The sequence below is a fragment of the Homo sapiens genome, chromosome 5, assembly GCF_000001405.40.
Source record: "Homo sapiens chromosome 5, GRCh38.p14 Primary Assembly".
Taxonomy (NCBI): domain Eukaryota; kingdom Metazoa; phylum Chordata; class Mammalia; order Primates; family Hominidae; genus Homo; species Homo sapiens.
In genome coordinates this window covers 162,834,729-162,906,817 of record NC_000005.10, presented here as the reverse complement: position 1 = coordinate 162,906,817, position 72,089 = coordinate 162,834,729, and positions in this window count along the sequence as shown.

Here is a 72,089-nt window from a genome sequence, read left to right as displayed (position 1 = left end):
ATGTATGTGTATATCTACGTGTATATATACATATATGTATGTGTATATCTACGTGTATATATACATATATGTATGTGTATATACACGTGTATACACATATATACCTATATATATGTGTATACACGTGTATACACATATATACCTATATGTGTGTACCCACACATATATACCTATATGTGTGTACCCACACATATATACCTATATGTGTGTACCCACACATATATACCTATATGTGTGTACCCACACATATATACCTATATGTGTGTACCCACACATATATACCTATATGTGTGTACCCACACATATATACCTATATGTGTGTACCCACACATATATACCTATATGTGTGTACCCACACATATATACCTATATGTGTGTACCCACACATATATACCTATATGTGTGTACCCACACATATATACCTATATGTGTGTACCCACACATATATACCTATATGTGTGTACCCACACATATATACCTATATGTGTGTACCCACACATATATACCTATATGTGTGTACCCACACATATATACCTATATGTGTGTACCCACACATATATACCTATATGTGTGTACCCACACATATATACCTATATGTGTGTACCCACACATATATACCTATATGTGTGTACCCACACATATATACCTATATGTGTGTACCCACACATATATACCTATATGTGTGTACCCACACATATATACCTATATGTGTGTACCCACACATATATACCTACATGTATATATATGTATATATGTATATACACATACACATATATACACACATATATACGTGTATATATATACACAAATACACATATATACACACATATATATACTTATATATACATGAAGTCTTGAAACTTCTAAATTCTGTTGGAGGGGGTGGCTACATGAATCTGTATATGAGATAAAATTTCATAGACACACACACACACACAAGCACATGCAAAAATGAATGAAATCCAAATGAAGTCTGTAGTTAATAGTATTTTATCAATGCCAGTTTCCTGGTTTTGATGATGTAATATGGTGAGGTAAGATGTTAATACTGCAGAAGCTGAGTGAAAGTTATATGGGAACTCTCAGTGCTGTATTTACAACTTCTTATGAGTCTAAAATTATTCTAACATGAAAAGTTTTTAAAGGAACTTGAGTGCCAGATAGAAGAATTTTACTTTCAATGTGCCTTCAATAGACTTGACTAGAATTAATTTAATTCCAATACCTTCTATATCCTTTTAGTTATTTTATACCCACTACATGTTTTTTAGGGTAACGAGCCATTAGAACTGAGATCCTAGGATCTGAATCTGATATTGGCTCACCTTCTTCTTCTGTCCCCAAGTGCTTGTTGGATATCTACTATGTGGTTGTATGCAATCAAACAGGAAAGGTTTTGTAGTCAGATGGTTTAGAATTAACTCCTGATTTGACTGTGCCTCAGGTTTTTCATTTGGAAAAATAGATATAAAATATCCATCTCACAGGGCTATTGTGTGAATTAAATAAGGTACTACATATAAAATCCTCTAGGGAAAGTGATTGGCATATAATAAGCTCATATGACAATGAGTGAGAAAATGTGATGCATTTAAAGGAACAAAGCATGAAGCTTTCACTCTCAGGGCTTTTACCTGGGTTCGGGAACCAGGCTAAACCTCATCATGCAATTAAGTGCTAAACCCTATGCTGCTACTGATGATGAACATAATAAAAAAAACAGAAAAATGAAACCAGCCCGGCATGGTGGCTCACGCCTGTAATCCCAGCACTTTGGGAGGCTGATGTGGGTGGATCACCTGAGGTCCCGACTTCGAGACCAGCCTGGCCAACATGGTGAAACCCCGTCTCTACTAAAAATACAAAAATTAGCTGGGCGTAGTGGCAGGTGCCTGTAATCCCAGCTAGTCAGGAGGCTGAGGCAGGAGAATGGCTTGAACCTGGGAGGCCGATATTGCAGTGAGCCGAGGTGGTGCCATTTGCACTCCAGCTTGGGCAACAAGAGCGAAATTTGTCTCAAAAAAAAAAAAAAAAATGAAATCAATGCAGCTAGAGTGATCAGGGAAGGTGTTATGGAGGAGACTGGATTCAGAAAATATTATAAATTATTGGTAAGAAAACAGATTTCAATCCATTATTTAAATCATGCTATTATATTAGAGATAATATTATTTATAAAGTACTTTAAGTATTCTGCTTGTTAAAGTCACTCTATATAAACAGCACTATTGTTGTATCCACAAACTATCATTCAGTCCTAAACATCTGAAATAAATTTTTGCTGGAGGTACCAAGGTTAGTTGCAGGAAATCAAGCAAATGATAATAAAATGTGTAATAAATGCTTGAAGACAGAGATTCCTATTTTGAGCAGTGATAGTATTTTTCTAACACCAGAATATTTATTTATGAAGTTATTTTTTGTAAGGGAAAGTTGATGTGCCTCACTTTGCTTATGTGGTTTTTTGAACTTGTAATTAATAAAAAAAATACTTTCAATTGTCCCTTTTGCCTTTGATAAGTTTAGGCAGCTATAATTATATGAAGAGGAAATTCATTTTTCGCTTTCAATAGATTTCATCCTCATTATGTGGCTGTTAATGAGATTTACATTTTATTTAAATCAACAATTATTTTTTCAAGGAAAGATTCAATTTTTGTAAGCAAACATGTAGTATTAAAACTGCTTAGTGTGGATCCAAGTATCCCAGTTTCTTTGCTTTTCCTATATAAACTGTCCAAGGCAAAAAATGAACTATGCTTTGTCATGGAAAGGGGATATAAAGTAATTCATCCTCTGCAGCTGTTGAATTTAGCAATAACTCACATTCACAAATGAGATGATCAACTTCATCTGCTGACTTTTATAATAATATTCTCCAGCTCTATGAAAAACACATTGTGAGCAAGATTTTATTTTCAAAAGACGTGAATGGATATTTTACAATGGCAATAAAATAATTTTTTATTGTATAAATTTGCTTTTATTATGCCATGGTGCTTCCACTGATATTCTTTTCCTTCTCAGATTACCATACTGAAAATTTCTATAGATGTATCTTAATAGCTATATTTTTACTGAACTCCCTTTTTTTAAAAACAAAATGCCAGACACTGTGATAAGTACATCATATCTTGTTCCAGGTCAAACAAATAGTAAATAATGCAACTAGAAAATTTGCATTAATACTTAAATTATTAATCCATGATGATTATTATTCAATTTTTTCAATGAAAATAGTTAAATAATTCTATTTTCTTTAAGACCAAAACTAAAACTTTTCAGAGGTACAATTTATAGATATTTGTGTTTTTAACACAGTTTAAATACATATTGAAAGATAATTGCAATCACATTTTGTCAAAGAATATTAAAAGAGGGTGAATACTACAATGTATTTAATTCTACACTATTCTACACTTTCTTATTTTAAGAAGATTTATTTTTATTTTTTTAAAAGTAACATGTGTTTAATAATGTATTCATTGTAGAAAAGGTGAAGAAATAGAAGAAAAAGAGCACAGTAGAATTATCTTAAAATTTGGCACATTTCTGCCTTTTATTTTCTCTCCTTTCCTTGATTCTTTCCTTCTTGTCGTTTAACAATACACTAAGATACTATTGCATACCAGTGACGCTGCTAAGAGTTGGGAGTTCCAGAAGTAACAAGTCAGAAGTAACCCTTTTCCTCATGAATGGCAGAGATGTTACACATTTTTTTTAGTTTTACATTTAATTTTTTCTATAACTTGTTTGGCATATATTCTATTATTTTTATGTTATTAAGTAATTCTTCCCCTTCTAATTTATTTTTCTTGATCTTTATGTATTAAAGTACTGTGCCACTCTAATAGTTGATAAGTTATATACTAATGGTTTCTACTTTTCATATCAGGGCTTAATTTGTTTTCTTTTAATTCCACATTCATTTATTTTACTGCATTTAAGTCTTTAAAACACTTAGAATTCATGTGCGTGTATTTGTGTAAGAGAGAAAAAATTCCAACTTAGTTTTCTTCTAGATGATTGGTTATTTCAGCATTATTTGGTTTTGGATATTTTATAAGAATGTATTACATATTATTTGTAACATTTTCAAGCATATCAACAAGGACAAAGAAAGCTAAAAAAATAGAAAACCTCACTAGCTAGAAATTACCTTCACAGGAATAACGAATATTGTTCTAGTCATTTCTCCTTGGATACGTACAGACTTGCAGACATAAGATGGAAGGAAGAAAGTAAAGGAGCAAAGAAAAAGAAGTGAAGAAAACTATAAGAAGAAAAAGAAGCAAACTTTTTTGTTTTGTGTTGTTTTTGAAAGAGTGTTACTCTGTTGTCCACCCTCACTGCAACCTCTTCCTCCCAAGTTCAAGGGATTTTCCCACCTCAGCCTCCCAAGTAGCTGGAATTACAGTCATGCACCACCCCGCCCAGTTAATTCTTTTTGGTATTTCTCTAGAGACAGGGTTTCATTATGTTAGCCTTGAATTCATGATCTCAAGTGATCCATCCATCTAGGCCTCCAAAAGTTGATGGGTGCAGCACACCAACATGGCATATGTATACATATGTAACAAACCTGCATGTTGTGCACATGTACCCTAAAACTTAAAGTATAATGATTAAAAAAAGAAACTTTTTAAAATGACATTGCGTTATAATGCCATATTTTTAAAAGAAAATTTAATTGTAATTTAATTCTTTAAAAAGGAATGTGATAGGCTGGGCATGGTGGCTCATACCTGTAATCCCAGCACTTTGGGAGGCTGAGGCGGGCGGATCTTGAGGTCAAGAGATCGAGACCATCCTGGCCAACATTGTGAAACCCCGTCTCTACTAAAAATACAAAAATTAGCTGGGTGTGGTAGCGCACGCCTGTAGTCCCAGCTACTCAGGAGGCTGACGCAGGAATTGCTTGAACCCAGGAGGCGGAAGTTGCAGTGAGCCGAGATTGCGTCACTGCACTCCAGCCTGTCGACAGAGCAAGACTCCATCACACACAAAATAAATAAATAGAATGTGATGAACTGAAATAAATATGTATTAATTAATGATAATAATTAGTTTCTATATCATTCAGGGTTCTCCACAAAAACAGAACCAATAGAATGGTAAAAGTAAGAGAAAGAGAGAGGGAAAGAGAGAGAGAGAAAGAAAGAGAGAAAGAAAAGCAAAAGAAAAAAATGAAAGAAAAAAGAAAGAGAGAGAAAGAAAAGAAAGAAAAAGAAAAAAAGAGAAAGAAGAAAGAGAAAGTGCACAAGCACATGAGCTAGGTAGACTAATTCAAAAAATTGTCTAATGCAATCATAAGTGCTGACAAGCACTTGGCCAAAGCCTATGTCTGAAATGGTATTTCCTATATTTTCTTCTAGAGTTTTCATAGTTTTAGGATTTACATTTAAGTCTTTAATCCATCTTGAATTGATTTTTGTATATGGTGAAAGGGAGTCCAGTTTCAATTTTCTGCATATGGCTAGCCAGTTATCCCAGCACCATTTATTGAATAAGGAGTCCTTTCCCCATTGCTTATTATTGTAGACTTTGTCAAAGATCTGATATTTGTAGGTATGTGCCTTTATTCCTGGGTTCTCTACTCTGTTCCGTTGTTCTATGTGTCTGATTGTGTACCAGTACCATGCTGTGTTGGTTACTGTATTAGTCTGTTCTCACACTGCTCAGAAATACATACCTGAAACTGGGTAATCTGTAAAGAAAAAAGAGGTTTAATGGACTCACAGTTCTACATAGCTGGGGAGGCCTCAGAATCATGGTGGAAGGAAAAAGGTATGTCTTATATGGTGGCAGACACGAGAGAATGAGAACCAAGTGAAAGCGGATTCCCCTTATAAAACCATCAGATCTCATAAGACTTATTCACTACCATGAGAACTTTATGGGGGAAACTGCCCCCATGATTCAAATATCTGCAATCGGGTTCCTCCCACAACATGTGTGAGTTATGGGAGCTACAATTCAAGATGAGATTTGGGTGGGGACACAGCCAAACTGTATCAGTTACTGTAGCCTAGTGGTATTAATTTGAAGTTGGGTAGTGTGATGCCTCTGGCTTTATTATTCCTGCTTAGGATTGCTAAGCTATTCAGGTTCTTTTGTAGTTCCATATGAATTTGAGAATAGTTTTCCTAGTCATGTGAAAAATGACTTTGATAGTTTGATAAGAATAGCATTGAATCTGTACATTGCTTTAGGCAGTATGGCCATTTTAACAATATTATTTTTTCCTATCCATGAGCATGGAATGTTTTTCCATTTGTTTGTGTCATCTCTGATTTCTTTGAGTAGCGTTTTATAATTCTTGCTGTAGAGATCTGATATCTCCCTGGTTAGCTGTATTACTAAGTATTTTATTCTTGTGGCTATTGCAAAAGGGATTGTGTTCTTGATTTGGCTCTCAGCTTGGATGTTGCTGGTATATAGAGATGCTACTAATTTTTCTACATATATTTTGTATCCTGAAACTTTGCTAAAGCTGTTTATCAGATTTAGAAGCTTTTGGGCAAAAATTATGTGTTTTCTAAGTATAGAATTATATAATCTACAAAGAGAGTTATTTTGACTTCCTCTCTTCCTATTCGGATGCCTTTTATTTCTTTCTCTCTTGCCTGATTGCTCTTCTTGGGACTTCCAGTACTATGCTGAATAGAAGTGGTGAAAGTGACCATCCTTCTCTTGTTCTGGTTTTCAAAGGGAATGCTTCCAGCTGTTCCCTGCTCAGCATTATGCTGTAGCTCTGTCATAGATGACTCGTATTATTTTGAGGAATGTTCCTATGATGCCTAGATTTTTTGGGGTTTTTAAAATGAAGGGATGTGGAATTTTATCAAAAGACTTTTCTGCCTCAGCTGAGATGATCATGTAGTTTTTGCTTTTAGTTCTGTTTTTGTGATGAATCACATTTATTGTTTTCTATATGTTGAACCAACCTTTCATTTCAGGAATAAAGCCTATTTAATCATGTTTGATTGCTTTTTTATGTGCGCTAGATTTGTTTTGCTAGTATTTTGTTGAGGATATTTGCATCTATGTTAATCAGGGATATTAACCTAACATTTTCTCTTTTTATTGTGTCTCTGCCAAGTTTTGGCATCAAAATAATGCTGTCCTCATAGAATGAGTTTCAGAAGATATTTGCAAGAGTTTCAGTAGTATTGGTACTAGCTCTTTATACATCTAGTAGAACTTGGTTACGAATCCGTCTGGTCCAGGGCCTTTTCTGGTTGGTAGGGCTTTTTTTTTTAAATTACTCATTCTATTTCATAACATGTTATTGGTCTGGTCAGGGATTGAATTTCTTCCTGGTTCAGTCTTGGGAGCTTGTATGTTTTCAGAAATTTATCCATTTCTTCTAGGTTTTCTAGTTTGTGTGCATAGAAGTGTTTATAATAGTCTCTCAGGGTTTGTTGTTGTTTGTTTTGTATTTCTGTGGGGTTAGTGGTAATGGGGTTTGTATTTCTGTGGGGTTAGTGGTCACCTTTGTAATTTCTGATTGTGTTTATTTGGATCTTCTTTTTTCTTTATTGCTCTAGCTAGCAGTCTATCAATCTTATTTATTCTTTCAAAAAACAAAATTTGGTTTTGTTGATCTTTTGTATGGATTTTCACGTCTCCATTTCATTCAGTTCTGCTCTGATTTTGGTTATTTTTTTCTCCTGCTAGCTTTGGGGCTGTTTTTTTCTTTCTTTTTTTTTTTTTTTTTTTGAGATGGAGTCTCGCTCTGTCGCCCAGGCTGGAGTGCAGTGGCGCGATCTCGGCTCACTGCAAGCTCCGCCTCCCGGGTTCACGCCATTCTCCTGCCTCAGCCTCCCGAGTAGCTGGGACTACAGGCGCCCACCACCACGCCCGGCTAATTTTTTGTATTTTTAGTAGAGGCGGGGTTTCACCGTGTTAGCCAAGATGGTCTCGATCTCCTGACCTCATGATCCGCCCGCCTCTGCCTCCCAAAGTGCTGGGATTACAGGCGTGAGCCACCGCGCCCGGCCTGTTTTTTTCTCTTGTGTTTTTAATTACTCTAGGTATAATGTTAGTTTGTTAATTTGAGATCTTTCTAACTTTTTGATGTAGGTGTTTAGAGTTATAAACTTTTCTCTTACCGCTGCTTTAGTTGTGTCCCAGAGATTCTGTTATGTTGCATCTTTGTTTCAAATAATTTATTGACTTCTGTCTTAATTTTATTTTTTACCCAAAAGTCATTCAGGAGTACATTGTTTAATTTCCACATAATTGTATGATTTCAAAAGATCTTCTTTGTATTGATTTCTATTTTTATTGTGCTGTGGTCCCAGAGTGTGGTTGGTGTGATTTTAGGTTTTTTGAATTTGCTGAGAATTGCTTTATGGCTGAGCATGTGTTCGATCTTAGAGTATGTACCATATGCAGATTGTGAGAAACACACTTATCCATCCAAACACAAAGAATGGACTTAGAAGCAAGAAGAACAGTGAAAGTGAGACTTTTTAATAACGGTCTTGCAAGATTGAATGTCCGGTGAGCACATCTGGGGCAGTCACAACAGGCACTTTATCTTCTAGCACTCGAGTCCCTCCCCCAATTCCTCATTGTCAAGTAGTATGGGGTTACAATCTTCCCAGACAAGCAAATACTAAGGCGTTTATATTTTATTACCCCCCTTATAAGGTTATGCCGCATCCCCTTCCCCACTTAAATTTCAATTTCCCAATTATGAAACTTTTTCCCCTTTTATGGGCTGACCCCTCCTCTGCATTCTGTTCGCTTATTGTGACCTTCTAGGTGCATGAGCTGTGCAGTTTGTTACATTTGCAGGATAGCTGCCAGTCCTTAAATTTATTATGCCTTGAAAATGGACCATTTAAAATATTTTCTCACACAGATGAGAAGAATGTATATTCTGTTCTTGTTCAGTGGACTATTCTGTAGATGTCTGCTAAGTTCATCTGGTCATGTGTCAACTTTAGGTCCCAAATATCTTTGTTAGTTTTCTGCCTTGTTGAACTATCTAACACTGTCAACAGAGTGTGGAAGTCTCTCACTATTATTGTGTGGTAATCTAAATCTCTTTGTACATCTCTAACAACTTGTTTAATCAATCTGGATGCTCCAGTCTTGAGTGCATGTATATTTAGAATACTTAAGTGTTCTTGTTGAATTGAAATCTTTATCATTATGCAGTGCCCTTCTTTGTATTTTTTTTTATCATTGTTGGTTTAAAGTTTGTTTTGACTGAAATAAGAATAACAGCCTGTGCTCTCTTTTGTTTTCTATTTGCTGGATAGGTCTTTCTCTATCCCTTTACTTTGAGCCTGTGGATATCATTGCATGTAAGATGGGTCTCTGAAGAATGCATACAGTTGAGTCTTCGTTCTTTATACAATTTGCCAGCTGTGCCTTTTAAGTTGGGTATTTATTCCATTAACATTCAAGATTAAAATTGATATATGAGGATTTGATACTGTCATCATGTTGTTAGCTAGTTTTTATGTAGATTTGATTATATAGTTGCTTTATGATGTCAGTGGGCTATATACTTAAGTGTGTTTTGATAGTGGCAAATAATGGTCATTTGTTTTCATATTTATAAGCCCCTTAAGGACTTCTTATAATATAGGTCTGCTAGTAATGAATTCCCTTAGCGTTTGCTTGTCTGAAAATCATTTCATTTCTCCTTTGCTTATGAAGCTTAGTTTGGCTGGATATGGAATTCTCGGTTGAAATTTCTTTTCTTTAAGTATGTCAAATACAGGCCCCCAGTCTCTTCTGGCTTTTAAGGTTTCTGTGGAAAGGTCTCTTGTTAGGCTGTTGAGATTTTCTTTCTCTATAAGTTGTCCCTTCTCTCTAGCTGCCTTAAATATATATTTTTTAAATTTTGTGTTGACCTCCGAGAATCTGATGGCTGTATGACTGGGGGATGTTCATCTGATGTAATATCTCACCGAGGTACTGAATTTCCTGAATTTGCATGTTCACCTTTCTAAAGAGGTTGAGGTAACATTTGTGGACATCGTCTTCAAATAGGTTTTTTGAGGTGCTTGCTCTCTCTCCCTGTCTTTCCGGAATACCAGTGAATCATAGGTTTGGTTTCTTTATATAATCCCCATTTACTCTGAGGATTTTTTCATTTTTAAAATTTTTTCTTTATTTTTGTCTGAGTTGATTCTAAGAACCAGTCTTCAAGCTCTGATATTTTTTTCTGCAGTTTGGTCTATTTTGCTGTTAATACTTCCAATTATATTATAAAATTCTTGTTTGGTTCTTTCTTAAAGAGCCTATTTTGTTTTTCATCTCTTTCATCATTTTATTTAATTCTCTAGATTCCTTAGATTGGGTTTCAATACCTGAATCTTGATGATCTTTGTTGCCATCTAGATTCTGAATTCTACATCTGTCTTTTCAGCCATTTCAGTCTGCTTAAGAACCACTGCTGGGGAGCTAGTGCAATTGTTTGGAGGTAAGAAGACACTTTGGCTTTTAGGGTTGCCAGAGTTATTACACTGGTTTCTTCTTATCTGTGCGGGCTGATGCTCATTTAATGTTTGAAGTTGCTGTCTTTTGCATGGGGATTTTTGCTTTTATACAATTTGATGCTCCTTAGGGTTTGACAGTGGTATAAGATGGGTTCAGTCAGTTTACTTTGTTTCTGGATAATTTCAGGGGACCAAGGCTCAGCTCAGGAATCCTGGGCTTCATGCTGAGATGAGGCCCATCCACAGCTTTTTTCTCTGGCCCCTTAAGGTTAAGTACCTGCTATGCTGGAGTGGCCAAGGTGTTCTCAGTCAACTGGCAATGACACTCTGATGATGGGTGTTGGCAAAAACACTTTAGCGGCAGGGCACTGGGTGGTAGGGGTCCCCATGTATGCATGCTGCTAGCAGTGGGCACTAGTAGGTCCTGTGTGCACATGTGGCTGAAGCAGTGAGGGGAGGCTGTGGGCAAGCACATACCAATGGGTTAGGGCTTTGAGTATGTGCTCGCTGACTGGGGCTTGCCTGCAGAAGTGCTCCAACTGTTAGGTGGGGTCTGCTGACAAGAAAGCTATGGTGGTGCCTGCTGGCAAGTGCCTCACCTTGGTAGCTGAAGCTACACTGCCAGTGGGTGTGGCCAGGCAGGGACCCTGGGATAGACTGGCAGATCGGGGGTGCTCAGATCAGACTGGACCTGTGTCACAGGCAGGATAACCCTGCTCTATCCAGGTTCAGCGGACAACAAAGGTCAAGCCACCTAGAGCAGCATGGTGAGCACTGGGGGACCAGAAATCATGACTGTGCTCCACTGCATCTATTCCCACACCAAACTTTCTGGGCTTCATGCAGGCTGGAGTTTTGTTTCTGTCAACTCTGGAGGAAGATCCCCCTGCCAACTCAAATCTCCTTTGGAGTGGTGGGGTCTCCTGCAGCTAGGATTCTGGAGGTCCATGGTGAGAGTGAACCATTCCACGCCTATTTCACTTATCTCTTCCCCAGGAGCTGCTCGTGGCCTGGAATGTGTCCTGGCGCTTATCAGCCTCATTCAGAGTTCCCAGCTTCCTCCTCTTTAAGCCTGGGATCTGCATTCGTCCTCTGTCCACTCTCAATGCCTTCTTTTTAAAGATCTGTTCAAAGTGTGCCGGCCTACTTGATGGTTTGTTCTCTCTCGATGGAAGAAGTTCTTCCTGGCTGCATCTAGTTGGCCAACTTGGCTCCCTCTCTAGTTACAGGCTTAAAATAAAAGAAATTAATTTTCCTGAAGATCTGAAAACTAGAACCCTGAAATCCATTGAGGCTGCACTCTCTCCAGGGTGCATAGAGGAGAATCTGTTCCTTGCCTCTTCCAGATTCTGGTAGCTGCTTCAACATTCCTAGGCTTGTGGTTATATTACTATAATCTTTGCCTACATCTTCATATAACCTTCTTCTCTTTATGTCTGTTTGAAATCTTCTATTTCGGGGCCAGTTGCGGTGGCTCATGCCTGTAATCCCAGCATTTTGGGAGGCCGAGGAGGGAGGATCACTTGAGGTCAGGTGTTTGAGACCAGCGGGCTCCTGTAATCCTAGCTATTCAAGAGGCTGAGGCAGGAGAATTGCTTGAACCCGGGAGGCGGAGGCTGCAGTGAGGTAAGATTGCGCCATGCACTCCAGCCTGGGCGACACAGTGAGACTCTGTCTCAAAATAAATAAATAAATAAAAGCATCTTCTGTTTCAATTTTACAAGGACACTTAGGATGGCATCCAGAGCCCCTCTGGAAAGTCCAGGTTAACTTTTTCATCTCAAAATTATTAATTTGGTCAAATCTGCAAACACTTTTTTCCCAGACAAAGTAACTTTTACAAGTTCTAGGAATTAGAAATTGATGTCTTTGGGTGACCATTATTCAACCTACTACACACATTAATTCACTTTATTCTGGCATTGAGTGTTGCCATAGAATAGTTTGAAGTAAATCAGTTTTTTCTTAGCACATTACTCAGTTTTCTTGCATAGGCATATATTAGATTCATTCCTTATTTTTGAAGTTTAATAATGTTATTTCAGTATATCACTAGAAGGTCTTATCAATATACAGGTGGCTCTCTTAATCTAAATTTCAAATTATTTTTTCTGATTTGAAGGAGAATTTTATTATATCCTGAATATTTCTCTCTCTTTCTTTTCTTTTTTTTCTTTCTTTTTTTTTTTTTTTGACAGAGTCTCACTCTGTAACCCAGGCTGGAGTGCAGTGGCACGATCTTAGCTCACCGCAATCTCTGCCTCCTCGGTTCAAGCGATTCTCCTGCCTCAGCTTCCCAAGTAGCTGGGATTACAGGCATGCGCCACCACGCCGGCTAATTTTTGTATTTTTAGTACAGATGGGGTTTTGCGATGTTGGCCAGGCTGGTCTCGAACTGTTGATCTCAGGGTATCTGCCCTCCTTGGTCTCCCAAAGTGCTAGGATTACAGGCATGAGCCACCGTGCCCGGCCCGTATATCCTGAGTATTTCTTATTTGCATTTTTGACTCTTCTTCAGATATACTTTACATGTTCCTCATAATTGTTACTTTCTCTGTGCATTTTCATGCTTTCATCTTGTGGCAGCTTATTATTATTTACTCTTTAAGAAGACTTACTACTTGCTAAAGGTTAAAACGAGGAAGAAAGGCAAACTAGAGTAGTCTATAACTCTAACATAGGTCTGTTGCCTTGTAAAAATTCTCATGAAATCTGCTAATTTTATTATATTTCCCCTAAGATTTTGTTTTTCACTTAAAATATTTGAAAGATCCCTCGTCTACCTATATTCAGTCTCAGACAACACTTTCTATTTCTCCTTGATCTACTTTACTTCTCCTAGGAAACTTGGTGTAGAGCAGGGTTTTCTAAAATTGTGCTATTCCTTTGTTACCGTTGGAATTTTTTTGCCACATAAATATTGTATTTGTATTATTTACATATTTTTCTTTAGAGCAACTCACTTCTGTTATTTGAATCATTTTATCTAAGGAGGAGACCTTGTATTAAAATGGTTGGTTAAACACTAGGCTCACTTACCGTAAGTAGTAACAGTAAAATAAAAGGGTGAAAACACACATTTCTTCTAAAGGCCTACTATTTGTGAGAAGATGAGTTTGGCATATTGTAATGAGATGGCAAAGAAATACTATTATAAAACAAAGACCATCTTGGAACCTTCTCAGAAGGATTAAAAAGAATTGAGGAGGGAAAACTCAGTGTGACCCAATGAGAACAGCTGCAATGTTTAACTGTTTTATGTATTGGATTTTCACGCAGTATTTGTTTGAAGATAAGTTTTTACTACTATAAAGATTTAGATTCACTGTTCTAGATTATATCTACAGCTCTGAAACATGAAAAGGGAAATAAAAGTATGCACAATTTCTCGATTTTCACAGGAGACAGTCACTAGATGCTGTATCTTTCTTGTGATAGTTTTAAACAAAAATATGTAGTCGTAATTTTAAAACATAAAGGTAACCATCAAATATTATAATACATATAAATATACATGTACACATGCATATTTGACTTGTTAAAAGTCAAAGATTAGTTTGAGTAAAACTTCTATTTCCAATATATTCTATATTATATATCAAGCCTGTCTGCATACAGCCCAAGATGGCTTTGAATGTGGCCTAACACAAATTAATAAACTTTCTTAAAACATTATGAGATTTTTTTGTTTTTTTTTCACTTTTTTTTTTTTTTTTTAGCTCATCAGCTATCATTAGTGTTACTGTATTTTATATGTAGCCCAAGACAATTCTTCTTCCAATGTGGCCCAGGGAAGCCAAAAGATTGGACACCCCTGCTATATATTATTATGTACGCAAGGTATATCTGAAACAAGATTACACAAAATGTAAAAATAAAAGAAATGGTCAAAAGAATACTGGGCAAAAATAAATGAAAGAAAGCAAAGGCCATGCAATCTAGCAATAATGTTTCTAGGTATTATTTATTCAATTATTTTGAAAACTGTGTCCACACAAAACCCTTGATACAAATGTTTATAGCAGTTTTATTCATAATTACCCCAAACTGGAAGCGGCCAAGTAACAGTAATACACTTTGCATGGAAATAAACACTGATGCATGGACATCAATACAATTGTTTGGAAATAAACATTGATGGATGGACATCAATACAATGACATGTTATTCAGCAATAAAAAGAAATGAGCTATCAAGCCTCAAAATATCATGGATGAATCCGAAATGCATATTGCTAAGTAAATGAAGCTAGTCTAAAAACCTACACAGCATCTGATTCCAATTATACAACCATTCTGGAAAAGGCAAAATGACAGAGATCATTAAAAAAATTACTAGCTGCCAAGAGTTTGTGAGGAGCGGGGCAGGGTTGAAAAGTTAATGCACAGGGACTTCTTAGGTTGGTAAACCTGTGTATAGCACTGTAATGGTGAACACATGACACTATACATTTGCCGAAACTCATAGAACTTTATATATAGCACAAAGAGTAAACTTTAATGTATGCAAATTTTGCCAATATCATTTGGTAGATCAAAGGATTCCAGGGTGGAATACAGAATATGAAAAAAACAAACTAATTATAATACAAGTGTATTAAAAAACCCGGATGAAGACAGGCAGGTGTGAGGAAGATGCTGATCTCAGTAAATTTAGAAATGAATGGAGTGCCTAAGACAAAAGGCAAAAAATAAATAAATAAAAACCACAAGCAAAGCCAAAACACCCCCAAAAATGTAGCAGTACACAAATACTGTAGTGTGGATGAATAAGTAATTTCCCGTGGGATTATAGGTGAATTATTTATTATCATTCTGTGATATGTATATACTGGAATTGAACAATTAAGTGAGTAAATGACAGCTGGTGGGAGCTGTGTTTATCCCTGTTGGGGTGGGGATTTATAAATAAGCAAGAACGCCATAATGATCCCTGGGGTAATGATTTAGAGTTGGAGATATTAGTGTAAACTTATGTTTAGCTTAATATAGATAATATTGATATGGATGGATATATATGTGTGGTGTATATGTGTGTGTGTGTGCATTTGTGTGCAGACTAATAGACATATGTAAACACATGGGTTAGTATACAAATATCTATTTTCTTATTCTGTCAGCTAAGAAAGCCTAGAATTGATGACACCCCAGTATCAACAAATACAGCTAGGGTCCAAATGTTGCTTTCTAGTACTAACTTCCAAAACAAAACAAAAATAAAAACAAACCAGAGTTCCTCAGAGAAATGCTTATTCTAGGGCTGTGGTGTAAAATGTACAAAATGAATCTGGAGCATCATATAGTGCCAGAAAATCAAGTTCCTAATAATAATAATAAAGATAATAGTAAGATATATCGAAAGGACACAGGAGCCAACTCCAAGAGCTCACAATGATCATCTTTGGAAAATACAATCTTCAATAGAAAGATAGGTTACTGGAAATAAAATGAGTTAGTTAATGCTTTAGAAGTATGTAGATATAAGCATTAAAGTTCAATTGTGGTATTTTTGTTTTTGAGAATATATCAAGGAGTCTTTGAAAGTTTCTAAAAGGGAGGTGTCATTTCAAGTGCAATTACCTTGGCCAGGTACGCTGGTTGAGAGAACCCAACCCTCTTTGTCCTAGGGATGGACTTGAAGAAAAATATATTGAGTTGCAAGAAAACCGAAATGAGACTGCGGAACTATACAAACCTTTTATTCTTTCACCTGTATAAGTAAAAGGAGATAATGCTGAATATATATTAAGCAGAGTTAAAGTTGACAAAGAATATGTTCTTTTGGTTGCCTTGTAATAGAGCTTCCACTATATTATATTAATATAATATTATAATTTTAAAGGCCACCTATAACTGAATGCCTAGAAATCAGAGGCAGAGAAAGATGTGATCTAGTTAGCTTTACCTTTGGAATATGTCCAAGAGGGTGTTCGGGAAGAATTTGACTCATGGATAAAAGATGAGAAAAATAATTTGAGTTTAATTTGGGCATATGTTCACTAGCATGTCTGAGAAATTACAGATGCACCGTTTGTCACACCGTTTATTCTTAAACATGCCAAAAGTTGAATAGTTTCACATGGATGTTATCTTCCATGCATTAACCATCTATATCCCTGCCTAGAGATGAGAAGCACTTAGAAATATTAGTGTTTCTACTTCTCAAGATAATAGTGATTGTAGCAATTTTAACATATGTAGCAAACTATTACTTATTTAACTTGTGCCTACCCTTAACATTGTCTTGAGTGAGAAGCAGAGAGAGAATTGTTAACAAGTCAGGGATGTCTTCTGTTGTAATAGGGATATAAATGAAATTAGATTTACATAATATGCAAAAATAGTATATGTTACCAACCTAAAATCCTAGAGGTCGAAAGACTTCTAGTATTAGTTGTCTTTGTGACTTATTGCTTTCATCATCCATCCAATTCTATTTACCTCTCTGTTTTGCTGAACTACTGTAGTATCAGTTTTTGCACAAGTTAGTTTTCCTTATGATTCCAAGATGGCTGCCACTGAATTAAGACAAACTACTTTTTAATTGACAAACAGCACAAGAAAGAAAGAAGCATCTCATTCAAGCATGCAATAAGATTATCCCTTCTGGTGAAACAAGCAATCCGTTTTGAATATAAGGAGACATTTTCTCCTAGGCATTGGTATAGACTGAAAATAAAAACAAGGATTTAAAAATTTTGAAGTATGAAATCAATAGGCTATATGTAATATGTAAATATAAAATTTTGTATGTTGCAGAGGATATACAGATTTTAAAATGAATGTTGATTATTTATATTCTAGGTTATTAAAACCAATATCTTAAATTTCTCAAAGTAGATACTGTACAGTTTACACTTACCATTCTGAACACCATAAAGACAAATTTTAAAATATTTAACCAGAAAACCCTTATACATTTGAAGTTTAAAGGAAATCCTAAACTCTCAAGAAAAATAGAAATCAAGAAGAAACTATATTCTCTTTGGTAGATAATGACAAAGAAACCATTGAAGATTAAAAATTTTATGCCATGCTGCAAAAGGTGTATCACATTGATTTATTGTCTTGTTGCTTTTTACTGTTAAGCAACAAAAAGAAAATAAGAATTGAATTTTAGAAATTAGCGAAAGCACTATGAAATAGAAGATATTAGTTAATGTAAAATGATAAATTCTTAAAATAGAAAACAGAAAGCAATAAAAATAATACACTAATTCCAAATAAAGGATAAAAGTAGAAACTCCACGTACATAATTCAACATTACAAATATAACTAGTGGTCCAGAAAACAACAAAAATTTATGAGGATATTATATACAAGTTATACCTAATAAGTGTTTCAAAAATTCTTGAAACTAATGATTTTCTAGAAAAATATATATTATAAAACATAATTCAAGGTGGTGCAGAAAACTAGAACAGATCCATAATTACGTACAAAATTGTGAAAAAATGTTCACAAAAATATATTCTCCACAACGTCATTAGTAACCCTTACATTGCTAAATTTGTTGGTGACAGCTTCTAGAACAGTATTGTCCAACAGAAATATAATGCAAACTATGTATATAAACAAAACTTTCATTATACCTATGTTTAAAAAGTGAAATTAATTTGAATGTTTTATTTAAATAACTGTATCCCAAATTTTATCATTTTGACGATTAATCTATACAAAATTATTACATTCTTTTTTCAATTAAATTATTGATATCACTACTTGATACAGCACATCTCAGTTTGGACTAGCCATATTTAAGTGCTAGCCTCAAGTGCTAGCGGCCAGTGGTTTAATATTTAAACGGCATTGCTTTTACTTCAAGGGAATGTGGTCAGACACTGTAGAAGTCAAGATGTTTCACTCTTCATTAAGCAGCCTTGGTAAGCATGGTTTTTACTTGGCTTTTAGTCATAAATATGTTCATAGCATGAAACACACACACACACACACACACACACACTCCTACAAATGTGGAGACCAAAGAATTTTGCTTTTTCTTTTTTGAAAATTGGATGTTTTTATATAATTTGATGATGATTTTTAAGAAAACTTGTAACAATCAAGGTGATGTATTTAAGTTTATTTTCATTACGAGAGAGAGAGAGCAGAGTCCTGTTTTCCAATGTTCATTTTGGTTCTAAGAGTGATGCAACTCTAGGGAAACGTATTTTTTAAGGTTTAGTTCAGAAATTTAAAAAAGCATGCCATGTACAATTTGGGCAAGACCAGATTTCTAAGATTCTATTGTTCTTGTGCCAGTTGGGTAACATAGAAGTTAATGGTAAAAGTAATTTTATTGAATAACAAAATAATGGTATTGAGTTCTACCTAAAGGCCAAAAGCTCTGCTCTTTCTTTGTTAAAAAAGAAAGTGAAAAAATTTTTAAAAAGTGTGAAAGACATATATTAAACTGAAAATGTATGTCTTCTTGAATAATCAGAAAAAATGAAAGCTAAAGAAAAAGGAGGTATAATGCTCATATTTATTTTTAATGTCTATCTCTTTGTACCACCTATAATTATTCATAACTCCTTAAATTTTTTTCCCTGTAAATTAATGTTCTTATAATAATAGTTGATTTGTTTGTGAACCTGTCTGCTTTTTCTTGCTTTGTATCTTTACTCTTTTTTTTAAATGTAGGTCTTTCAGCTTATATTTAAATTTAAATTTGGGTCTTTCGGCTTTGACCATCAATTTTACTTTTGATATGTTTCCCTTTCTGTAATATCGTTACTTTTGCCCTCCTCTGTCTCTTCTTTTTAACATTTCCTTTTTGTCTCTTTACCCTTCTCTCCTTCTGTGCTTCCGTCTTTTTCCCTCTCTCCCTTTTTCTTTCTCTTATTATTATTATTCTGTAATTTATTCCAAGAATTACAGATTAACAAGAACGCTAGAGCAAAATCTAACAACTGGAGTGCATACAACTTGGTATGGAACAAATAGGTAACAAACGTGCCTGTGTGATGCCAGGGGTGGTCAGTGGTCGGAGTCTGGGGTAGCTGAAATTACTCTTAGCCGTTTGCCTCAGTGTGCTGAGTAAAATTATTATTTTTAAATCATGTTATAACATGAAATGTTTCATAAACATTTCCTAAGACTATCCCAGTTAAATTAAAATTAATTGTTTCAAAAAATCAGAGTAAACCAGCTTCGCCTTGTGTGCTTTCTGAAGGTTAGACTATAATTTTTCAGTAAACAGATGTGGAAGACAAATGGTAATACTAGCTAGGGACAAATGCACACATAAGTAATTTCCCATTTTCAAAGTCTATGGACTACTCTCTACAATTTGGCAATTTAGATGATTTCCTCAATCTTTTAACATTGAAAACTCACCTTTAAGATTTGACAACCTTTTAGTTGTCAAAGTGCAACTGAAAATGTAAATGCAAGTAAAACTACCACCGATATGTTAATGATGTCACTGGGGTACTGAAGCTTACCCCGTGGGAAGCGTCATCACACAAGACTACCAAGCATTTGTATTTACACGTAGAGAATGAGGACAATTTTGGGGAAACGTTTGATTTTGCTTTTGACTTAGGCTCTTAGAAAGGCCATTTCTTCCTTCAGCTGCATTCTCACTTCGCATTTAAATTTACCCATTAGTTTACCCATTAGTGGCAGTATTGAACATTCTTGCTTTAGTGACATTTCAGATTTAGGTTATATATTTTCAGGGCTTAAAAGAACATTTATGTTTTCTCAGCAGGCATCTTCACTCCCTGGAATATTACATTTGTATGGGATAAATAGTCGTTTGAAGGGGACAGCTATTGCAGAAGAAGACACAAAAATTGAATTTACACACACACACACACACCTATATACATACATATATACACACACATATATACGTATATATACATATATACATTTATACATATATACAAATATACATATATACACATATGTGTATATATATACATATATATAAAATGCTGCTTAAGACATATGATGACTTCAAACAGCAATTCTTAAAGTTTATACAGTGGCCCTTTCAAAAGACCAATGGTTCCTATGAATCACATGCTAACTTCTTAGATTTACTGGTCAGGATAAAAACAATATCCTCCGAAATCTCAAATACTAAGAATGATGCTGGTTTTGGTGAATCATCAATGAGTGACTGACTCCTGTTTGTTAAATATTAAAGTAAATTATTCAGGTCAAAATCTAAAGTGTTGATTTCATTATCCAGAGATCCAGATTAGCCAGATAAATCTTGTGGACTGTCAGTCATATATAAAGGACAATTCATCAGTAGAATTGTTTTTGGTTTGTTTGCTCTTTCAGACTATCACTGCACTGATTTGGAACACAAAATATCGGTCTAGGTTTGAAGACTGGTGATGATATCAACTCTAACTTGGATCAAGCTGGGTTAATTTAATTTACATTCCCATCAGGCACCAAGCATGGCCACAGTTACGCAGCAGTTAAGAATATAAATATAAGTGAGCATTATAGATTCCCAACATCTCCCTCGTTTGTTGGGGAGGTGAACCTAAACTTCAGAGGCCAACGCAGTCCATGCAGAGGGAACAACTCTCTAAGTCAGAGGAGCGCTGAGCCACAGGCTCACACTGCAATGAGAGATGCCAGCACTCAAGAGTCCACTGAGGACTGTAGAAGATACAAAGCAGGGGGTCTCAAACTTTAGTGTCAGAATCAACTAGAGGGCTTGTTAAGGCACAGAGTACCATACACTCATACCTAGTTTCTGATTCAGTAGACCTCAGACAGGAACCCAGAATATCATTTTTCACAAGTTCCCAAGTAGTGTTGCTGATACTGCTGGTCCAGGGACTACCTGTTGAAAACCACAGAGGAATTTTTTTTATGTTTTGTTTTTGACTTAGATATTAAGTCTATAACCTGAATGTGGCTTACCAGAAACTGTTTGGTATTAAAGTATAACTAATATGCACATTATGAAAAATGACATTAGGTTCAAATCGCTCCCACCAGAATTAAGCACTTATGTAGATAATTCAGACACAAGCCTTCTCCTCTCTCAATTATACAAGCAGAGTCAAGTGGTTTATTAAGCAGGATTTAGAAATGCTATTGGCCATGACAGTTTTTTTGGTAATATAAATAGCAGACTCTTACAGTTTTTATTTATGAATATTGATTTGCATCAGAAACTTGAGAAGGTCAACCAACTTGTCATTGAATCCATTATTACAGTGAATATAGACGAATGTACTTAAAGAGGCAGCAGTAATTTCAACATTGAAAAGTTTGCAGTTTTATGTTTTTTTGTTAACCAAAACAGGGCCAGGTCTCATAGTCTGCATTTATTATGGTGGTGATGAAGCCCTAATCCAATAAGGGAAGTGAGATAATTTTTTAGCCCTAATGTTAAAAATAATTAGTAAAGATTTTCTTGTGAAAGCAATTGGTCTAAATGATAGTTCTGTGTAAGGAAATTTGGCTGTGAGAAAACCATAATTAAGGTTGAGCTTTTTCTGAAGAGGATTAAAACCTAATTTAAAATATAAATTTAATTTAAAACTATTTTTGAAAATTTTAAAAGATGTCTTGAAAGTATATTTCAGTGAGCAAGAATTTAAAAGGCCCCAACACGTTTCTACAAGTTCTACATTATGCAGATTCAGATAGCATTTAAGAGTTCTCAGAAGTGTTTCTTAAATTCATTTATAATTAAAATGTTAAATAATTGTGCATAATATGCCCTTCTTTGAGTTATTCTTCGTATAAATGAGGAACTCAGCAATTCCTTGAGACTTCCAATTAAAATATCAACAATAGTCGAGATTATAGAGCTATTCCAAAGAATTTGCTAAGAAACAGCCAAACCCTTAGTTATCAAAATTAATTATTTCAAATGGCAAACATTTTAAAAATATTGAGAAATTGATGGTTTAAACAGATTCCTAATTTGATCTGTTTCTTGAAACAAATTAAAAAGTCTTCAAATAATTTTGAACTCTTTGTTTTTTTTTTTCCTTTATGGATACAGAGTCGGGCTCTGTCACCCAAGCTGAAGTGCAATGGCGCGATCTTGGCTCACTGCATCCTCTGCCTTCCCAGCTCACTTAAGCTGTCCTCCCACCTCAGCCTCCCAAGTAGCAGGCACTACAGGCATGCATCACCACACCCAGCAAATTTTTGTATTTTTTGTAGAGATGGGGTTTCACCATGTTACCCAGGCTGGTCTTGAGCTCCTGGGCTCAAGCAGTCTACCTGCCTCTGCCTCCCAAAGTGCTGGGATTACAGGCATGGGCCACTGTGCCCAGCCAAGTTTGAACTCTTATGTAAATTTCAAGGCCTGTTCCTCAAATTTACCCCCTGAAACCCAGTGAAATTCCATAGAATGAACATATGTGTTTTCCTAAAATGTAAAAAAAAAACTACAGAAATAATCCCACTTACCTTGCCTGTGACGACCAGGAAATACATTAAAAATGAATTCTGATTTGACTAAGACAATTCCTGTAATGGGAACTATAAGTAAAACTGTGTCCAAAATTGGTGGGTTCTTGGTCTCACTGACTTCATGAATGAAGCTGCGGACACTTGTGGTGAGTGTTACAGTTCTTAAAGATGGTGTGTCCGGAGTTTGTTCCTTCTCATGTTTGGATGTGTTCAGAGTTTTTTCCTTCTGGTGGGTTTGTGGTCTCGCTGGCTTCAGGAGTGAAGCTGCAGACCTTCGTGGTGAGTGTTACAGCTCTTAAGGCAGCGTGTCTGGAGTTGTTCATTCCTCCTGGTGGTTTGTGGTCTCACTGGCCTCAGGAGTGAAGCTGCAGACCTTCGCGGTGAGTGTTATAGCTCATAAAAGCAGTGCAGACCCAAAGAGTAAGCAGCAGCAAGATTTATTGCAAAGAGCGAAAGAACAAAGCCTGCACAACGTGGAAGAGGACCCAACCCAGTTGTGCCCCTAGCTCGGGCAGCCTGCTTTTATTCCCTTATCTGACCCCACCCACATCCTGCTGATTGGCCCACTTTACAGGGAGCTGATTGGCCCATTTTACAGAGTGCTGATTGGTCCATTTTGACAGGGTGCTGATTGGTGCGTTTACAAATCTTGAGCTAGACCCAGAGTGCTGATTGGTGTATTTACAATCCTCTAGCTAGATGTAAAAGTTCTCCAAGTCCCCACTAGATTAGCTAGACACAGAGCACTGATTGGTGTGTTTACAAACCTTGAGCTAGATCCTGAGCACTGATTGGTGAGTTTACAAACCTTGAGCTAGACACAGAGTGCTGATTGGTGCATTTACAATCCTTTAGCTAGATGTAAAAGTTCTCCAAGTCCCCACCAGATTAGCTAGATACAGAGTGCTGATTGGTGCATCCACAAACCCCGAGCTAGACACAGAGTGCTGATTGGTGCATATACAATCCTCCGGCTAGACATAAAAGTTCTCCAAGTTCTCACCAGACTCAGTAGCCCAGCTGGCTTCGCCTAGTGGATCCCGTGCCAGGGCTGCGGGCAGAGCTGCCCACCAGTCCTGTGCCACGTGCCTGCCCTCCTCAGCCCTTGGGCGGTTGATGGGAGCAGGTGCTGTGGAGCAGGGGACAGCGCCCAGCGGGGAGGCTTGGGTCATGTGCGAGCCCACTGCCGGGGGGCTTGGGCATGGCGGGCTGCAAAACAATCAGTAGTTTCCTATTTTTTCCCAGTTTGGTGAAATGAGAGCTGTTTGGTATATGGAACAAAGATGATTTATTTAATGTTCTGTCTGTTTATGAAATAAATATTTATTGGATGTGTTCTATATATCTACCACTGTCTAAAGCTGGGGATAAAGTATTCAGAGAGATAGTCATGATCCCTGCCTTCATGGAACATATACTGTAGGGGGCACTACAGCCAATAAACAAATACAAAACAAATAAACATAATGACAAATTATAATAAATGCTATGATGGAAATAATGCAGTGGTTGCCATAGATAAAAATGAGGGGAGGCAGTAATTTAGAGAAATGGTTTAAAAAATGTTGCCTTGGAAAGGTTACATTTAATGCAAAGAAAAGGGGAAACACACAGGCAGAGGAAGAAGAAAGAATAGCTCATTAGTCTATGCTGAACCTAGTTAATGTGGGGTCGTTAACCTAAGGTTTCTCTCTGAAGCTCTGAATTAACTCAGGGTTAGCCCATGGATTTCTCTGCTTTGCCGAATGTTTCATGTACAGCTAGCAGGATTAGGGGCCCAAGCTTTTACTAATACGTACATTTTCCACCTAAGACACCTTAGGTTTGAACAGTTTATGTAAAATATATGCTGATGGAACATGAGTCCTATTGTCTGCTCACTACCGTGCACCCCCCCCGCCATATCCCAAGAGAATGAAATCATAGGCATGCAGCAGATACTAGACCTTTCTGAGGTTCCGCTTCTAGTTCTTTAATACAAACATAGCTCCCATTAATTATCTCGTTTCTTATCCTTTTCTACTAGAAGGCATTCTTTCTTTTTTCAGGGGAAGACAGATTGTATTTATTTTTATAAATTGTTTTTAAAAAGTTTGGCTGGGCACTGTGGCTCACATCTGTATCCCCAACACTTAGGCAGGCTGAGGTGGTTAGATCACTTGAGGCAGGCCAGGAGTTTGAGACCAGCATGGGCAACGTTGTGAGACCCCATCTCTGCTAAAAGTAAAAAAATTAGCTGGCTGTGGTCCCATCTACTCCAGAGGCTGAGGTAGGAAAATCACTTAAACTCGGGAGGTTGAGGCTGCAATGAGCCATAATTGTGCCACTGCACTCCAGCCTGTGTGACAGAGCAAAACCTTGTCTTAAAAAAAATTGTAACATTGTTACATAAACACTGCCAAAAAAAAAAAAGCATAAGAAAGGGTATAATTGTTAAAATCCCCCTTTCCACTCATTAAAGATACTTATTATTAATTATTTTGTATTCTTCTTTAAGATATATTTTAAATGATCCAATAGTCCATAGATGGTTTTTTTGGATAAACATAGAAATTAAGTCTTCTCAAGTCATTATACAAAAAAGATAGTTGCACACGCATGTTTATAGCAGCACAGTTCACAATTGCAAAATTGTGGAACCAACCCAAATGCCCATCAGTCAATGAGTGGATAAAGAAACTCTGGTATACATATATGATGAATACTGCTTAGCCATTAGAAGGAATTAATTAATGGCATTTACAGCACCCTGAATGAGACTGGAGACTATTATTCTAAGTGAAGTAACTCAGGAATGGAAAACCAAATATTGTATGTTCTCATTGATATGTGGGAGCTAAGCTATAAGGCATAAGAAGGATATAATGGACTTTGGGACTTGGGGGGAAGGGTGGAAGTGGGAGACGGATAAAAAGCTACAAAGGGGTGCAGTGTATACTGCTCAGGTGATGGGTGCACCAAAATCTCACAAGTCACCACTAAAGAACTAACTCATGTAACCAAATACCACCTGTACCCCAATAACTTACGGAAAAATTAAAATTAAAGAATTAGAAAAAAAGAAATGGAGTCTTCTCACCTTAAAGCTTGAAACTTACATTTTTTTAACCTGAGTTCCTTCCTCAGGAAAGGGCCCCCGGGCCTCTCAAAAAGTATCAAAGAACTGAAACTCACCAGATCACTGCAGCCAGACAATGAGAGCCAGGCTCCTCATTTTGCCTCCTTACCCCTACCGAATTCATGTTTTCCTACACAATATTACATTTCTTCCCTGCTATATAAACTCTTAATTTTAGTTGATTAGGGAGATGGATTTGAGACCAATCTCCCATGTCCTTGGCTGCAGGACCTAATTAAATCCTTCTTCCCTGGCAGTACTCGTCTAGCTTTACTGTATGGTGAGCAGCAGGACCTAGTCTAAACCCCTGGTGTTTTGGTAACAGATTTTGCTTCCCTGACTGGGAACGCATTGCTAGTGGATCTGCTGCTATGGGCCAGGAGTCTCAGAAGCCCTCCTAAGCAGCTGACCGCTCAATTTTGGATAGAAGTGTGTTTCCCTCTCTCTGGCCCTGCCACTACCGGCCCCAACCATGTTCCTGATTGCCTCAGAAGAACCAGCCTTTGAAATTTGACATCTGCCCAGATAGGTAAGTGTCCTTTCTGGCCCAGAGAGCAGGATCTGCTCCTCTCAATTTGGAAAACTTGTAAAGGATTTCCGTTTGCAGGTTGAAAAAGCCCAACTGACTGAGAGTAGGAAGCGCGTGATTGAGTTTGGACACTCTTGGGGCTTGTTTGCTGCTGCAGTGGTTGGATTGTGTTTTGGTTATTGTGTGTGTGTCATGGGAAGTTAGAATTAGAAAGCTTATTGTAATACTGTTTAGAATCTGGAGTTTGCTGTTGCATGGGAAAGCGTGATGGAGTTTCATGTATCCAGGCTTTTGTGCTGCTGTTCTAAGCAGGGTCGGGCCTGGTTAGTATGTGATGTTCTTCTGTGGTGCTATTTGGCCCCAGTGTTCTTTGGAGTCTGGGGAGGTTTGGACTTTTAAAATCAAACTGCCATGAAAACTGCTTTGCCCAACATTTTGCATGACAGCCTTCAGTGGATTACCTACTAGGGCAAACAAAGTGTAGTCATGTAAACGGGTGAGTTTACACAGATGTCTCATGGCTGGAGTTCTGAGATAAAAGCTATTGGATCTGTGTTTATGTGTATGTGTGAATGTCTGCATGTGTTTATGTATATATATTTATATGTTGTGTCTACTAAACTGGCTTATAAATAAAAGACCATTCATAAATTAAGAAAGTCTAAAGTATTTTTCAAGTTCATGTAACTTAAGTAAACCTTTAATGGACAAGCTGGCTTTAAAATTATTGATAAAGGAAAAATAGAAATGTCTTCAGAATTGTCAGTGTACATTTTTATCTGGGTTTTATATTTGTCTCTGCTAGATATTTTGAGGTGTCAGGGCTTGCCATAGAAGTTTAAAAGACTATAAACCCAGCTAAAATAAAATGATATTGGTTTGTGTGCCTTCTTTGACAAGTGAGACTAATTTAATGTGAGCTGAATATTCTGCGTTGTTGGCAAAAATATTTAACTTCAAGGTTCTTACTTAGGTGAGCACTTATTGTTCACTGGCTGTAAATTTTTCTGAAGTAATCTAGATAAACTTAAAAATAAAAGAATTGAGTACATGTAAATGGGATAAATGTTGTCGGTGAAAATTTTGTGTAATTTAAAATCTTAAAATTATTTTTGATGCTCATTGGATGTCTGGGCCATTTCCAACTATGAAAAAGTTAAGATATGGAGAAACATATTTCTAAAAATTGTGGAATAAGTCTCATCTATAAAATGCCAGTATCTGAGAGGCAGCTCAGGAGTTTATGCTTCCTAGATTTTCACTAAAATTTAAGGTTACTGAAGATAAGGCTTATAGTTAACACATAACTCTGCATATAAAATGTGCCAAAGAAGATATATTCTTAGTGAGGAAAAGAATAATTTTGTCTATTTCAGAAGTTATCTAAAGGTTAATTCAAATTACAGACTTGAAAAGGTTATTTATGAACAAGGTAGAAAGAAACCACTAAGTAAGAGAGAGAGATATGAAGAAAGTTATGGATATAAAGATGAATTTTTTGGTAAGAATAGTTCTAAAAAAATGAGAATACTTTTGAGTGAAACAGGATCTTGTATGGTAAATATTTACCCTAAAGTAAAATAACTTATTATTTAAAAAAAGGAGGAGAAAAAATTTAGGACAAAACAGAAAGTCCAAACAATTCATAGATGGTCTGTGTAAGTCACATGTAGTTTTTCCTGTTTTTCTCTGCCGATCTTCATTCACATACAGTGAAAATAGAAACTTGAAAAATTTAGATAGTAAAATATTCTTTAAAACCTAATGAAAAATTGGAGAATTTCACTAATTAACATTGCTCATAGTTAAGTCTCTTAATCTTGATGAAAGTAAAATAAGAAATATTGTAAAAAAACTAAATTGACCGTTTAGCAGTTCTTTTTTAATATAGCTAAGCATGAAGCCAGGTTTAGCATGGAGCTAAATTTCATATAAATGCTTGTATTGCTTCACACTGTATTTGCTATTCTGCATAGTTAATACTAGCACTAAAGAACTTATTGGTCACGTGCCTAAAAATAATTTTTAATTGCACAAAATATATAATGGTATTGTTGGACTTAAAGACATTAATTTGTATACCAGGAAAAAATATCCATCATGTGCTTTTTTTTAAGGCTCTGGATAACACTGTACACCTCTGATCCAGAGAGCTATGAGCTTGAAGGTTCCTGACAAAAATAAATCAATAAATAAAATACTTATTTTTATAAGTTCTGAAGAGAAATAATGTATTATTTATTTTGTTACTTGGAAAAGTAGATGCGAGTAGAAATGCTGAAATGGTGTATATATCCAAAGTAATTCAATTAAATTAATAATTTGAGTTCATTTCAGATCTTTTCCTATAATGAGAAAAAAACTGTGATATGGGCACAAAGTTTTAATATTTAGGAAAGATTGCCTTTGTCCTTAAGGAAATTACATTGACTGGGGTTTCTCTCATACTACTTCAGTTGTGTTTACCATTATTAGCATTAAGTGACATTCATCTGGTTTAAGTATTAATAATAATCACTTTTAAAAATGAAAAAAGTGAGACTCTCTAATGATTTTGTATCCCAATCACTTATCACTGATGGGCCTTCATGTGTGTACTTGGAAATGAATTCTGTACAAATGTTGCACAGGATTGAAGATTTTAGTGGTGAAAATTACCTAATCAGTTATCAGTACTGTATCTGGACACCAGTCTCAGAAATATGTGATAACACTCTTAAATAGCTGAAAAGAAATTACTGGGAGCTTTTTCTTACTTTGTCCTTGTTTTGTAGTAGAGAATTTAAGTGAAAGAAGATTATTTATTTTCATACTGAGTTTCCAGAACTGAAATTTGCATTTATCGTTTTTTTTTTAATGATGGAGAGAAAAGTTAGTTGTCTTACTTTGATAAGTTTGGCATAGGACTTATCACATTTGTGATGCATTTGGTCATAGTCTATCACTAGAATGCTAGCAATTAGACATATGCAATCAGTAAACTAACTACTTTAATACAGTGGATTGAAGTGTTACAGGCAGTAACTACTAGATACAAAAATCACAGTGTTTTAATATGTGAAATGTTGGAGAGAATGATAGGAGTTTCTGTAGTATAAATATCTTATTAACTAATCCTTGTGCTGTTAAGTTACAGAGCTTTGACTCCTGGTTCTGAAAAAGGCACTGACCCCTGCTAAATTTTGAACCTTGAGCCCCTACACAAAGCCTTGTCTTAAGACCTGGGAGAAGGTGACAAACAAAATGAACTGTTTCGTGAGAGACAAGGTTGAAAATTGAAACGCTTCAACCTCCTCTAGGGCCAGGGACTATTGTGTAAGAGGTGCGTGTGTGAAATTGTAAGGATTGATTTCCAGAGATAAGATTAGTTGAGTGTTCCTATAAATTAAACATTAATATCAAAAGCACTCTAATGAAAGGCCAGCATCTGGGTCCATGTGTTCGAATTAGAAAGTTTTCTTGTAGTATTCATCTGCTCTTTAATGGAAAATTGCAAAAGGATATAAAAGGTTTATGGAAGTCTTAACTTATGGTCCAACTGATTAAAATTAGATAGATTTGTTTATAAGGTTTTATTAAAGTTAGCTTTAATATTAATAATATATCATACAAAGATAGAATGCAATTTGGTTTTCTGTTTGAACAAAATTTTCATGCAAGAGAGAATAAGAGATTTGTATTTACCTTTGTGGAAAACTACAGAAGAAAACAAAAAGGGGGTGGGAGAGACAGACTTAGTTGACCTCACGCTCTCTTTATTAGGTCTTATTGTTTGGGAAACTGTGTCTCCTCTCTATCAATAAGTAAATGTTTTTGTTTCATCATTTTTGCTAAATGAATGCTATTTTATAGTAATTTGTGATTCTATTGTGTGATACCATGTGTCTTAATCCTTTCATATTTGACAGACTTTCCAACGGAAAAATTTCAAGTTCTAAATTCAGTCTTTTGACCTCAAACTAACTTTTTTTGGATATTGGGTCTCCTAAAGTCCAAGAGTAACATATTAGGCCTATTCGATATGTTAGAATTAAATAGAAAGCATTACCAAATGTGAGGGGGTATTTAACTTTATTTGGGTTATATTTATATAGATATGCTGTTAATATGTGTTCCAGGATTGTATGAGATTTCTGAAATTCTGATATATCTTAATATATGTTGTCAGTAATTATTATTATATTAAATTGTTGTATGTCAACAGACATAGCCAAATTTCCTTGTCAACTGTGTCTTTAATTATGGCTGTCCTAATACTTTTGTCATCTACAATTGTTGTTTTGCATTGATTCTTCTCAAAAAGTGATTTACAATCAGCTACAGTCCAGGGCTTGCTTCTTAGGAGGAGTTCATGAAAAGGACTCTTGAGTGAAGGTTTCTGGTAAATTTGGAGATTGCGCCACTGGATTAGAGAGAAAACTACCAGGCTTCTAATTAAATAGCTGATGTGTTTGTAAAGATTGCTAACCCAATATAAAGCACAGCAGGAGTTGATTGCATGGACCAGACTAATGAAGGAATGAAATAATTTTTTATGACTTTTTTGGTTTGAACCATTACTGATTCTTTTTGTTTTTTAGGGTCTGGAGAATTTTTTTCTTTAGACTTATTTGTAACCTTTAAGTGCACTTGAAGTGTATTGAGTAGACTATACTTTTGTAAACAGAATTTGAAGCTTATTTCTCTCTCTCTCTCTGCCTAATTTCTCCACAATTTTAAAACTACTTGTGAATTCATGGCAATGTGTTTATTTGCATATGGCTAATAAGTACCTGTTTCATTTATAATGGGAACTCTTTGGAAGAATTAGTTATTTCTTCAAAGCTTTGACTGAAATGGCCTTGTGAGAGGTTCCAGCAAGGCCTAGTTAGGAGAGCCCAGGTGGTGTTTGGGTAATCAGGCCAACTATATGGGACTGAAGCTTATTTTGCAGGTAGGTTGGTCCTACTGTGATTTGTCTTTGATGGAAGTGGGGAATAGAAAGATTGTGTTTTCACAGAAAACTACGGTATTAGATTAGCCTTTGATTCTGAGGGACCATGTGGCCACTTTTGGTATGGAGCTGTCCACAAAGCCCCTCCTCAGCATGAAGCAGCCAGAATGATTGACAACCAGATTCTCCATGATTGAGGAATTGAAAAAGAGAAAGGGAAGGCTGAAACAGACCCAGTAGTCCCATAGATGCTTCTTTTGGATGAACATAAAAATTGACCCTTTTGATCTTAAAGCTTGAAATTTACAATGGTTTTATCCGAGTTCCTTCCTCAGGAAAGGACTCCCAGGCCTCTTAAAAAGTATCAAAGAACTGAAACTCACCAGATCACTGCATCCAGACACTGAGATGCTAGACCCCTCATTTTGTTTCCTTATCCTTCCCTGGTTCCTGTTTTCCAACACATGGTTAAATTTTTTTTTTCTGCTATATAACCCCCTCCCCAATTTTAGTCAGTTAATAAGATGAGTTTGAGACTCGCATCTCCTAGGCTGCAGCACTTGATTAAAGCCTTCTTCCCTGGCAATACTTGTTGTCTCAGTGATTGGCTTTCTGTGTGGTGAGCAGCAGGACCTAGACTGAACCCCTGCTGTTTCAGTTACAATATTATGTTAGTGTGTTCACATATACACTGAGGATATATATTCAACCATACGTCTATGTTTTATCAAGTGATGCTATAGTTATTAACAATCCCCTCAAAATCTCAGTGACTTAAAACAAGAGTTCGACTTTATTTTTATACTACATCTCATAGATTGGTTGTCAGGAGAGACCTATTCTTAGTATTCACTCAGAATCCATGCTAGTGTAGAAGCTATATCTGGGAACTTGGCAGTCACATGCCAGAACTCTTAATGTCTCAAAATGGCAAGTAAATGTTTTGGCCTAAAATCAACCCATGTAACTCACTCACAACTCATTGTACAGAACTCGTCATCTGTTTCCACCCAACTACAGGAGGCCAAGGAACTATAATCCTGCTATAAGTTTAGAAGATAGGAATAAATGTTCGTAGAGAATAGATCTAGTCTGACCACAAGTTTCCTTCATTTACTTTTATCATTCAAGTATATGCATGAACATTCATCCTCACTTCTTAAATGTGTTTATTTACATTATTTTATTTTCTTGAGAACCTATTAAATCACAATTAGATAAATACAAACTTAATGGTAACAACTTTTACTGTTCTTCTTACACTTATCCAGAAAGATATGCCTGAAAAATTTGTGTAATTCTGAATGTTTAGAGACTGACTCAAATGAAACAAAAATCCATTTTGTTGTTATACAGAAGGGAGCCAATCCAAAATAAAGGACAGAGAGTTCATTTGAATGAAAATTGACACTGGATATAGATTTAGGAATATATTGATATCATTTGTGGTTCTAGGTTCTGGGGATACAGAGACAAATAAATAATACGTCTTCTCATCTTTCCTAGTTTTCACAGTGATATTTAACCTCTGAAATACTTAGTTATATTAGGTTTCTCTGCAGCCAAAATTTCCAATAACCCAGTAGCATATAGTAATTGCTGATGATAATAAAAGCTATAGGAAGGCTTCAATTCTGATGGGATCTCCTAGGCTCTGTGTGTCTTCTAATTTCAGAACCCAAGTTGAAGAAATAGCCAGCAAACTTTCTGGAACATGCAGTTCCTAGAATGGATGTGTCAGAGCCAGAGTATCAGCACCAAGTCGCAGAACTGCCTTTCAAGCTTCTGCCCAAATGCAGCAAAAATCACAGCTGCTCACATTCCATTGGCTATAGAGCGAGTTACATGATCAACCCAAAATCAGTGGAATGGGGCAGGGAATTGTACTCTACCTATAAGGAATTTGGAAAGAGTGCAGAGGAAGCAACTAATTATAAACAAACAATAAAATCAGCCACACTAGTAAATGTTGGCCCCACAGCCCCTGCTTTTTGCTGTATTTGGTATCATCATTTCAGCACTCTCATACACACATGAAACCATTTAAGAATTCATTTCCACAGTGCTTATCATTGCTTTTTGTAATAGAGATTAGCACTATATCAAGAATTGAGGACAATGAGAGACCAATTTTAGTTGATGCTTACCCACCATGTATTCATTCACATATTTATTCAATCACCTAGTTATTCACTGATTCAATAAATTTGTTGAATACCTACTGTGTGCCAGACACTGATCTAGGTACTACAAATTCAGAAGTGAATAAACCAGACATGCTTATGCAGAGTATATGCTTGCTGGAAAGGAGATGAAATTGAAAACAATGAACAATTAAAAATATGCCAGACAATAATACATATCATATAGATGAATAAAAATGAATAAAGGTTTTGAGAGAGTATGGTTACAGTTATTTTAGATTGGGAGACCAAGGACTCTTGAATGGAGTGACAATTGAATGTAAAGAGAGAGTAAGACGTGACTATCTGGGAGGAGACTGATGTAGGCAGAGGGAAGACCAAGTGCAAAAGGCTGGAGGCGTGATCGTGCTTTCATTATGTGTACAAAAAACTGCAAAATATGTCTAGAATAGTTTAAGAGGAGAGAAGGTAGAATCGAGGTCAGGGAGTAGTGGAATAGAAGGTCATAACGGAGCTTTCAACAATAGTGAGAAGGTGGAGTTTTATTTTGAATAGCAAGGAAAATCATTAGAAGATTAGAGCAGAGCATGTTACCGTGCAAATTCAGGTGTTACCAGCAATTTTCTGTCACTTTAAAGCATTTTTATATATTTATTTATTTTTTTAATTGACACATAATTTGATACATTGACACATTTAATTTGATACATATATACATTGTATGATGATCAATTCAGGGTATTTAGCATTTTCATCACCAAATGTCTCTCTTCTAGCTATTTTGAATATATAAGAAATTCAAACGACTCAAGACCAATACAAAACAAAACATATAATCTGATTTAAAAAATGAATAAAACACCCAAATAGACATCTCTCAAAAGAAGACATACAAATGGTCAACAAGTATATGAAAAAGTGTTCAACATCGCTAATCATCAAGTATGGTTACAGCTATTTTAGATTGGGAGACCAAGGACTCTTGAAACAAGTGAAAATCATGATATATCATCTCATGCCATATAGAATGACATTAGCAAAAACACAAAAGGTAACAAATGCTGGTGAGTATGTGAAGAAAGGAGAACTCATGCATTGTTGGGAGGAATGCAAATTAGTGCAGAACATTTTTTAGCTTGAAATGATGTGTTTCATTTCCAAGAACTTGTTTTAAGCTTTTCTTAAATGTCTTGATATACTCTTGTGTGATTATTCTAAGTGTGGTGGTGCTATCATTCTTCTCCAGAGCTGCAGTATCCTTAAGGATATTGGGGCTTGTTCTGCTTGTCCATTTCTTCTTTTGTGTTGATAGGATCCCATGGAGCTTGTGGTAATTTTACTTTGTGTAAATTTAAGTGATGACAACCTGTAAGTGGTGTATGTCACTGTACTCTACCTGGAGGCTGATGCTATAAGAGTTGTCAAGTTGTCAGTCATCTCTGGATGCCCAGAAGGAAGATTTCCTGCTCCCTGTGCTCCTTGTAGACTTTCAGTTGAATGAACAGGGTGGTTTCAAGTCACTTCTTCAGCAATTACTGAGTGCTTGGCCTCTAAGGACAGACCTGCTCTTGAGATCTAATTTCTGTCTCAGTCCTCTCTGATGCTGTTCTCTAAACTCATTTCTGATCCAGAGGGACTGTCTCCATCAGAAGGAATGCAGAGTTGGGACTCACTTGTAACCTGCCTGCGTGCTCTTCCCAGTAGCTGCTTACTCAGCAAAGGTGGACAGGTGAGAACTGAGAGGCTAATCAAGTTGGGATTCATTGAAGCCACCATCTTCCAAAAGTCTCTTGACTACAGAAAAAATATTGGATATCTGTGGGACTTTCCTAAATACTAGATAAAACTAATATTCTCAATCTTTGAAGTACAACAAAAATGCATTTCCAAATGCCATTTTCATTTTATATGTTTATTTTGTAACCATGTAGAAGGAATATAATAATTAGGATATAAGATATCTGTTACAAAAGGGCCATTTGCTTCTAGTTTGAATACTACTGAAAACATGCTGTTTAATTCCTTGCTAATAATGTTTCATGCTGAGTTTGCAAATATCCATGCAATGTGCTCCTTCCTAGTAAGTCATTGGTATACCTTCAGAGGGGATTTTTCCTTGTAATAGTGGAGAATTATGCCATATGACTTACAGTGGGAATAAAGGCATGTAAAACATTTGAAATGCTCAGACACAAGCTGTTAATGAGTGGACCTGCCATAGCTGAAAGTTTAGGAACCACACTCAGTGAACTCAATTACCAAATAGAAACAATTGTGAGAACAATGGAAAGCATGATTCTTCTTGAGTTTTAGAAACACTTAAGTGAAGAAACGGTAGATGAAAACTTGAAGAGAGAAAAATGAGTAGCACAGTCTGTGACAGATGAAAAAGCATGGACTTTTGATAAATTCAATTTCACTGTAAAAAGTTTGAAAAAAATTAGAAAATTATGAAGAAAGTAACAAAACATATCCGCTGTAAACTGGTTCAGAAAGTATTACTGTCAGCAGTTCAGATGGTTTCTTTCCAGGCTTTTTATCCACACACACACACACACACACACACACACACACACACACTCAAATACATATTTGTTCTCTTTGTTCTCTCTATATATAGAGCATATATATATAATATATATATTTACTCACTTGGTACTTTGTGTCCTTTTTTCTATAATGAGCTTGCCATTTCAAATCATATCCATATTACTCTTTTATAAATACCAATACTTAATCTGTAGTAAATGATTAAAACAGATGGAGGCAAAATCCTCATTGTTGAGAAATATAGAGCATATCGGTCTTGTACTCAGAATTGTCCCTTATATGACTGAAGTAGGAAACCTCATCTGCACAGTCACGTGTTTAGAATCAAATAATAGTGTCTGTTTGTTTCTTGTTGATATGATCATTATACAAATGGCTTTTTCTGAGTATCTAAATGGTGAGTCTGTCTATATAAATCACTAATTATATAAGGTTACCGTTTATGGGTATTCAGAAAAATTTTCTGAAAAGTGCTAAAATTTTCTGAATTTGCTAAAATGTGAAGTTAGCCTATGTAGTTGTTATACTAAAATTTCAATCTATTTTCTTACATTTCGGTGTGTTTTTCTCTTAATCTCTAAGGGAACTTGTTAGAGAAAGTGCAGATTTTATTATAAAAATTGCTCCACACTGACTACGGATATACTTGTCAACATTTTAGTTAATACTCGTTCTGTAAAACATTTATTTCACAATAAACAGATGTTTTATTACTTACACAAATATGTACAGTTCTAATTCAATTTTACTTAATCTTATTTTTTTGTTGACAAAAATGAATATATTCCAGTGATGAACTGATATAAATGGAAGACTGTGACTTGAAACTTATTTTATTAATGCTGTGGCATTGATATAATGAGGGTTTTTTTTTTTTGGAAGATCTGGAAGACATGCTTCTAGACAGAGATTTTTAAAAAGTAGTTATCCATTTTACTTAACTGCTTTGTGCTAAAGCTCAATTTTAGAAAAAATAACTCATGACTCTTAAAAATATAAAATGAATACAGGAAAGATTTTATTTAACTCATGAGTTAATGAGCAAACCAGTAAGATGTTAAACTAGTTCAAAGAAGAATTTGAAGAACTGCAGTGTGTGTATGTTTATGTGTGTGTGTATGTGCAGGATTATATAAATGAATTTGCAAACAGATTCAAAACTGGTTAATATCATATAGGATGTTAAATGTTGTATTTGTTATCTATTCTACAAGGCATAAATCAATTGGATTTCCACCAGACAAAATTCATTTCCATTGTTATGGGTAAGAATAATTTACATTTTTGTCAGATTTCATCAAGTTAGTTTCTGCCACTAGAGATATATAAAATACAGTACTCAATAGAAAGTTAGATCAAGATGTTCAGCTTATGGAATTGGACAATCCCTGGAGAGTCCACTGGACAATGTGGATCATGATCCTGAAGGATACCCATTAGTCTGTCTTGCCCTTTTCTGAGTTTGGGATAATTTTCCCCATTTGTGATTTAACTCTGCTTTGACGGAATGAATTTTAATAAACTGCTTTTCCAGATTTTCTTCTTAAGGTAGAATAACACCAATAAGAAAAGAAAACAGAGAAAAGGACAATTTTTTTTAAAGAAAGGCAAGTCTGGATACATATCTCAGGCTAACAGGTCTTATTTATGCTAGGAATTATTGGTTATTTTATTTTATTATTTAAAATTTATTTATTTATTATGTATTTTTGAGACAGGGTCTTGCTCTGTCACCCAGGCTGGAGTGCAGTGGTGCAATCTTGGCTTACTGCAACCTCTGCCTCCTGGGCTCAAGCAATCCTCCCGCCTTAGCCCCCTCATTAGCTAGGACCACAGGCTTGCACCCAGCTTTTGTGTGTGTGTGTGTGTGTGTGTGTGTGTGTGTATGTGTGTGTGTGTGTGTGTGTGTGTGTGTGTTTTAGAGACAGGGTTTCACCATTTTGCCCAGGCTGGTCTTGAACCCCTCAGCTTAAGTGATCTGCCTGCCTTGGCCTCCCAAAGTGCTGGGATTATAGGCATGAGCCACCATGCCCTGCTGAATGTTCCCATTATTTTAAGTATCATATGACTCCATACAAAAGCAACACAGTACCTAATAGTCTTTTGGCATTCTCAACCAATTCATATTTTTAAGATTTGAAAGCTTTTGTATTCTGGATTCCTAACCTGGATGCCTTGGGTTTGTTGAGCAAACATAGAAACTATAGTTAGTTAAATGTATCAACATACATTGCATATGAGGAGGAGATTAGCTATGTTCAGGGTAGAAAATGACTCACAGGTGTTGATATTAACCCTCAACTATGTCACTGTGAATAATTTTGAACTTAATAGATTTCATAACCAAAATACCAAAACTAATTTATCTTCACACCTCTAATCACTGGATTAACAAATTTTGCTATAATATGACTTGCAAACTCCTTCCCTTCTGATATACCCTTGTATTAGTTTGTTCTTGCATTGCTCTAAAGAAATACGTGAGGCCAGGTGTGGTGGCTCACACCTGTAATCCCAGCACTTTGGGATGCTGAGGCGGGTGGATCACCTGAGGTCAGGAGTTTGAGACCTGCCGGCCAACATGGTGAAAACTCATGTCTACTAAAAATATAAAACTGAGCTGGGCATGGCGGTGGGCACCTGTAATCCCAGTTACTTGGGAGGCTGAGACAGGAACATCACTTAAACCTGGGAGGCAGAGGTTGCAGTGAACTGAGACTGTGCCATTGCACTCTAGCGTGGGCAACAAGAGTGAAACTCTGTCCCAACAACAAAATAAATAAATAAATACATACATACATACATACATACATACATACGTGAAACTGGGCAATTTATAAAGAAAAGAGGTTTAATTGGCTTACTGTTCTGCAGCTGTACAAAAGCGTAGTGGCTTCTGTTCAGCTTCTGGGGAGGCCTCAGGAAACTTACAATCATGGCAGTAGATGAAGGGGGAAGCAGGCACCTCTTATATGGCCTGAGCAGGAGGAATGGTGGTGGGGAGGGGCCACATGCTTTTAAACAACCAGATCTCAGGATAACCCACTGACTCGCTATCACTAGAACAGCACCAAGGGGACGGTGCTAAAACATTCACGAGATACCACCTCCATGATCCAATCACCCAGGCCCCATCTCCAACATTGGGAATTTAATTGAACATGAGATTTGGATGGGGACACAGATCCAAGCCACATCAACACAGCCCAAGAGATGATAAATTGACATTTCCAGAAAAATAGAAGTTATTATGTTACAACATTTACTTCTTTGCTCCTTTTTGTTTGTAAATATACCTAAAGTTCCATGTGTCATTGTATCTATTGTATCTTCCTATTTCATCCGAAATAAGCCATTTTTTTTCACCTTTTCTTTCTTTCTTTCTTTTTTATTTTTTTCTTTTTATTTTTTTGAGACGGACTCTCACTGTGTCACTCAGGCTGGAGTGCAATGGCGTGATCTCGGCTCACTGAAACTTCCACTCCCTGGTTGAAGCAATTCTCCCACCTTAGCCTCCCGAGTAGCTGGGACTACAGGTGTGTGCTACCACACCCAGCTAATTTTTGTATTTTTAATAGAGACAGGGTTTCACCATGTTGGCCAGACTGCTCTCGAACTCCTGAACTCAAGTGATCCACCTGTCTTGGCCTTCCAAAGTGCTGGGATTACAGGTGTGAGCCACCACGCCCGGCCTACCTTTCTAAGATTAAGGCTCTATTACAAATTATTTAGAACTTTGTTCATTGGTTTTTGTCTTTCACTTTGTATAAAAGCACTTTAAAAACACACTTAGGTATTCCTATTTGCCCCTCTTTCTATGAAAAAAGTAATGAACAATAAAGCTGCACTCACACTTAACACCTTCAGCTAAATTCGATTTAGTTACTCTCTTCCATCCTTCTGGAACTTCTTTCTAGACTTAGTAGTATTGTTTGCACATCATCACTTCATTCCAACTCTTCAGCCCGTGGACACCTAGTTTGTGTTCCTGTTACACAGACAGTCTTCTTTCCAAGTCCAATGGCTTATTTTTCAATTGCTAAACCCAGTGGGCTGTTTCAGTTTTTTCTTTGACCTTTTTTCTGTGTTTTACAGTCTTGTCACAATCCTCCTGCCTTTCTTCATTAGAGGAATCTTTTCTAGGCTTTCAGAAAATCATTCTACCTCACTACCTGCCCACTCCTCACCTCCATGCCCCTAGCTTTCCTCCGAACTTTTGACTTCTCCTCATTCTCCTTTATTCTTTAATGCTCTTGATTCTTTTTTCCTTCTTGCGCTCTATGAATGGTACTATTTACTCCCCAAATTTGAAGTGCCATCTTGAGCTGTTTATTCCAACAATGTCTCCTGCACCTTTGTTCCTAAAACCAAGTGAATTTGTAATTCAAACTTAAAATGTAAAAAGTAGAATTCGCTGCCTTTGGTTTTTTCTTTTTATTTATTTTCTATCTTGTTGAGTGACATTATCGCTGTCAATATTTTCAAGAAAGATTAACATCACCCTTAACTTCTGCCTTGCCCCTCATTTCTCAATGTAATCTATTATAAACCTTATTGATTAGCTTCCTTAATGTTACCACTGCTCTAACTAAATATTGTGTTCAAATTGCTATCTGCTGAACTTTAACTACTGAAAATGTAAGAAAGGATAGCAACAAACCCCGCTTCAGCTATACTAGCCACATCATTCTTTGCATTCTGTGCTCTATAACACTGAGTTGTTCATGATTCTCAAACTTTCTTTACTCAATCTACGCACTTTCCAGAGATTGTCATCTCATATTTTCTCAGTATAGCAAACTCATACTTATTCATCAAGACTTAGTAAAAACATCATCTTCTCTACAGACATTGTCTTGGCTCCCCCTGGTAGAATCACGTGCTGTTCTCTGTGAACAGGGTTTTGTTACACAACAATGCAATCTATTTATCTGCCTGGTTTCCCCATGATTTGAGAGTAAGGAATGTGGCTTATTTATCCTTGTATTTTCATTTCCTATTGTAAATCCATTGTAAATTTTAATGAACGCCTTTTGACTGAATGGGAACATTATGATGGAATGAAATATTTGTCATTGTTTAAGGATCATGCCATGAATTTCTTCATGTAAATTTCATTTCACTCTTACCATAAGTGTTGGTTTGGGTGATCTTTTCAAATGAGTGTGTGTGTGTGTGTGTGTGTGTGTGTGTGTGTGTGTGTGTCTGTATGAGAATGTAATTCTAGTCAAAACTAACTCCTCCCTAAGGGGTCATTCTTCATAAATTACAAAATTTTTTGTGGGATCTTGGATTTTTGTAAACATGAGCCACTTCCATGCTTTTGGCCACACCACCTTTGTGGTCATGCATAAAATTCCTCTTTCAGCTGACACTTATGCTCTGCTTCATGCTTGCTATATATTTAGGATTTAGGAAAGTGATAATACTCATGGCACAGTATTTCTGAGTTCTTGTTTTAACTTGGCAAATGTTTTCACTAATAATTTTGTTGGTAAAATATGATATTCCTAAAGAAAATCATTTTAATTTATCATCACTTCTGACAAAAAATACTTGGTTGAAAAAATATTCATTGCATCTTTATGAACATCTCCCATATAATATACCAGCTATAATTTAAATGTTTTCCCTATGTCCAGTACTTCTAAATGGTCAATAGACTATGGTTGGCCATTTGGCAAAACTGACTTCTCAAGAGGAAACAAGCATATTTTGATAAAAATAATCTTGTTACTCAAGGTCATTAAGTAATTGATGAACTATGTACAAGTTTATTATATCTCTTTTTATCTTGTAGCTACCTGTCAGTATCACGTTTTTTTTCCTAAATTGTAATCCTTCATGCACAGAAATGTTCCATGTGGCAACTTCAAAGACAACCTGCTGAGAAACCAAGAGAATATTTAATAATGCTCAAGAGCAATGAGGCATGAATGATCAAATGAAGGTCTTTCCAGTTAGTTATTGATTATTCTATCATGGCAGGTAACTTCAAACACCACACACAATCTTTTGAACATTACCTTCATCTCCTAATATTTCTATCACTAGAAGAAATTACTTTCCTTGACCTTCCATAGCAGGCAAATCTGTTTTGCATTATTTATTGATCTTATAATATAATATTCTTGGAGGGATAAATGAGACTCATCAAGTTCAAATAAATTATAATTGTAGAAGTCTTAAAGGTAACCCTTATATTCTCATATACTTAATGCAGAAGAAAACTGTTAGTTCTCATAGATGGACTTCTAGAACACCATCCAGGACTTAAAAGTTTAAATTGAAAGTGAACTTTTATTTTAGACTTTTTAACAATATATGTCAAAGTGCCATTTGGCAACTATCCCTTAACATCCAGAAAACTAATGAAGTGCAGGTAGGTTACACCTTAGCTTACTAGTCCTTATGGTTATCTCCTTTTCTAAAATGACAAAAGAACTTGAAGAATTAGCTGTGGAACAAAAAAAAGAAAATATACTCTGCTCAATAAACACCATTCAGATATGATAACAATCTTCAAGGTAGGCAGCAGTCATGAAAGCAATAAACAATTTAGTTGGTCTTGTATAAGCTACTATCTTACTAATCATGTTTGAAAATCATTCCATTGATTGTAGCTATTACATATTTTTGAATAAGGCCAATTTAAAATTATTTAATTTGAGAATGAAAATTTCTAAATAAGCCAAAAATAATGTAATTATGCTGTATTAGCTGCTATTAAAAATATACCATAGTATGTAATTTACATATAAAGTTGAAAGCTCTTTGGTATTCATTTTCCACCTGGGGAATCTGATTATATCTTTTGGATTTTTTCATTCTTCCAAATGATGGTCAATATTTCATACAATACTTTTGTAACTGTTAATACCTTGTCCCCCACTATGGTTACCTTATTGGGTTCACAGATATACACTTGTTTCTTTTCACATTAAAAGATGTCAGAAGCTTTTTAAAAAAGAGCTAGGCTTCAAAGAGGAAGAGCTTTGTGCTTAGGTTGACAGTAAAGAGGAAATACTTTATGACGCTGACATTAGACAAAAGAACCTATACACATGTATAAGTGAATTGCTATTATATTGCTTCATAGAGGTTATGATTTATGATATATTTACTTATATAAAATAACAAATCAGAGTACAGAACTAATCTTCCGGTATTTTTTTATTCATTGCAACAATGTATTGATTTTTTTCACAGCATTTACATCACATACTGAGAGTTAGGACTATAATAATAAACTTTTCTCTTTTTCTATTGAATCTTCTGTATCATGAGATTACCAACATTGTAAAAATATTAATAAAAATAGCCCTTTTTCACATTTATGCAGCATTCTTCTAAAAGATTCACGATTCACCATTTCATTCATTTCCATGGCAACCATGTAAGTCAGGTTTTTTGAAACTAAATATTACAAAGGAAAATAGAAAATCCAGAAGAAGCTTTGGATTCTTGCTCACCTAGGTAAATCAGTGTGTCTGACATGTGCTCCAAAGGTCAATACCTTGATGAGATTCTTTTGGAAGCTGATAGTTGATGTTATGTTCTCAGCTTTTTAAAGGATAATGATATCTTTCTTTCAAAAGATAGGTTTGAGAAAAACAACAGTTTCCTTACCCTTTCCCAGTCCCTCCCCATCACCAATTCTTCTTCTATTTATGGGAAATTTTATAAAGGTATGTGAATTCCACATATTATTAAAATACCTTAAACAGATAAATGAAATTGGAAACTAATGAGAGATTAATGTATTTTCATTGATTCTATATAGATTTGTTGAATTCTTACCATGTTTTATCTATTAGTTGGGGCACTGAAGATGCAGCAGTAAACAAAACAAGTTTTCTGCTTTTATAGCTGTTATATTCCAGTGGAGAAGAAAAACAGTATTAAAAAGTAGCAGTCATAAGACTTATGAAGAACGTGATACCAGCTGATTTGGTTTGAAGAGAAAACACGAGTATTTAATATTAAGAAAAAAAGTGGTTAGAGATGAATGCCAGGAATTACCTAAACTGATTGATACTTAATCAGAGAGATTGAATATAAACTGCAAGTAAAATTTTTCCTGTTACATGAATCCCTGACACCTCTAAGAAACACATGTGAGACAGAATAAACCAGGAAGTCGCCAGCAATAAAGGACACTGCTTGAAGCAATATGATCCTGTAGAAGTTGGCTGTTCCCATTCATAATCACAAAGCCCTACTCTCCACTTCGGCCAATCAATGAGACAATGTGGTCTCCACCTACTTCTCTAACCCAAAGTTTTTTTCTCTCTTCCTTTAATTTTTCTTTATAGCCATATTGCATGATTATAATTCAGGGTCCCTGCTCCTGCCATATAGTTTATCTTTCCTCTGGAACTTGTGCATGCTCTTGTGTATTACTGGAATGCTTTGCCTATTATGCCATACTCCTTCAGAAATCAGTTTAGGTAATTCCTGGCATTCATCTCTAATCTGTCAAGTCTCTGTAAGGTGTCTCTTCTTATAAGATTCATTGACACCCTATAGAGAGGTGTCGTCTTATATATTCTCATCATTATTTTTATTATAACTTAATTGTCTGTACTCTCATGATAGTGTCTAAAGGACTGGTTATTGTGTTATTCATCACTAATAATTTATGTGTTCTTTGATGAAATACATAGACATGACAAAGGAAAAGTGAGATAAACCTTTTCTGTGACAACTTCATTAAAATACAATTCACATACCACAGAATTAAGTCATTTAAAGTATAAAATTCAATGATTTTTAGGATATTCACAGAGTTGTTCAACAATCACTATAATCGGTTTTAAAACATCTTTACCCTTTCCCTCCTTCCCCAATTCTTCCATCCCTCTTGCCGTCTAAGCAACCACTAATGTACTTTTTGTCTCCATAAGTTTGCCTATTCTGGACATTTAATATACATTGAAGCATATAATATGTGGTATTGTGTGATGGCCTTCTCAGAGTTGGCATAATGTCTTCATGATTGTTCCACTTTGTAGTATGTACCAGGTTTTTTGTTTGTTTGTTTTGTTTTGTTTTTGTTTTTGTTTTGATGGAGTCTCGCTCTGTCACCCAGGCTGGAGTGCAATGGCTCAATCTCACCTCATTGCAACCTCTGCCTCCTGGGTTCGAGTGATTCTCCTGCCTCAGCCTCCCGAGTTTGTGATTAGTTTTTTATTGCTGAAAAAATGTTCTGATGTATGATTATTTATCCATATTTTGTTTGTTCATTCATCAGTTGATGGACATTGGGTTGTTTCTACCTTTTGAATATTCTGAATAAAGATTCTGTGAACATTTGTGGGCAAGTTTTTGTGGATATATTTTTATTTCTCTCGAATACATACCTAGTAATGCAATTGCTAGATCATATGTTAGCTCTGTGTTTAATCATTTGAGGAATAGCCAGACCACTTTCTAAAGTGGCTCCATTGTTTTACATTTCTACCAGCAGCATATGAGTTCCGATCCTCTATATCCTCTCCAACACTGATTGTTTATCTTGTTGGTATTAGCATCACAGTGAGTGTGAGGTGGTATCTCACTTGTGATATTGATTTGCATTTCCCTGGTCACTAATGGTACTGAACATGTTTCCCATGTACTTATTGGTTGTTTATATATCTTCTTGATATCTATTCAAATTCTTTGTCTATTTTAAAACTGGGTTACATGATTTACTATTGACTTTAAAAGTTTTTTAGATAGTCTAGATACAAGTCCCTTATCAGACATATAATTTGCAAATATCCTCTCTCATTTTCTGGGTTATTTTTTCATTTTCTTGATAATGTCTTTTAAAGCCCAAATGTCTTTAATTTTGAAGAGGTCAAATTTATCAATATATTTGTTGTTGCATGTGTGTTTGTTGTCTTATCTAAGAAAACATTGCCAAACCCAAGGATGTGATTTGTGCCTATGTTCTTTTGCCAAGAGTTTTATAGTGTTACTTCTCACATATAGGTTATTAATCCACTTTGAGTTAATTTTGGTACACAGTGTGATATAGGGGTCCAAATTTATACTTTTGTAAGTGGATATCCAGTTCTCCCAGTATCATTTGTTGAGAAGACTTCTTCTCCGCTCCCCCCTACTAAATTGTCTCGGCACCTTTGTTGAGAATCAATTGATAAAAAATGTGAGTTTACTTCTGGAAACTCAATTCTATTCCTTTGATCTATATCTCTATCTTTATGCAAATAGTATGCTGTTTTGATTACTGTAGGTTTGCCTTAAGTTTTGCAATTGAAAAGTGTCACACCTCTAAATTTGTTCTTCTTTTTCAAGAATGTTTTCACTATTCCTGGGTTACTTGAGTTTCCACATGAATTTTAAAAGCAGATTGTCAATTTTTACAGAGAAACCAGCTGGGATTCTGATGGAAATTGCATTGAATCTATAGGTCAATTTGGGAATTATTTCTGTCTTAAATTGTAAGGGCTGCCATTACAAAGTACCAGAGATTGAGTGGCTTAAATGATAGGAATTAATTTTCTCACAACTCTGAAGGCCAGAAGTCCGAGATCAGGGTGTCAGCATGGTTGGTTTCTTCTTTCCTTGGCTCATAGATGGCCAACATCTCCCTGTGCCTTTACATCATTTTTTTCTGTATATGTATCTATGTGCAAATTTCCTGTTCTTATAAGGACATCAGTCATTTTGGATGAGGTCCATCCTAATGACTTCATTTTAACTTAATTACCTCTTTAAAGACCCTGTATCCAAATATAGTCACATTCTCAGGAACTGAGGATTAATTAGGATGTCAACATATGAATTTTGGAGTCAGGGCATAACTTATTCCATAATAACAGCCAACTAAACAATATTAGGTTTTCCAAGCAATCACCATAGAATGGCTTTCTGTTTATTTGGAACTTCTTAATTTCTCACAAAAATGTTTTGTGGTTTCCAGAGTATAAATTTTGCACTCCTTTTTGTAAAATTTATTTCTAAGCACTTTATTTTTTTTATGCTATTTTAAAATCAAATTATTCTCTTAATTTTATTTTTGGAATTTTATTGCAAGCATATAGAAACACACAGAATTTTATATATTTATTTGTTATTTTGCAACCTTTCTGAACTTTTTTTATTAGTTCTAATAGTGTTTTAGACAAGTTCTTATAATTTTCTGCATATAAGATTATGCCATCTAGGAAGAGAGATAGTGTTACTTCCTTGTTGCCAATTTAAATACCTTTAATTTATTTTTACTCAATTGCCCTGGCTAGAAGTCTTAAAAGAATATTAAGTGGAAATGGTAAGAGAATACATTCTTGTCTTGTTTAAAGTCTCAGAGAAAAATAATTTAATTTTTTCACCATTAAGTATAATGGTAATTGTGGGTTTTCATAGATACTCTTTATCAGGTTGAAGAAGTTCCCTTCTATTCTTAGTTTGTTGAGTATTTCTATCAGAAATGTTTTGGATTTCATCAAATACTCTTTCTGATTCGAGTTGATCAGGTGGGTTTTATATTTATTCTGTTGACATGATGTGTTGTATTAACTTATTTTTGAATGTTCAACCAGCTTTGCATTCCTAGAATAAAAACCACTTGGTCATGGTATATAATCCTTTATTTTTGAAAAATAGTTATGCTGGACATAGAATTCTTGGTTCATAGGTTTTTCTCCTCCCGTCTCCCAAGCATTGGTCGAATATTTTTTTCCACTGTCTTCTGCCCTCCATTGTTTCTGAAGATATGTCTGCTGTTAATCTTATTGAGGTTTTCTAATAGGTGATGAATTCTTTATTTATTAATTTATTTGTTGCCGCTTTTAATAAGATATTTCTCCTGGTCTTTGACTTTCAGAGTTTTCATTATGGTGTGTCTATATGTGTATATCTTTGTTTTTAATCGTACTTGGAGTTTGTTAAAGTTTTTGGAAGTATAGGTTGTTATTTTTTAATAAATTTGGAATTTTATACTTCAGGCATTATTTTTATCAGTATTTTTTATCTCTTATGTGTATGTTAGTGTGATTAAAGGTGTTCCACATTTCTCTGAGGTTCTCTTTATTTTTATTCTATTTGCTCTGTTTTTCAGACTGCGTAAACTCTATTAATTTATCTTCAGGTTCACTAGTTCTTTCTTCTGTTAGAACATACCTACTGTTGAGTCACTTTAACACAATTTTTCATTTCAGTTATTGTACTTTCAGCTCCATAATTCCGTTTGGTTCTTTTTAAGTTCTATTTCTTTGGTGACATTGTCTACTTACTTGATAAGCCATTGTCACCATTATTATGGTTTCATTTAGTTCTTTGACCATACAGCAAATCTCAAGTCTTTGTTAAATCTAATGTCTTGTCACTCTCAAAGACAGTTTCAGTTCACTGCTTTCTTTCTGGTGTGTGAGTCACACATTGCTGTTTCTTTACTCTCATAATTTTTGTTGGAAACTGTTCATGTTACATGATATATTAATATAGTGACTAATATTAATATATTCATAGAATGTGTGTTAATATATAATAATTTATTATTATTATACTTTAAGTTTTAGGGTACATGTGCACAATGTGCAGGTTAGTTACATATGTATACATGTGCCATGCTGGTGTGCTGCACCCATTAACTCATCATTTAGCATTAGGCATATCTCCTAATGCTATCCCTCCCCCCTCCCCCAACCCCACAACAGTCCCCAGAGTGTGATGTTCCCCTTCCTGTGTCCATGTGTTCTCATTGTTCAATTCCTATCTATGAGTGAGAACATGCGGTGTTTGGTTTTTTGTCCTTGCGATAGTTTACTGAGAATGATGATTTCCAATTTCATCCATGTCCCTACAAAGGACATGAACTCATCATTTTTTATGGCTTCATAGTATTCCATGGTGTATATGTGCCACATTTTCTTAATCCAGTCTATCGTTGTTGGACATTTGGGTTGGTTCCAAGTCTTTGCTATTGTGAATAGTGCCACAATAAACATACGTGTGCATGTGTCTTTATAGCAGCATGATTTATAGTCCTTTGGGTATATACCCAGTAATGGGATGGCTGGGTCAAATGGTATTTCTAGTTCTAGATCCCTGAGGAATCGCCACACTGACTTCCACAATGGTTGAACTAGTTTACAGTCCCACCAACAGTGTAAAAGTGTTCCTATTTCTCCACATCCTCTCCAGCAGCTGTTGTTTCCTGACTTTTTAATGATTGCCATTCTAACTGGTGTGAGATGGTATCTCATTGTGGTTTTGATTTGCATTTGTCTGATGGCCAGTGATGATGAGCATTTTTCCATGTGTCTTTTGGTTGCATAAATGTCTTCTTTTGAGAAGCATCTGTTCATATCCTTTGCCTACTTGTTGATGGGGTTGTTTATATCCTTCTTGTAAATTTGTTTGAGTTCATTGTAGATTCTGGATATTAGCCCTTTGTCAGATGAGTAGGTTGCAAAAATTTTCTCCCATTTTGTAGGTTGCCTGTTCACTCTAATGGTAGTTTCTTTTGCTGTGCAGAAGGCCTTTAGTTTAATTAGATCCCATTTGTCAATTTTGTCTTTTGTTGCCATTGCTTTTGGTGTTTTAGACATGAAGTCCTTGCCCATGCCTATGTCCTGAATGGTATTGCCTAGATTTTCTTCTAGGGTTTTTATGGTTTTAGGTCTAACGTTTAAGTCTTTAATCCATCTTGAATTAATTTTTGTATAAGGTGTAAGGAAGGGATCCAGTTGCACCACTCCTATTCAACATAGTGTTGGAAGTTCTGGCCAGAGCAATTAGGCAGGAGCAGGAAATAAAGGGTATTCAATTAGGAAAAGAGGAAGTCAAATTGTCCGTTTGCAGGTGACATGATTGTATATCTAGAAAACCCCACTGTCTCAGCCCAAAATCTCCTTAAGCTGATAAGCAACTTCAGCAAAGTCTCAGGATACAAAATCAATGTACAAAAATCACAAGCATTCTTATACACCAATAACAGACAAACAGAGAGCCAAATCATGAGTGAACTCCCATTCACGATTGCTTCAAAGAGAATAAAATACTTAGGGATCCAGCTTACAAGGGATGTGAAGGACCTCTTCAAGGAGAATTACAAACCACTGCTCAATGAAATAAAAGAGGATACAAACAAATGGAAGAACATTCCATGCTCATGGGTAGGAAGAATCAATATCGTAAAAATGGCCATACTGCCCAAGGGAATTTATAGATTCAATGCCATCCCCATCAAGCTACCAATGACTTTCTTCACAGAATTGGAAAAAACTACTTTAAAGTTCATATGGAACCAAAAAAGAGCCCGCATCGCCAAGTTGATCCTAAGCCAAAGGAACAAAGCTGGAGGCATCACACTACCTGACTTCAAACTATACTACAAGGCTACAGTAACCAAAACATCATGGTACTGGTACCAAATCAGAGATATAGACCAATGGAACAGAACAGAGCCCTCAGAAATAACGCCACATATCTACAACTATCTGATCTTTGACAAACCTGAGAAAAACCAGCAATGGGGAAAGGATTCCCTATTTAATAAATGGTGCTGGGAAAACTGGCTAGAAAGCTGAAAATATATAATAATTTATTATATTTTACTAAATATATTTATTAATTTAGATTAGTCAATATAATGACTAATATTAATATATTATAAACATATATGCTAATATATAACATAATATATTTATATATTGTAATACTATATAATATATAGTATACATGATATGTTAATAATATATTAATACAGAATAATATTCTATAGGCCCTATTATTTCATGGCCCCATTATTCTCAGCATCCTCTGCCTTACAAGTGAGGGTTAGGTGTAAGGAGAGCTCTTGCCCTCTCGACTGCACTCCCTGAAATTTAATAACTATGACATATAGCTGTGGGTGACGGATGGGATGAGAAATGCTGATATCCAGCTCTTCCAGGGAATTAACAATGTATTAATATAGAATATGTTAATATACAATATTATATATAATACATTAATAATATAGTGACATTTATACTATATTAATATAGTGACTCTGGTCTTCATTTGGACTTTGTCATTTGCTTACTTATTTAATCATCGGATGGACTAGTTGAGTAAGGTCTATTTCTCTTGCATTGTGAATCCTCTAATGTTACTCAGAGGGTTCAGCCTTCGGAATGTACACAGTTATTCTGAAATGATAATGGTTTTAGCAGGCCTCTGTTTGACCATCCTTCCTCACTACCACCACATCCAGCTGTTAAGCTTCACTAAGTTCCACTTAATTGATTTATTATTTTCAACAATGCCTTGGTTCATAAATTTCTCTACATACTTGATCCACTTTAACTAAGATCCTTTTCAGGGTAATTTTTGAGGTCAGTGTTTGAGTTGTTTTCTAGTCCCGGGAAGGGCCTTAACTCATTTTCTCTGGTAAGCTAGCTGGTCAATGGTTTAGTTTATATCTCTAATAAAGTTAACAATTTCCCATTAATTACTTTCCATCAAAAGAGCTTGGTTAGGCATTTCTTTGGAGAGAGCTTTGGAACTATCTGTTTTATGGCTTGCCTTTTCCCTCGGGAAAGTCTCTGAGCCAGGGCTTCCGAACCGGTGATGAGGACAGTGGCATGCTTCTCTCTGTGTGATACCCATGAAGTTGTCTTTTGTCTTCTTGGTAGGGCTCTCTGGCATAGATTCTTTGCCCTACAGATGAACCAGGTGAGGGCAGTTAGGGCCCTATTATTTTCAGTATCCTCTGCCTCACAAGTGAGGGTTAGGCATAAGGAGAGCTCTTGCCCTCTCAACTGCACTCCCTGAAATTTAATTTCTATAACATATAGCTGTGGGTGAGGGATGGGATGAGAAATGCTGACATCCAGTTCTTCCTGGGAATGTAGCAACAATACGAAAACTTTTGATTGGTTGCTGATAAAGAGGGAGCTCTGTGTTCATGGCTACATTAGATTGTAATGGAGTTTCCATCATGCTAGGCTGGGTGGGAGGAAGGAGGGAGCAGCTCATGCTTCAGATTCCCCAGACTTTCACGGTTCTTACTGATTTTCAGTGGATTTTCTTGATTAAATATTTCTTCATTTTCCTGTATGCCCTTAAGAATATGGTCAGATACTTTAAATACTTTTAAAAAGAATTTTCACTCCTTTCCCTGGGGAGCTGGTCTGCAGAGCTCCTCCCTTTTATATTTTAGAAGTGCAAATTGAGACTACTTTTAAAAATGACCGTCTGTCCTTGCCTGGTGTATGTAAGCATCAATGTGCTGAGGTACTTATTTACTTTATTTTCCAGAGTTTAGTTTTAAGGTTTTGCTAACTAGAATGAGCTCCAATTGAAAGTAATGCTTTATTAGTAGGGGGATGTTTACCCAGCTCTTTGGCTGGTAATTCGAATTTCTGTTTTTCAGTCCTTTTTAGTCATTTTGATGCTCAACTTTGTATAGTAAACAAGCAGCTTTCAACCTATTTGGGCTTTCTAACAATTATAAGACCCTAAAATATCTGTGGACAGCAAATCTTTATTGATATATACCTATACTCTTGGTATCACCAATTCTGATATTAGAGCATAATAATAAAAATATATGTTTAGATCGAGACATTAAACAATAGCACTCAAAAATGGCATTTTTGAGACTGAGCATTACTCAAAGATGCAAAAGAGAAACTCTGCTATTTGAGGTTTCTGCTATTTCCTGTCCCTAATATGTGTCACCTAAATTTCTAAACATATAGAAAAATTGAAAGAAAGAAAAATGTATATATATATATACACACACATATAATCTATATTTAACAATAATTGGTATTTGTTATTGTGATTGTTAAGCAAATATTCTTACAGATTTACTTTATTTGTCTATCTTGTTGAATACTTAGAAATTAAATCACATACTTTGAATTCTTTATTCCTAAATTCTTTAGTATGCATCTTCTAAGATATTATTAGGTCTCACTAACTTGTGCTGCTATTTTTAGTATTTTTACCAGGAAGAAAACTACCAAAACTATATGCCTGTCATTTTCTGGGAAAGTGGAATCTTTACAGATTTAGTAGCAAACACAGTACTTTGGCTCTTCATAAGTAACTTGAGAGCTTTAATTTATTTGTATGCGAAATTCATACACTTGTTCACTTGTTGAAAATTTACAATAATGGTGAAATAGTTATTAGCACGCATGCAGGAATCAGGCCATTTCCACAGGAACCTACACATTAACACATTGGCAAGCATGACTTTAGAGGATTTTTTTTGGTATTTGATTAATGACTTATTAAAATAATGAAATAAACTATTGAGTTTTTAACAGTAAACATATTTTAGATGTTAAGTCATCATGAATTTAAACGACGAAGTTAATAAAGTTAATTTAGTACAAGAAACTGAGATTTTATTAGCTTAGCTTGAAAATTACATTTTCCCCCATGAGTGAATTTAAATGAGCTTCATTGGCCATTGAGCCATTAATCAAGCTTTTATTTGTCTTTGGAAAGTTCTTGGCATCATTCAGGTAACCTTTCTGTAAATTAGGTAGTTTCTGCGTCTGTGCTTTCTGTTTCAGCTAATGAACTTCAGTATTCATGAATAGTGAATTTGAGGATGATCTACTATTTTCTCTAATGAGTTGATATTTGATTTCTCAACACTAACTTTTCTTTAAACCTCAGATAATCATATTTGGTGAAGAAAAATCTTTTTTTTTTATGTTGTGGCCCATAATAAATAATTCCTATTATTGTAAAAAATTTGACTGTTGTTTGCTTGCTCTAATCTGAATTTGGGGAAAGCTTTTTACTTTTATCTATTGGGTAAGATTGGTGAAGCTGTAGATAACAAGAGGCGAGGTTCACATGAATGAAGATGTAAGGACAGAAAGGCATAAGAAATCTTTAAGATTTGTCCCTCTTTGATTTGATAGTTTGTTTGTGGATTTTTTTTTTTTTTTTTTTTTGCCCATTAGCAGACTGTTTTGATTTTACCGTTTCAGCACGGAAAAGGTTGTTAACAGCTTTTGCAGGCAGAAAAGGTGAATAGGGCAATACAATCTCAGTATGTATATTAGGAAATCAGTATGTATATAGGAAATAGCCCAATAAATTTGTTATTCTGTTTTTCCTAATTCTTATTCAACTGAGAATTACCTGATTGTTGCTTTATTTTGTCACTCAACAAGTGGCTATTGTGGAAATTATTATTGACCTACGGTTAGTCACCACTTCCATGCTAGTCATCCTCTTGCCTTCTCCCTGAAATGGCTCAGAATTAGTGATATCTGCTATTAAAAAACAAAACTGAGTTACCACAAGCAAGATTAAATCAAACATGCATCAACATTCCAAATTAATTGCCTGTAATTCAGTAGATGGCAGTCTTTCCATGTTGACTAAACTCAGGACCTGAAATGCGTATAGCCTCAGATAGAGGATACAAGGTTTAGGCTAGGCATAGAGACAGTGCCCACAATGCATGATTTGGGACATCAAAAGGTCTTCCTTGCCTGAGGTCAGTAGTTCTTCTTAAAAGTCCTTTTTAATATTGTTCAATTTATTCTAGCCAATAGAATGGTATTGTATCAGAAAAGAATATGTTGAGTGTGTTTGTGTGTGGGCAGTGGCGTGCAGTGATTATGAAAGAGGGGAATAAAACATTTGGAATCCAGGGCCCTGTCCTGCTTCTGAGTAAGGATACCAAGTGATGGAGAAAGTAAGGAACAGAGAGGGGAAAGGACCCACATTTTCAGATTTCTTTATATTTATATTGTCATTTATACATGACCTAAGAAGACATGCTCATGTTTAGGGAAGAATGAAAATTTCATTCAAATATCTGCCTGAGGTATACTTTTTAAAGTAGGACTTCTTATATCTTCTAATGTTTAGTATATGCCTATAAAGCAGCATTTTTCCTGTGAATCTAACATTTATTCATGGCATTAAACTATAATTTATTTTTAATAACATTTCTGGATTTAACATGTCTAAAAAGTAACAACATAGGCTTCCATGGTCATTGAAAAACAATTTAAAAAATTCTTCTTCTGTATATTATTTTACGATGTTTAACTTTTTGTCATATGTACACACACACACAGAACAACAACAACAGCAACAGCATAGGTGAAGCCTTAGTATGTACTATGTTGAATGATAACAATATTTTTGATTGTAGAAATGATTCTAGAGATTGTCTACTAATATTACAACAAATAAAAATAATTGAATATAAAATGTTTTAGACAACTATGTTAGAGCTTATGGATTCCGGTTTTACATTTTTTTAAATTATACTCTAAGTTCTAGGGTAGATGTGCACAATGTGCAGGTTTGTTACATATGTATAAATGTGCCATGCTGGTGTGCTGCACCCATTAAGTTGTCATTTACATTAGGTATATCTCCCAATGCTATCCCTCCCCCCTCCCCCAACCCCACAACAGTCCCCAGAGTGTGATGTTCCCCTTCCTGTGTCCATGTGATCTCATTGTTCAATTCCCACCTATGAGTGAGAATATACGGTGTTTGGTTTTTTGTTCTTGCGATAGTTTACTGAGAATGATGATTTCCAATTTCATCCATGTCCCTACAATGGACATGAACTCATCATTTTTTATGGCTGCATAGTATTCCATGGTGTATATGTGCCACATTTTCTTAATCCAGTCTATCATTGTTGGACATTTGGGTTGGTTCCAAGTCTTTGCTATTGTGAATAGTGCTGCAATAAACATACGTGTGCATGTGTCTTTATAGCAGCATGATTTATAGTCCTTTGGGTATATACCCAGTAATGGGATGGCTGGGTCAAATGGTATTTCTAGTTCTAGATCCCTGAGGAATCGCCACACTGACTTCCACAATGGTTGAACTAGTTTACAGTCCCACCAACAGTGCAAAAGTGTTCCTATTTCTCCACATCCTCTCCAGCAGCTGTTGTTTCCTGACTTTTTAATGATTGCCATTCTAACTGGTGTGAGATGGTATCTCATTGTGGTTTTGATTTGCATTTCTCTGATGGCCAGTGATGATGAGCATTTTTTCATGTGTCTGTTGGCTGCATACATGTCTTCTTTTGAGAATTGTCTGTTCATATCCTTCACTCACTTTTTGATGGGGTTGTTTGTTTTCTTCTTGTAAATTTGTTTGAGTTCATTGTAGATTCTGGATATTAGCCCTTTGTCAGATGAGTAGATTGCAAAAACTTTCTCCCATTCTGTAGGTTGCCTGTTCACTCTGATGGTAGTTTCTTTTGCTGTGCAGAAGCTCTTTAGTTTATTTAGATCCCACTTGTCAATTTTGTCTTTTGTTGCCATTGCTTTTGGTGTTTTAGACATGAAGTCCTTGCCCATGCCTATGTCCTGAATGGTATTGCCTAGGTTTTCTTCTAGGGTTTTTATGGTTTTAGGTCTAACATGTAAGTCTTTAATCCATCTTGAATTAATTTTTGTATAGGGTGTAAGGAAGGGATCCAGTTTCAGCTTACTGCATATGGCTAGCCAGTTTTCTCAGCACCATTTATTAAATAGGGAATCCTTTCCCCATTTCTTGTTTTTGTCAGCTTTGTCAAAAATCAGATGGTTTTAGATGTGTGGTATTATTTCTGAGGGCTCTGTTCTGTTCCATTGATCTATATCTCTGTTTTGGTACCAGTAGCATGCTGTTTTGGTTACTGTAGCCTTGTAGTATAGTTTGAAGTCAGGTAGTGTGATGCCTCCAGCTTTGTTCCTTTGGCTTAGGATCAACTTGGCGATGCGGGCTCTTTTTTGGTTCCATATGAACTTTAAAGTAGTTTTTTCCAATTCTGTGAAGAAAGTCATTGGTAGCTTGATGGGGATGGCATTGAATCTATAAATTCCCTTGGGCAGTATGGCCATTTTCACGATATTGATTCTTTCTAACCATAGCATGGAATGTTGTTCCATTTGTTTGTGTCCTCTTTTATTTCACTGAGCAGTGGTTTGTAGTTCTCCTTGAAGAGGCCCTTCACGTCCCCTGTAAGTTGGATTCCTAGGTATTTGATTCTCTTTGAAGCAATTGTGAATGGGAGCTCACTCATGATTTGGCTCTCTGTTTGTCTGTTATTGATGTATAAGAATGCTTGTGATTTTTGCACACTGATTTTGTATCCTGAGACTTTGCTGAAGTTGTTTATCAGCTTAAGGAGACTTTGGGCTGAGATGATGGGGTTTTCTAGATATACAATCATGTCATCTGCAAACAGGGACAATTTGACTTCCTCTTTTCCTAATTGAATGCCCTTTATTTCTTTCTCCTGCCTGATTGCCCTGGCCAGAACTTCCAACCCTACATTGAATAGGAGTGGTGAGGGAGGGCATCCCTGTCTTGTGCCCGTTTTCAAAGGGAATGCTTCCAGTTTTTGCTCATTCAGTATGATATTGGCTGTGGGTTTGTCATAAATAGCTCTTATTATTTTGAGATACATCCCATCAATACCTAATTTATTGAGAGTTTTTAGCATGAAGGGCTGTTGAATTTTGTCAAAGGCCTTTTCTGCATCTATTGAGATAATCATGTGGCTTTTGTCTTTGGTTCTGTTTATATGCTGGATTACATTTATTGATTTGCGTATGTTGAACCAGCCTTGCATCCCAGGGATGAAGCCCACTTGATCAATGTGGGTAAGCTTTTGGACGTGCTGCTTGATTCATTTTGACAGTATTTTATTGAGGATTTTTGCATTGATGTTCATCAGAGATATTGGTCTCAAATTCTGTTTTTTTGTTGTGTCTCTGCCAGGCTTTGGTATCAGGATGATGCCGACCACATAAAATGAGGTAGGGAGGATTCCCTCTTTTTCTATTGATCGGAATAGTTTCAGAAGGAATAGTTCCAGCTTCTCCATGTACCTCTGGTAGAATTTTGCTGTGAATCCATCTGGTCCTGGACTTTTTTTGGTTAGCAGGCTATTAATTATTGCCTCAATTTCAGAGCCTGCTATTGGTCTATTCAGAGATTCAACTTCTTCCTGGTTTAGTCTTGGGAGGATGTATGTGTCCAGGAATTTATCCATTTCTTCTAGATTTTCTAGTTTATTTTTGTAGAGGTGTTTATAGTATTCTCTGATGGTAGTTTGTATTTCTGTGGTATTGGTGGTGATATCCCGTTTATCATTTTTTATTGCGTCTATTTGATTCTTCTCTCTTTTCTTCTGTATTAGTCTTGCTAGTGGTCTATCAATTTTGTTGATCTTTTCAAAAAACCAACTCCTGGATTCATTGATTTTTTGAAGGGTTTTTTGTGTCTCTATCTCCTTCAGTTCTGCTCTGATCTTAGTTATTTGTTGCCTTCTGCTAGCTTTTGAATGCGTTTGCACTTGCTTTTCTAGTTCTTTTAATTGTGACGTTAGGGTGTCAATTTTAGATCTTTCCTTCTTTCTCTTGTGGGCATTTAGTGCTATAAATTTCCCTCTACACACTGCTTTAAATGTGTCCCAGAGGTTCTGGTATGTTTTGTCTTTGTTCTCATTGGTTTCAAAGAACATCTTTATTTCTGATTTCTGCCTTCATTTCATTATTTATTTACCCAGTAGTCATTCAGGAGCAGGTTGTTCAGTTTCCATGTAGTTGAGCGGTTTTGAGTGAGTTTCTTAATCCTGAGTTCTAGTTTGATTGCACTGTGGTCTGAGAGACAGTTTGTTATAATTTCTGTTCTTTTACATTTGCTGAGGGGTACTTAACTTCCAACTATGTGATCAATTTTGGAATAAGTGTGATGTGCTGCTGAGAAGAATGTATATTCTGTTGATTTGGGGTGGAGCGTTCTGTAGATGTCTATTAGGTCCACTTGGTGCAGAGCTGAGTTCAATTCCTGGATATCCGTTTTAACTTTCTGTCTCGTTGATCTGACTAATGTTGACAGTGGGGTGTTAAAATCTCCCATTATTATTGTATGGGAGTCTAAGTCTCTTTGTAGGTCTCTAAGGACTTGCTTTATAAATCTGGGTGCCCCTGTATTGGGTGCATATATATTTAGGATCATTAGCTCTTCTTGTTGAATTGATCCCTTTACCATTATGTAATGGCCTTCTTTGTCTTTTTTGATCCTTGTTGGTTTAAAGTCTGTTTTATCTGAGACTAGGATTGCAACCCCTGCCATTTTTTGTTTTCCATTTGCTTGGTAGATCTTCCTGCATCCCTTTATTTTGAGCCTATGTGTGTCTCTGCACATGAGATGGATCTCCTGAATACAGCACACTGATGGGTCTTGACTCTTTATCCAATTTACCAGTCTGTGTCTTTTAATTGGAGCATTTAGCCCATTTGCATTTAAGGTTAATATTGTTATTTGTGAATTTGATCCTGTCATTATGACGTTAGCTGGTTATTTTGCTCATTAGTTGATGTAGTTTCTTCCTAGCATTGATGGTCTTTACAATTTGGCATGTTTTTGCAGTGGCTGGTAGCGGTTGTTCCTTTCCATGTTTAATGCTTCCTTCAGGAGCTCTTTTAGGGCAGGCCTGGTGGTGACAAAATCTCTCAGCATTTGCTTGTCTGTAAAGGATTTTATTTCTCCTTCACTTATGAAGCTTAGTTTGGCTGGATGTGTATTTCTGGGTTAAAAATTCTTTTCTTTAAGGATTTTGAATATTGGCCCCCACTCTCTTCTGGACTGTAGAGTTTCTGCCGAGAGATCCGCTGTTAGTCTGATGGGCTTCCCTTTGTTTGTAACCCGACTTTTTCTCTGGCTGCCCTTAACATTTTTTCCTTCATTTCAACTTTAGTGAATCTGACAATTATATGTCTTGGAGTTGCTCTTCTCATGGAATATCTTTGTGGCATTCTCTTTATTTCCTGAATTTGAACATTGGCCTGCCTTGCTAGGTTTGGGAAGTTCTCCTGGATAATATCCTACAGAGTGTTTTCCAACTTGGTTCCATTCTCGCCTTCACTTTCAGGTACACCAATCAGACGTAGATTTGGTCTTTTCACATAGTCCCATATTTCTTGGAGGCTTTGTTCATTTCTTTTTACTCTTTTTTCTCTAATCTTCTCTTCTCGCTTCATTTCATTAACCTGATCTTCAATCACTGATACCCTTTCTTCCAGTTGATCGAATAGGCTCCTGAAGCTTGTACATGCACCATGTAGTTCTTGTGTCATGGTTTTCAGCTCCATCAGGTCATTTAAGGACTTCTCTACACTGGTTATTCTAGTTAACCATTCATCTATTCTTTTTTCAAGGATTTTAGCTTCTTTGCAATGGGTTTGGACTTCCTCCTTTAGCTTGGAGAAGTTTGATCATCTGAAGCCTTCTTCTCTCAACTTGTCAAAGTCATTTTCCATCCAGCTTTGTTCTATTGCTGGCGAGGAGCTGTGTTCCTCTGGAGGGGGAGAGGTGCTCTGATTTTTAGAATTTTCAGCTTTTATGCTCTGTTTTTACCCCATCTTTGTGGTTTTATCTACCTTTGGTCCTTGGCGATGGTGATGTACAGATGGGGTTTTGGTGTGGATGCCCTTTCTGTTTGTTAGTTTTCCTTCTAAGAGTCAGGACCCTCAGCTGCAGGTCTGTTGGAGTTTGCTGGAGGTCCACTCCAGACCCTGTTTGCCTGGGTATCAGCAGCGGAGGCTGCAGAACAGCGAATATTGCTGAAGAGCAAATGTTGCTGCCTGATCATTCTTCTGGAAGCTTCGTCTCAGAGGGGTACTCGGCCATGTGAAGTGTCAGTCTGCCCCTACTTGGGGGTGCCTCACAGTTGTTTTTACAAAACAAAAAAAGAAAACTTTTGAAAAGTGTTAAAGATTAAACCCTCTATCATGCAATTAGAGAACTTTTCTAATCTGTTATTATTTTGGTAAATTCAAGATTTGGGGGGCTTGGTAATTTAACCAGCTGAAAATACATATAGCCCACCTGGACACCGTAAAACTTATGACCAAATTCCCATCTTAAATTCAGATGCATTATTTATCCATTTTTCTTTCCATCTATTCATCCATTCATATAATTATTCATCAAACATGTATTAAAAGCCTTGGAGGAACACAGAGTTATGAACATGGTAGACGGGGCTCTTGTTCTTTTACACCTAAGTCGTACTGGGAAAGCACAAAATAACAACAAGTAAATAAGTAAAGTAGGTTGATTTCATGATTTCAAGTTGAGGTAGGCCTGATTATATATGGATATTTGTCTAGATATATGACTGGGGTCCATGCTAGAAAGACAGTCAGGGAAGTCTATTTGTGGAGAGAATACCCAGGCTCAGATCCAAATGTTGAAAATGAGCTCTCTTTTTAAAAGATTTTGTGGAAATATTATAGGCAAAGGAAACAACATGTATAGAGGTGTTGAGGGAAAAATAATAGAAATAGCTAGAAGGCTCATTCACTCGACAAATAACCAGTATATGCTTAGTATATGCCAGGCACCTGATAGAATAATGTTGGGGTACTCTGCAATTGCCAATAACATTATAATTGTGTCTTTTTCTAACAAAAGTAGATCAAAAATGTAGGCTCTAAAATCATTCTGCTTGAATTAAAATTCTGATTCTGCAAATTTTTATATGAATGACTTTGCAGAAATCATTAAACCTATCTATGTCTCCATTTTCCATCTATAAAATGGCTTTTTTAATATTACATAGGATATTTGCAGGGTTAGATGGATTAATTTTTACATAGACACTAGAATAGTACCTGGCATATAGTATACTCAAAATGAGACTCTTGAAATGAGATACATGAGAGCTATTGCCATTAGTATTTTAGTGAACCTTACGGATCTAGTTTATTTTTTAAGTGCTCATGAATTTTCCATATAATCAATTGATTTAATTTTCTTCCAGGAATTTTGTTTGGAAATTTGTCTTTTTTTTTTCCCTTTGGAAACAATCAGAACATTGGAATACATTCAGTTCATTCACCATTCTCTATATTTCCCCAAACAGCACCAGTGACCTGCCCTACAACCACATTTGGAAAATGATTCACTTGTAGTTGAAAAATCGAACCACTTCATCTTTCCAGATTTCCAGTTAATTGTTGTATTAACTGTTTTCTCTCTAATTCTATAAGAGAATTGACAGGGAGTTGAATATTACTTCAATTTAGTTTTGATTCCTCAGTGAATCATACCATCTCCACATTACCATTTTTGAGTAGTAAAGAGCTAATGAGATAATAACATACAATTTTCCGACACTTAGAAAACATGTTAGCTATTGTTATTTTGCATCAATAGTGGTTCCTTTTCCCTCTTATTCTTATTTTGACCTCGAGCATTTCTATTTAATTTGCAAAAATTTTTTGTTTAGATTTTGTAACAACATTTTGAGTATTTTCCTCAGTGATTTGTTTAAGCCTGTTTTTGTTATTTTGCTTTTGCTATTGTTGTCTTTGTGCTCATATCTTTAACCATACTCTGGAGAGAAGTAGAGGATATATCTATTTTTGAGTGAGTGAATAAATGAATATATGAATGACTGGAAATTCGGTATCTTATTGTTAAAACTGAATTTATTAGTGAGACCTTTATATAACATTAACTGCTGCTTTTTCCTTTGTAATTATTTCTCCTGCATCTAGAATAGAGTTAGTGAATAGTGCTTGTTCAATAATATTTATTGCATAAATTAATTAATATGTTATGGCATTTTCAGAATTTAGTTTTGAATGACTTGGTTCCATTTGTGAACTTATAAGATAAAATAAATGAAATATTTCAACTTCAAAATTTCTATTTATTTACAAAGTGTGAATTTAATGAAGTAACAGAAAATAATGGATCTATTAAAGATATATCTTCTGATATATATATATTTTGAGATATATATATATCTAAATTAAGGAGATAATATTTTACTATCTCAATAACTCTTTACTACTCAAAAACAGTAATGTGGGCATGGTATGATTCCTACATGATGAAGTAGGAATATTCAACTCCCTGTCAGTTCTTTCATAGAATTAGAGAGAAAACAGTTAATATAAAAAGAGAGAGATAAGAGGGGATTTATTATGGGAATTAGGAATTGTTCCACATGATTATGGCGTTAAGAAGTCTCACGATAATGCTGTCTGCAAGCTGGAGGCCCAGGAAAACTGGTGGTGTAATTCAATATGAGTCCACAGGCTTGAGAACCAGGAGAGCTGATGGTGTAACTCCTAGTCTGAGGCCCAAGACCGGAGGACTGGATGGGCTTCTGGTGCAAGTTCCAGAGTTCAAAGACCCAAGAACCTGGAGCTCTGATGTTGGAAGAAAGGAGAGGATGATTGTCTCAGTTCCAGAAGAGAGGTTAAATTTGCCCTCACCCAACCTATTGGTTTATATAGGCCTTCAACGAATTGGATTAACTCAGCTTACCTTGGTAATGGTGGATTTTCTTTATTTGATCTAATTATCCTAATGCCAATCTCCTCTGAAAACACCCTAAAATAAACAGTCTCAAATAATGTTTTACCAGCTATCTAGGCACCTCTTCACCTAGTCGAATTGACATATAAAATTGACTATAACATTATGGCTTATGTTCGTCTTACATACAGATGCTTTTTAAAGAAAGCAGAGCAATGTTATATCTTCAATGATTTTACAAAGCAGTCCAGTAGGAGAATTAGCCTTTTCATGCTTAATAAACTACCCAGTTAAGAAGAGTAAATGTATTAAGTTTTAGTCAACAAAGATTTGTTTAATGGGACTCTTAAAGCCAAATAATCCACCTTTAAATTCTGGCTTTGACCTTCACTGTCTGCATAACCTTGAGTAAGAGTGTTCTATGACCGCTACTATTTCTGTTATTATGGTCTACCAAGCACTGTCCTAGGTGCTGAATCCAGGAGCTACTTGGCAGTTATGCAGGCAAAATTTTCTGCAAGAGGCAGAAAGAAAGTTGTGCTTTGATGATCAAATGTCCTCTTGAAGCTGAGAAAGAAGAAGCACAATTCTTTTGTGGCTCTGCTTTCTTTCTCGTAGGTGGGAAAAATCAAACAAGACAATCTTCCTGAGCCTTATGAGCTATTTTCAATTCCTGCAGTCATATGTTGGCTTTTGTAGATGATGAAAAGAATTGAATGTTACTATTTATCTGAAATTCAGATCCTTTTTCATTGGAATGTTAAAATATTTTGAAACCATCTCAAATTTACAGGAAAGGACAAATTACTTTTTATTCCTGTAACATTTCAGAGGGCTAACCTGATGCCCCTTCACCACCTAATATTTTAGTGTGTACTTACTGCATTTTTTTTGTGTAATGAATTGCTTTAGAATGTTTCTTATGTTACCTGTGGTTTTGAAATTTATCTTTTATTCTTTTGAAACAACAGAACATTGGTTTACCTGCAGAATATACACCATTATTTTACATCATCACAGCAAACTGTCAAAATCAGGAAATTAACACAGACATATTACCATCATAAATACACTAATCCTATTCTAGTTACACCAGTTATCCCAGTATGTTTTTATAGCCAGAAGACCCAGTTCAGAGTATTTCACTGCATTTACTTGTCATGAACCTTTACTCTCTTACATTTTGGAACAATTTCTCCTCAGATTTTTCTTGACTTTCATGGCCTTGACACTTTTGAAGATGAGACTAGTTATTTTTTCAAATGCCCTTCAGTTTGTATCTGTTTTTTGCTTACTCATGACTGTATTAAATTGTGAATTTTTATCAGGAATGCTGCAGAAGTGATGGTGTGTCCTTCTCCCTGCACCCTATCAGGTGACACATAAATTTGATCTGAACTACTAATGATGTTCACTTTGACTTCTGATTAAGTTGGTGTCTTCGAGCCACTATTTTCTCTTTTGTAATTAATATATATTTTGTGGGGCCTTTTAATCTATCCCATTCTTCTCCAAATTATAGACTTATGGCTTTCCATTTTTGCCAATGCTTTCTAAGTCATTACTTTGGTTATTTTGATAGTCAGGTTGCTTCAGATTTGGCCAAAAAGAGCCCCTTCAAGCTTTCCCTATGACCCTTTGACATGGCCTACTCATTCCTTTAATACTGGCTTGCTTTCTAGCACAAAACATGTCCCAGGCTCCTCTTTTACTTTCACTGCCTCAGTTTTGGAAGCAGTCATTTTTATAACAAGTCTGAGTGCCTTTTGGTGGAGATTAGTATTAAAAAAACCAGGAGCTGAGCTGTAGGTATGCTTGTTGTTAGGGGTGTTTTTGGTTCCAGGCCATGTCAGTGAATGCAATAAGTATATGCACACTTACATGCATATGGACTTACCTCCACATTTATTTCTATATCTATTGTTATATATTGAAAACCATAAATTCACATATATTTCCAATTTCACTCTGTCACCTCAGGGATCATACTAGACATCATTTTTGCCTATTTATACCACTGTTCTATGACATAAGACTGTCTCCTGTTATTCTTTTATGTGTACTTATTTGGCCAATTCCCTGTACATAACCAATCTCCTACTGCTATTGCCATCCCTTCTCCGTGTTGATGCCCTCTTCACTCTGGTCATCTCTGACTTCCCACTCCTGGATGCCTGCTCACACTATATAGCCACCTCCTCACCCTGCTGGGCTCACATCGTGCTGGACCACACTCTTATGGGGATGTTTGCCTCATCCTTTTCAGGCTGTGCCAGAAGCATCTGGCTACACTGATCCTCCCTCTCCCCACCATGGATGCCCTTCTCATCCTGGTGGGCTCTGGCACTTCATACTACCCTTCTTCAGGTTTGTCCCCCATACCCCATTCGGGATCTAATATTCTGCTTGGAGCTTCCCATTTGTGGAAACACGTTAGGCTACTCCTCTCTGGGCCACCACATGTCCCCTCTGCCAATGCATAAAAACTTACTTGCTTTAGTCTACTTAATAGGTTTGGGACTGAATTATTAAGAACTCTGCTGAATAACTCTGTGTATATGCTAAAACCCACTGAATGGTACACTTTGAAAGAGTGAATTTTATGTGAATTATATCTCAGTAAAACTGCTATTTAAGTTCTCCATAATGAGAGAGTTGTGGTATAACATGGCAGGGGGTGGACACGAAAACAAGTTATCAGAAGACAAAGGGTAACAAATTCTGCAGAGGATGTGGAGAAAGGGGAACTCATACACTGTGGGTGCGAATATAAATTAGCACAGCCATTACAGACAATAATATGGAGGTTTCTCAAAAATTAAAAATAAAACTACTATGTGATTCAACAATCCCACTACTGGGTGTATATCCAGAGGAATTTAAACCAGTATGTCAAAAATATATCTGCACTCCCACATTTACCACAATGCTATTCACAATAGCCAAGATAATGAATCAACCTAATGTTCACAGATTGATCCATGGATTTTTGAAAATATGGTATGCCTACATAATGAAATACTATTCAGCCAAAAAAAACAAAATCCTGTCCTTTGTGACAACATGAATGAACCTAGAGAACATTATGTTAAGTGAAATAAGCTAAGCACAATAGGACCTATGACAGATGATCTCACTCATACATGGAATGTTTAAAAAGACTACACATTGTGTCCAGTGTCCACTGCATGGGTGATGGGTACACCAAAAATGTTACAGTTAGGAATAATAAATTCTGGCATTCTGTTGCACAGTAGGGTGACTATAGTCAACAACAATGTATTGTATACTTCCAAATAGCTAGAAGGGAGACTTTTGAATGTTCTCACAACAAAAAAAATGGCAAGCATTTGAGGTGATGGATACACTAATTACCCTGATTGGATCATTACATCATGTATACATGCATGAAAATATCACACTGTACCCATAAATATGTACAATTATTGTGTGTCAATCAAAATCCAAATAAAACTAAAACAACAACAACAAAACAATGGGAGGAAGACACACTCCTGCCTGACCTGATGAAACTGAGCAGCCCCAGCCATCTGGACCACTCACCTCTGGCCTCTGGTTTCAGAAATATATTAATTGTACCTTTAAAAAAGTTACGTAAGCAGCTTTGCTGTTCTTGTGGGTCTCAAACCACATGCAAATGTTAAAATGTTTTAAATGAAAACTTATACAGTAAAAATGATTACATAAAATTTGTATCACAAATTCAAAGTTACCTTATCAAATGAAGCAGTGGGTGGGGGGGAGTTTGGGTTTTTCGAGAAATGTGTCAAATTATCTGTTAAATAAGGGAACTCAAAAGATAAGGTTTCACTTTTGACCCTGACAATTAGAAGCATTGGATCAAATATCATGTTAGTAGAAAAACAAAAGTAGCCATAATTAGAATGGAAAAGGGTAGTAAGACTGCTGAAATTCTGGAAAAAACAGAACCAATGGTAATGTAGTTCGATGGCCAAAAAGACCAATAAAAGCAAGAAACATTAGCATTTCTTGTAATAGTGAATATTTGAAGCAGTCTACATGTTTAATTTTAGAGAAATTGATTAGATCAGTTGTGGTTCATCAAATACTGAAAGACTAAGCAGCCATTAGGGACTAAAAAATGTTTCATTGACATGGGAGAGAACTTGTAACATTAAGATATTTTGAGAAGAAATAGTTTATATATTATAAACTAGATGAAATAGTATGTGTACTATAATCCCAATTTAATTTTTCAAATAATGTTGATGTTTGAAATAAAATACAATGTTGATAGCATTTTTCTGGAGTGGTGAGATTATGTGTAATTTTTAAAATTTATGGTTGTAAATGCTTTCCAAGTAATATCCACATAAAATGGCTTTTATGCTCAGATAAATAAAAGTAAATTTTATTTGGAAAAAGTGGTTTTCCTATGGGCAGATGTAGATAATACTAAAATAAAATACAAACTGAAGTGCTTCATTTATCAACAAGAATTTAAAGTGATCTTGCTATTTCCTTTTATGTATAACAGACTTGTCAACTTGATTGTGTATGATTATGCATCCATTAACCAATATTTGGTATTCTTAGCCCTTTTTTTCTGAACACTAGTGGTATAGTCTGCCTATATACACAAATACTTACCATTGTGTTATAATTGCCTACAGTTTTCAGTACAGTAATATACTGTAAAGATTTGTAGCCTAGGAACAAAGAGCTATATCTACAGCCTAGGTGTGTGGTAGGCTACAGCATCAAGGTTTATGTAAGTAACTCTATGATGTTCATACAGCAATTAAATCACCTAATGACACATTTCTCAGAACATATCCCCATTGTTAAGTGATGCAGGACTGTATATGTTTTTATTCTGCTATGATTTTAAACACAGTCCTTTGTTCCCTAATTGATTGTTGAAGAAAATCAGTAGTAATAAGACTGCAATTCTGACTCTTGAAATGTGTAAATTTGAGATGTGGAGATTAGTTAGGGCATAATGTTTGACTTAGATTTATCTAGGTAAGTTTGATACTATTGATTTGAATTTGTGTCCTTTAATGTTATTTATGGGAAGAAAGCAAATGCTGGAAAGGTTGAAATTCAATGATTGTTTATTTTAATATCAATGGCCTAGAAAGGATTTCTCTTTATCTTAAAATAAAAATTTCTCTAAAATACTTAAAGCAAAATATCTGCTCAAATTAATTAGTTCCTGTTACATTGTTCTTCTAGATAAGAGAATAAATGTTAATATTTGAGCTTTTCACTTCTCATCGGAAGTTTTTATTTTTTTTAAAAAATTGGACTTTCCTTTGATTGCGGCCTTGCCTTCAGCTGTGACAACCCATGAATACATCTAAATGCCATACAAAACCTCAACTCTCTTTACAAGAAGGGGATGAATCTCAGTGTAGACTGTTTGAATATACAAAAAAATTAAAATAATCTCTCCCAGTCTGAGCCTTGAGCCTTGTCTTTTCACTGTCTCAGCAATGTCTTTAACAGAATAGTTTTTAATTTAATGAAGTCCAATTTGTCAGTTTTTTTTAGGGATTATGCTTTGGGTGATATACCTAAAAACTTATCACCAATCCCAAGGCAGATTTTTCCCTTGATAATTGGTTTTAGGAATGCAAATAATTTTTTAGTACGGAAAGCTCCTATGATTTGCACAATAAATGATTTTTAAAATTGTCACCTACAAATTTCTTTTTTATTTGCAAGAAAGTTGATGACAGTTTTGTACAAGAGACTGTCATAAACTGCTTATACATGTACAGAAATTAAGTCAATGTCATTTAAAGTCATTTGCAAAATACTTCTAACTGCAATGCCAGCCAATTAAGGATTAACTTTCTTTCATTATTATTAGAACTGCACAGATAATAGGTCAATTTCCCCCTCATTGTGTGTAGATAATTCCCATTATCATTATTTGGAGTTATATATATATAAGAAGAAAGGAAAACATTTCAACTTTATGGGGAAAAACCATTACTAGCTATCTACAAGGCCAAATTCTCTCAACCAGTAGATGTCATTCTCTCTCTATTTTAATGTGAATTTCTAATCTCTGCCTTTAGTTATCTGTTCTTAAGACAAGTTATGAAAACCAGGTTCATTTCAGCCTGCATTTCTCCTGAAATGATACCAAGTTGGTATCTTTTCCATTCCATAATAGGAAGAGTCCCAGAGTGTGAAATTGGGGCACTTTGACAGCTGTGACAGTCGATAAGCTCCTGTCTTTCATTCACTTAGCCCTTGGTGTGGGTTATTTGTCTACTTGTTTGTTCAATTTACAGTAAAACATTGATTAACTTGAAATGGAGAGGCTTTCTGCTCTCACCTGTCTTTCAGATTGGGACAGGAAAAATCTATTTATAGTTTTGGTAAGGTACCAAGAAACTCAAGCCCTCGGGAAGCACTGATCAAGTTTCCCCGTAAATATATTTAGCCCTCTACATGTAGATGGTATAGCTATCACTTCCCACTTGAAATGACCATGGCTCACCAAGAGCCAGTTCTCTGGCTCCCCTTTGTGCTCTCTTTACATTCTGTGCCTACCACAGTGCTATGATTAAACTTCTGCCGTACTTATGACTATAGTACTGATTCATTAAAGAATAAAAGTTTGGGAAATAGGAACACCACCCACATTAACTGGCATTAATTCAACCAATAACTATTGATGGAGATCTGATTGTTTTAGGATTTAGGGAGTGTGAACACCATGGTGAATGATACAGCAATTGCATATAGGTCACTAAAGGGGGGCAGGATGTACTGGGAATTCAGAGAAGAACACAGCCAATGACCATCCAGGATGAAAATACTACAAAAAGCTAAATACAGTATCATGAAAGCACACGGGAAGGATATTTTCTAGTCTTGGGAGATCAATAAAAGGTGTCTAGAGAATATAATTCCTGAGCAGGATTCTAAAATCTTAGTAAGAAATATCTGTAAGGAAGAGGCTAGGTATGGCTAGGAAAAGATAAAATAGAATTTCAGGAAAAAGGTACATGCTTTCTTCATCATTTTATTCCCAGAATGTAGAACAATAAATTATAGATACATTTTTATTGAATGAATAGATGGGAAAATTATTTTAAAAATTCGAGGCCAAATTGGAGAGACTAAACTCTCCTAAATATAGAACAATTAGTGTGCCTACTATTTTTAATAGCCACTTACTCATATTGCCAACAGAGGAGAAGTATTATAAAATAAAATACTATTTTCTTCATGATATGGTTCAGCTCTGTTTCCCAACCCAAATCTCATCTTGAATTGCACTCCCATAATTCCCACATGTTGTGCGAGGGACCTGGTGGGAGATAATTTGAATAATGGGGGCAATTTCCTTCATACTGTTCTCGTGGTAGTGAATAATTCTCACAAGATTTGATGGTTTTATCAGGGGTTTCCACTTTTGCATACTTCTCATTTTCTGTTGCTGCCGCCATGTAAGAAGTGCCTTTCGCCTCCCACCATGATTCTGAGGCCTCCCCAGCCATGTGGAACTGTAAGTCCAACTAAACCTCTTTTTCTTCTCAGTGTTGAGTATGTCTTTATCAGCAGCATGAAAATGGACTAATACAGTAAAGTGGTTCCAGCAGAGTTGGGTGCTGCTGAAAAGATACCCAAAACTATGGACTCGACTTTGGAACTGGGTAACAGGCAGAGGTTGGAACAGTTTGGAGGGCTCAGAAGAAGATAAGGTGGAAAGTTTGAAACTTCCTAGAGATTTGTTGAAAGGCTTTGCCCAAAAGGCTGATAGTCATATGGACAATAAGTTCCAGGCTGAGGTTGTCTCAGATGGAGATGAGGAATTTGTTGGGAACTGGAGCAAAGGTGACTCTTGTTACGTTTTAGCAAAGAGACTGGCAGCATTTTGCCCCTGCCGCAGAGATCTGTGGAACTCTGAACTTGAGAGAGATGATTTAGGGTATCTGGTAGAAGAAATTTCTAAGCAGCAAGGCATTCAAGATGTGACTTGGGTGCTGTGAAAGGCATTCAGTTTTATAAGGGAAGCAGAGCACCAAAGTTTGGAGAATTCGCAGCTTGACAATATGACAGAAAAGAAAAACCCTTTTTCTGAGGAGAAATTCAAGCTGCTGCAGAAATATGCATAAGTAATGAGGAGCCAAATGTTAATTCCCAAGACAATGGGGAAAATGTCACCAGGGCATGTCAGAGGTCTTCACAGCACCCCTCTCATCATAGGCCTGGAGATCTAGGAAAAAACGGTGGGCCGGCCCAAAGTCCCCATGCTGTGTGCAGTCTAGGGGCATGAGGCTCTGTGTCCCAGCCACTCTAGCCATGACTAAAAGGGGCGAAAGTACAGCTTGGGCTGTTCCTTCAGAGGGTGGAAGCCCCAAGCCTTGGCAGCTTCCACTTGGTGTTGAGCCTGTGGGTACACAGAAGTCAGGAATTGAGGTTTGGGAATCTCCACCTAGATTTCAGAAGATGTATGGAAACTCCTGGATACCCAGGCAAAAAGTTTGCTGCAGGGGCGGGGCCCTCATGGAGAACCTCTATTTAGGGCAGTGTGGAAGGGAAATGTGGGGCCAGAGTCCCCACACACAGTCCCTACTGGGGCACCGCCATAGTGGAGCTGTGAGAAGGGGGCCACGGTCCTCCAGACCCTAGAATGGTAGATCCACTGACAGCTTGCACT